This window comes from Polyodon spathula, chromosome 3, assembly GCF_017654505.1.
Source record: "Polyodon spathula isolate WHYD16114869_AA chromosome 3, ASM1765450v1, whole genome shotgun sequence".
NCBI lineage: Eukaryota > Metazoa > Chordata > Actinopteri > Acipenseriformes > Polyodontidae > Polyodon > Polyodon spathula.
This window is the reverse complement of record NC_054536.1, coordinates 6705214-6777302: the sequence shown is the minus strand read 5'-3', so window position 1 is coordinate 6777302 and position 72089 is coordinate 6705214. Positions and strand designations below refer to the sequence as shown.

Below are 72089 nucleotides of genomic sequence, written 5' to 3'. Positions count from 1 at the left end.
TTTTGAGATGCCCACCGACGAAAAAGAAAAAAAAAAGATTGAGGCAGGCAGCTCATTGAGCCCTGCGCTGGGGCTACAAACTGCCCAAAGAGATTCTCTCTGTTCTGCCTAAATGCAGGATGGCACTGCCACGGTTAAGGAATGTCTGAGGTGTTTATACCTGCCAGACTTGATCTGAAGCCAGGCATTGTAAACCGCTGGAGGAAACACGATGGCAGCCAAGCCAGGTGAACCAGAAAGACTTCTGCGACCCGCGGCTGAGTGACATCCCTCAGGGTCAACAACATAAGCTGGCGTCTTGCACTGCCAAGAAAGTGCATGACAGCAGTACAGCTGCAGCTGTACTATTGTACTTTACAGTATAGAACGATGCTTCTAGCCCATATTCAGCCAAAACCACTATTCCACTTATAATGTGGTTTCCCACACTCTTGTAAAAAAAAAAAAAAAAAAGTCAATCCATGTCATACAGTAAGAGAAATAAGTCGCCAAAGTACGGTAAAAAATGTCCTTCTTCTCTTCCTTTTTCTTGTTCTGACCCCAGGCAATTTTATCCACCCATATGTATGATCGAGAACATCTGAGTTTAATGACAATTAACTTGTTCTGTCAACATGGAAATATAGTAGGGAACACACTTATTGTGACTTCTATATAAGATATATTAAAAGACTTATTTCTGTTTTAAAATTGAACATTTGCCTGCAAAAAACAAACAAAAAACAAACACTATAGAAAAGGTCTGGTATACAGGGAATTTGAACTTACAACCTTCAGTTTGCAAGCACCTTGTGTTAACTGTCAGTTTTTTTTTTTTATATATTTGTTCGGGTCATCATTCGTCTTCATAATCCTCATTTGAGATTCTGCTCGAGCTTTGAAAATTTCTGGTTTTCTGTCAGTGTAGCGCTCATTGTATTTCAATAACGCTGATGACAACAGACATGTCCACGTGATATAAAAGAGGGCTTGCAGTCAAGTGACCCCAGCAGGCTCTATACAGGCGGTATTTGCAACCACAGAGCACACTTCTTATACCTCCAGTCACAAGAATTAGAAAGATATCATTTATAATGTGCCAGATACTTGGAATTTGTGACCCCTACTGTGCACTGCCGGTGAGCGAGCACACTTTGACGTGATTTTTTTTTTTTTTTCCTTTTAAGAAAACGTACTTACTGGTACATGTTACCAGTTAAGAAAAAATACATTTTCAATAGTTTGTTACAAAATACAGTACTAATATGAATTATATACAGTATTTCTATGTTGTCCTTATATAAATGTTTAACATCTTTCGTCAAATAGACTCACAATTAAAACAATGTATATGACATATTTGGAATAAGAGTATCATGTGACTTTGCTTTGCTGAAATTTAGGCAGCTCAATATCTCAGTGTGATTATCTCATTTACAAATACAAATATTAATGTTACCGGTACATCCTTATTTACGATCAAACAAATGCTGGTTTTGAAGATATGCTTTCCCAAAGTAAACAGAGGTAAAATGTGACTGTCAAATCTTAAGTGCTGATCCCAACCTGGGAAGGAAACAGATAAAGCCATTGTTAATGTCCTATTAATCAAATGTGGAGTAGATACATGGTGGTTCAAAGTGGTAATGCAGAAATTATCTATATATGGAGAACTTGTTGCTATAAAACCATGTGACAAAAAATTTAAAAAAAAAACATGACGAGAGTGGATGTCAGCGAGCTACCGGCCCCTGGAGGGCAAAGGCCAGCCCTGCAGGGGTGCTGAGCTCACCGGCCACCTGGCAGTAGTGTCTGCTGTAGCATGAAGATCCTTGCTGCCCAGTCAGGACTCACACCTCCTCACTCCCCTGACTGTCTGCCTCATCCTGCACACCACATGGCTGTGCTTTTACCAGGCGAGCCACTTGGGAACCTCTGGAACACACATTTCATAAATAACAGTGTTGATGCAAATACAAGGTTCCTATCTGCTGGCTGGACATCACTGAAGCCTGGGCTTATAAACATGTCAACATTACAAATCACACACGTGTTTGTTGCATAAAACGTTCTGTCTTGCCTAAAGGTTTTTGTCTTGATATGTTTTTGTTTTGTGCTGTAAATGACCTTTTTGGGTTGGCTAGAACTTCCCATTTAAAGAGAGCAACGCTAGTCACGCTATAGCATTTTGTGTACAAGGCCATTGTTGCAAAATGTCCTCGGGTACATATTATGCACATTAGTCCAGAAAACATCAAAGTCTAGAGTGTGCACATAATTTAGTTGGATTTCACTGTAGTTCTCTTTTGGAAAACATCATTTGGAAGAAGTGATTTTCCTCCTGCTGTTCCAAAATGTGAAATCTACTCCCTGCTGCTGGATTAAAGGATGAAGGCTGGAGCGTTTTTGTTTTTTTTGTTTTTTTTTCACTGTAAATAATATCTTATTTCACAGCATTTCAGTTTTTCTATATAGATCATGATTAAACATAATATTTATTAAAGCAGAGAACATAGTATTGTCACATTGAAAATTGATTATTTTCTCTAGTGTTATTATACAACAAATGCTCCTAAATTTTAGAATATTACATGTTTTATGTCCACCTTTTAAAGACATTCTATTTTCACCTTTAGAGAAATATACAAAAAAAAAAACTGCACATAAATATAAAAATAATAACAACAGACACGTGAAATGTCCCAAACAATCTTTAGCAGAAGTATTTTAAATCTTTAATGCAGCTTGTACCTTTTTTTGTTGAAGACAATGGAAGAAATGGTGCAACTCTATGCAGTGTGTTCAATTGTTTACAGGAAAGCAAACTAAACCGCCTGCCAGGTTCCTAAATGCAGTGTGAACTGTGTAACAGGTAGTGCATCAATAAGCAAACTTGTGCTGTATTTGTTTTGAAGTAATAAAAAAATGTATATTTACACAGTTCTTTAAGAAATGGGAAATTTGACAGGGAGCTACATATTACACGACAATGGGGAAATTTCTCAAGGAAACCGTGAAACCTGTGATAACCTAATGGTAGAGTGTTTTTCTAGAACAGTGTATTTTGGTGGTGGTTGGCAGGGATGGGGTTAATTCCTGTCCCTGCCAAAAACATCTGAGAATATGGCTGTTCCCAAATGGAATAATTGGTGCTAACTGGGAACTGCCACATCCTATAAAAACAGAACCCAAAGCTCCATTAGAGAGAGAGACAACCAGGGAGCTGGAACAAAGGGCAGGAACAGCGTTTCTGAGCCCACTTGTAAAAATGTGTGGGTTTTTGTGACCGGTAAACAGCTTAACTATCCGCTATGGTTTAGACCTGAAATGTTCAGCTGGCACTCTTGAAAGGAGTTAGGTTTTGTTTTTGTTTATGCTTTGTGTTTAAAAACACACAGGTCTGCCCTGTTTAAAAAAACCTACCTGTGCTTTTGGAGTGCTGTTCCTTTTTACACAAAAAGACAAGTGGAGACCGTCCTGCATGTGGCAAGAGCTCCCTGGATTGTCACAATGCGTCTTGTGGTTTATTTCCAGTTGGCGGAGAGGACACTTGTTTTATTAAACTAAATAGATCTGTTATAGAGATACTGTTGAAGCCTGGTGTTTTTCAATTTAAATTGAATTGAAATGAGGGGTTGCGTACACCAGATCAGTTGTAGATTTCTAAAAGTGTAATTAAGGCATACATAATAATTATTCCTACATTAGACACTCATCCAAAGAATTAAATGACAGAGTACGGAGCCTGCAGCAGGTAGGTGACTGTGTCATTTAACCTTGCAAACATAACATCTATAATGAATGGCTCAGGCAGCACTGAGACCCCAGAATCAGCTCATCAGTATTCTCGTCAGCAAAGTGATATTTGAAAATGACTTGCCCACTTTTAATGTAAAAAGTTCTGGTTCGATTAAATCTGAGGTGGTCAAATTTAAGTCCTTAAACTGGGACAGTATGGAAAAATGGTTTAATATGACATGGTATTTGTTCTGGTTTTTTTTCTATTGCAGTTTCTGCTTGGATCATTACTGTGTCGTGATTAATAGATACTAGGCATTTTTAATCATTCTAAATATAAGCATTTGCCTATGTAAAATGCACAGATAAGTTTTCAGATTGTCAGAAGATGATTTCTCATTATCATTGATTGGTCCTTAAAAACTGCATAGACAAGGCAGGAAATGTCATCATACAATTAAAATGTTTTTAACAGGTTCCCTTCTGTGTTAAGTGATACCTCTCGGCTTAGAATTTAGAAATAAAACTGTTTTGAGAAACTTAAAGGGATCGACCCCACCCCCAGCCCCCCAGTAATTAGAACCCGGACATTTGCCTCTCTTGCTGACGGAAAAACATGTTCCCTTTCAATTTGAAGATGATCACCTAAACAATACTTTTGGGATGTGCTTGCTTGTCAGGTATTTGCTGAGCATTTTCTATCAAAGCTGCCAACAGGCCCCTCCATGGAGTGACGTCCTTGGTCCCGCCTCCAGAGGTAACAAATAGTCACTGCATGGAGTCTTAAGTCTCTTTTGCCTTTTGCAAACAGGTAGGTAGGGTGAGTATAAACTAACCTCTTTCCAGGTTCTCTTTCTGCAGCTCCCTTGTAGTTTCATTGCTGGAAGTCGGCTTGCCACTTCCCCGGAATCAGAAAAAACTTGGCAGCTGAAGATTGAGCTTAACACTACACAAATGTGTTCTGTGTAAAAAAAAAACCCCAAAAAACCACACAGTATATAAAATATATATATATATATATATATATATATATATATATATATATATATATATATATATAAAATTTCAACAGCCTACATCGTATGACAATTGTAGTCTGCTTTTACTAACCTTGCAGCTTGCTGCCTGTGTTAGCTATCTTTTCCTCTGTTTTTTGCAGCTGTTTAAAAGTGAAAATTAAGAGAAGGGAGAACGTGATCCTCCAGCGAGACCCAGCACGGCTGAGGGCCTCTGATGACTCGAGGACTCTGGGTGACCTCAGCACGCCCACTTGCTGTGTGCAGCCTAGTGCCCCTACAGCTTGTTAGTTACTATTGTTTCTTCATTAATGTTTACAGTAAAAAAAAAAGCCCTTATACTCCAGCCTGCTGTTGAGTGTCTGTGTGTGCCACTGCCTTGCTGTTTAAACAGACAAAAAAACAACAACCGTGTGCTTTCTCCATTAGACCTGGCCTACTGTGAGCAGACCCTACGCACATCCAAACCACTCTCCCATAAAGCGGTGTGTAGGTCCAATAATAATAATAATAATAATAATAATAATAATAATAATAATAATAATAATAATAATTTATTGTTAAAAAAAAAGTCTCTGTCTCTCTTTTGTCTTTTTTCTCCACGTCTGTAGGCTGTGCTCCCAGGCTGCAAGCTGGGCGCTGCACCGGTTGTGTATTGCACGCGATCCAGACGGGACCATCTGAGGATTGCTCCACTCCGCTGTAAGCTGCACCGGTTGTGTGACTGCATGCAAACTGCCTGAAGGCTACGCTTCACACTGTTGCAAGCTACTCGCTGCTCCTGGTTTTGTGACTGCAAGCAGCCAAGACAAAGACACACAGCTCAGTGCCTTGGTGCTTCGGCCTTCGTGCTTGGTGCTCAGTGCTCCAGCGCCCCAGTGTTTAGGCCTTGACACCCACGATACCCTTAGGTCCTCGGTGCTTCAGAGCCTCGTGTCTTAGTGCTTTGGCACCCTCTGTGCACTAGAGCCTCAATGGCTCAGCACCCTCAGTGTTCAAGTGCTCCCCAATGTCGATGGCTTTATGCCCCAGTGCAACAATTCCTCAGTGCCTTCTGTGCTTCGGCATGGATTCCCTTGTGATGTGAGCCTACCTGTCAGACAACAGAGTAGCTGCCATTAGCAACTGTCTGGCCTTGTTTCAACAAAAGAACCAGGCTTGCGGAAGTCCTGAAAGTTGGGACTAACAGGGGTAGAATTCTGGTCTTCAACGAGAGGATTACACCGGTAGGCCAGACAGACCAGTCCGTGTGACCAAAGTTGGCGGACCCATGACTTTGCACAAACAGGGGAAACTGAGTTGGTATAGTTGGTGGCACCCCAATGAAAAAGGTACACGGACGCGGTCTCGTACCGGGGGTGCCTTACGGCCTCTCACTTAGCCGATGCAGGGTTCGCGTTGTCTGGGGTTGTGTACGGAAGGAGGTGCACAGTGCTGCCCCTTTCCCCCTCGGTTAATTAAGTCCAATTAATTCAGGTGGGAACCTTCGGTCGACTAAAAGGGAACACTACCTCGGTGACAACGGTTGTTGGTAAATGGCCTTGTTTCAAAAACTGGTTTTGTACCAGAAACTACTGGATCCGGTGGCCTCAGCTTCATCAACCATCCAATTGGGGTTACTTCACATGTGCCTGCTCCAAGCATGGCTCAATGCCTTTCGGCTACGCCCCAAGCGCAACAGACACCATCAGCTGACCGTGTCTCGTCTATGCTGGGAAGGAGGTGGAGGCAAGGCTCTCAACTGAGCAAAGGCATAAGGATGGAAGTGATACACAACCATCAAGTGGTGATGACGGGTGCCTCCAACTGTTGTTGGGGGGCGGTCTGGGAAGGCAGAAGAGTCTGCGAACACTGGTTGGGTCACTGGACACCCCTGAACATAAATGCGCTAGAGCTGAAAGCGGTTCACCTTGCTCTGCAACATTTCCTCCCTCTGCTCCAGGACAAACATGTGAATAATAGTTTTCATTTAAGTTTGGCAGGGATGGGGTTAAAATCCCATCCCTGCAACAATAAGTATGGAATGTGTCCATTCCCAAATTGGTTAATTGACTGCCAATATGGGGGTGGCCACCTGTATAACAGAGGATCAGACCCTTTGTTGTTTGACTAGTTTGGAGAAAGGACTGAGAGCAGCTGGTTGTGCACCCTGGCTCTGCCCTGTGGTATCTCTACTTGGTATCTCTACTTTGTTTTGTATTATCTGTTTTATATGTTTTGTTTTTTATATTTACATCTTTTTATTTGTCATTTAATAAAAGTGCACACGTGCTGAACTGCAGTCTTCCGCCTCTGCATCTGCTATTCCTGCCACTGGCCAGCATTGAACTCAACACTACCCTTCCATATCTGTTAAAAAAGTCCTAAGAAAAAAAATAATGGTGTAATGTACAAGAGGGGTTGTCTTTTATTAATTATTGAAACAATGTGACATCACCATGCGTGGTTTATAAATGATGCATTTCACCCCATGTGTTAAGGAGTTTCAGCATCACAATACATATAAATGATGCATTTCACCCCCTGCGTTAAGGAGTTTCAGCATCACAATATGGCACCATCCATTTTTGGATCAATGCAGCAAGCTGACAAGGGCCATTATCGCTGTTAATGATGAGAGGTTTTCCCTCTGGGTGTAAGAAAACTACAACATTGATCCGTGGGAGTCAGCTCCATGGCCAAAACAAACAGACTGTAAATGTCTATACTGGACTGAGGCACAATGGGGTGCAGATGAACTGGAGCAGGTCAGAGGATGCTGTTCAACCACAGGGCTGCACACTAAAAAAGAAATCACTTTGAACCATACAAAAAACAAAACTTGCCTAACAGGATACAAAGAATACTGTTGTTGATGTAGCTGGTGGAATTATATGCATTTATACTGCAGAATGTGAGTGAAGGGAAAAAAAAGTACCACTACAAAATAAATCACACAAGTAAACACTGTTTATAGTGAGGGTTTTTCACCCCATCACAATTATACAATAAGAAAAGATACTTTTCCCTCATTTGCCCCTACCTACACAATAACTGAGTACCAATCACATGGTATCTTTTATGACAGAGACAGATACCCTCATGGGCTTCATTTGGCAGCTGATCATTTTTCTGAACAAGTAAAGTTACTAATTACCAATGTAACGGGCAGTGTAGTGTGATACACTGCCGTTACAGATTCTGACCTGCCCCTCCCGTGGATGAGATGAGGTTAAAAGCTCTCTAATCACGAATGAAGACGAGCCCGGCTCTTTTGCATAGTCATTTAGGCACTTGTTTGTGGTGCACAGAGTTGCCGGTTCGTGCCCAGTCTCTGCCCTGTTACATTAACAACACCTGCAATTATGAATGTGTTGGAAATGTACATGGCATACCTTAGTTACTTATGCCTGCTGGACACTAAATGTATAACAGCTCACTGAAAATAATAAAAATGTGTGTATAAGGAGAGCAAATGGTTAATCATTTAGTGTTGTGTGACGGCAGTTTGGATAGAACATATAGGTAAGTTCTGGGGTATATGTGTATTATAATACGTATGTGGAAGGAAGACTGTAGGTCGACACACAGTTTGAAAGCTATAGTCTGAGAATCCCATTCGATCTTCTGGGCAACCGAGTGTTTTTCTCCCAGTGGGGGCTGCATTTTGAATGTAACATATTACACAACAACCTACTCGCACGGAAACCCAGCCCAGGGTGAAATAGCTGATGACTCATTTGAGCTTGTCTAATCCTTTGCCTATGTTAGAATCTAGGAGCACTAATAACTAGAAGCCAACACCTAAAGTGCTTTATGAAGAAGCCAAATCCCTTGTGTTGAGCTGTACCCTTTGTTATGGCTTAACAACTTCAAACCTCTTGCTTGTTCAGCAAAGCATTGCTCTTGAAAAGTAAAGCAGAGGCGTGCGTCCTTCCATTGTGTTCATGTGTTCAGGTTATTGATACAAATATTATTCGCTGAAAAACAAGACTTGACACCATGGTGGCTCAGAATGTTTCACAGAAAAGAGTGAATGTAGAAATATAAACCCAGGAGTGCTTCTGTACTTTGTATTTATCTACATTTTTAAATACACCAGAGCCTAGATAATCTCTAGGGGTAGGAACATGTAGTATTGGTTCCCCTTCATAGGCTGAATGTATAGTAGCTACGCCATTCGCTGCCTCTGACTGGCTCCGTCACAGATTTGATCACACAGTTAGTACATACAAGCACTGGTCAGCTCCAAACACCAATCCTACCCTCCCAGTGATGTCACCCACAACCAGCCATTTGAAAACGAGTGCAAACCCGTGGAAGGACAACTGAAGTTAGGTACAGGGCACAGCTACTGTAATATGCCTTTAAAAACAAGCATGCCCCAGCAGCTGGGGAGCTAATGCAGTCTTACCATTATACAAATTATTATACAAGGTCACATTTTAGTTGTATACTGAACTTCTACAAACACATATAATAGGTTGTAGATTTTTATCAAATTTTTCCAGGTATTTCCACAAAGTGTTTTTCTCCATCTTTACTCGTCTCTGTTAGTGGCTTTGTTTGTGTTTATGTCCACAGTCGTAGTTGACTCACTGTTGCTGTCGTCTTTGTCAGCACTGTCAGCTTTCTTAAAGAAGGAGTTTGTAATAGAAGTTCCTAATGCTCTTTCCATTGCATCAAGAGCACTGCTGACTGAATCAGTTGTGCAGGAGATGGGAGTCATGTGACTTAGCTTGCTTATTATGGAAGCTCGACTACATCACTGCTGCCTATAGAAAAGTGTACAAGAATGGCTTTGCAGTGTGTTCCAGCACGTTCTTGCTCAGATATACCACTGGTAACCGTGTGGGTGCAACAAAACTGTTGTGTAGCTCAGCAATTTGGATTTGAATGACAGACAACTATATAGTATAACATGTATGTATTTTCTGGTTTGCAGGTCAGTAAGGTTGTAGGTTAAAGAAATCTTTCTATTTCAAATGCCAGAGAGAGTTTATCTTGTAAACAGAAAGACAAACTAACTGAAGTTAGAGTGAACACGAGCTCAGTAATGTTATGTTGTAAAACGAGCCTGCAAAAGGTAACATGCAACCAGCCCTTTAAAACAGGTTAATGTGAATGTGAAGACAATAACAAGAAAAAGGTTAGATCCTGTTTTCCCTTTTCAGAAAACATTTGACAACCCATAATGACAATTCAGCTCCAGATCAATCTGCTATTAAGAGGAACTGACAAGACAGCATCAAATGCCTGAGAGGTTATTGAAATAGCTCATATTTATTTCTGATGGGGGGGGGGGGGGCTCTATTCCTTGCAGTTCTTGTACAATCACCAACCAAGCATCAACAACAAATTAGATCTCTTGTCAGAAGGTAACTTTGTGTCTGCAGAAAAACAACTGCTTTCAATTATTGATGCAAAATCCATGAGTAAATGCAATGAATCGGAGCACATACTGTAGCTTGGGAAACGTTACGCCCCCACCCTGATCCACTTTAACAATGAAACACTCAGAGAGGAGAAACTGAAACCAGCTATAGAAACTGAAACCAGCTATGTGCCACCAGATAAATCAACTGGTAATAATACCCTTTCCTTCCTATCAGGAAAGCTGCAGTATAATAGCAGCTTAGCTCATTGCTTCACTAAGGGCCTGTATAATTCCAATGTTGTATGCCTCATTTCCCTCGGTGTCCGATTAAATATTTAAGGTATGGAATACTTTCACTGGCATTAGGTGTAACTCACTCCTGTAATCTTATGTAACTCACAGTAGTTATTCTCACGTTTACAGCTCAGTGAAAAGCTGTACAGAGAGCAGTGCGTCTGCTAATGCAGGCTAGAATTATATTGCTGTCACTGCACCACAGTAAATTAATTCTTTATCAACAGCATCATATCATTCAACCATACCTTAAAAACAAATTTTTTAAAAATATGTAGCTTTTTTTACAGCTCTCAATGGCTCTAACTAACTGCCGTCCTGTGGTTTTCCCAATGTGTTCTTGCTTCCTGATTTCACGAATCATGTGATATTGTGGCCTTTCAACTCCACCTGTTTTAACAGGGTTGAAAGGATGCAATCACATGAAAATCAGTATTCATGGGCACACAGTCAATTTAAAATGCAATGTTACAATGCTGGTGTAATTACAAGGTCACCCGTGTTACCACTTTTCAGACGACCTTGTCTGTTTTGTTTACTAATTTGAAGACTACGGAACTTTGTAAATTTTTACAAAATCATAGTACAGTAGTTATTATCTAATATAATACACCACCAGCCACATCACATATGTATGTTTGAATATACGAGACTGTTTCCTGTTCAGCTGAAAGAGAAAACAATGACCACATCCTGCCTTAAGTTTAAAGCTGTTCTGAAATGAGCTCCCCAATTTGTATGCAATATGATTGTCAAGCAATTATTACCACTGACATTATTACAGGCAATCAGGGTACTGGAAGCAATAAAAGGCATTTTAAAAACTGATCTGGCAAAAGTTTTTTTTTCATACATTTATCACAATGTTTATGGATTTTTTATGATAATGTGTAAACATCAGCAACACAACAGCAGCTTTGACATACAGAAAGACCTTTCAGATCATATCCAAATTTGTATATTATATTTACTAGGGAATTTTAAACAATTATTGATAAACACACATGTAGGATTTGATCAATTAAAAAAAATATTGATCGATCAATCTTCTCTTCCTGGGTTCAGTATCAAAAAACGAGTAAATCTTGAAAAATGGCAGAGTGTACTTTTAAAGACCTTGGCAAAAGGGTAACTGGAGTATTTCACAATATAAGGCGTTCCATGGTCTGGCTCCTGATTATCTAAAAGAGATCCTGTCCCCATATACACCTAGCCGTGCTCTAAGGTCAGCCGATTCTGTAAAATCCAACATTCTCGGTTGTAGAGCAGATGGTCATTTACAGTAATCTATACACCCTTTTTATTTTAGACATGGCATTTGGCTGAACAAACGGGCATTACAGCTCAAAAGAAAATGTCAGGTTACGCCTCTAAAAGTGATAACTTGTAATTGTCTTTCAATACAATTTCATATTTCTAGCAAACAGGTGTGATTAATCGATTAATCAGTTGTAGATCGGATGATTAATCGTTCAATAGAAATTGTCAAGATTAAAACCCCTAATAATCACCTATGCATCCATATTTTCATGCTTTCCATTCCTGACAGCTTCTCTTTACCTCAATCAATTGTAAGACTGTGGTGCTCCAACTATGTGAATAAAGCAGCAAGAATGTCGAATACAAAATACATTAACAACAGAAGATATCAATATGGGCTTAACAAGCTTTAAGGGATTTCAGATCCATATAAATGACAAATGCAGTACATTTCCAAGCCTGGGAAGGAGTGAAATAATGTCTCCAGGTGAAACATTATGCACGAGTTTCAGCTGTCGGAAAGCTGCCTCTCCTACATCCACTATAATGTGCCTGATTCCTTCAATAAAACATTCATTATTCAAATTCCTGCCATACAGCCTTAGAATTCAGGACAATTATCCTTTGACAAGCTTTCGCAGATTTTCTTTTCTATATGGAGACGGCATTAATGACCATTACATATTATAAAGCACATGGAAGTATAAGGTATTTCTGCTTTAGCAATTGTGCTCTTGTTACCAAAATGAGGTTTTCACCATCCAGAAGAGCATTCCTCATGTGTGTGTGGCACAGGTAACATTGTGTGATCAGAGAGACAGAAATGGGGATGTGGATAAGATACGGATTCACCTGGAATCACTGGAATGATTGTTGTCGACTGTGACAGAAAGACAATGATTCTTTGTGGTAAATCTCCTTCCCAACTTGTGAGGGCATTAAGTAATGGGAACAGAATACTTGACCTGACACTTTGTTCCGAGGATTAAAATGAAGTCGTTCATGTTAAAAAGAGACAGAGCTTCGGTACACTAACTCATTGATCCAGAAGGTAAATAATGTGGCAGCCGTGGATTACGGGACTGGCTGCAATCATTTACCAAGGGGTCATGAGTGGCGGTATAAATAGGGGTCGAAGCGATGTATCTGTTTCTTCGCTTGGTTTAAAAACAATTGTCACTAAATAAATGTATCACCCACCATAAGCACTACTGCACACACCCAGGACTGGTGACCCTGTCAGTATTATTGAGGTGAGGATATTTGTGTTTCTTATCTGGTACTCCTGTTATTATTTACGCTGCGCAGTACACATTATTGTGTATTGCTCGGGTCTTATTATTTGGGTGCCAGACCTGAATACAATAAAATACCTTTCCAACTGGATTAGAACTCTCCTTGTGTGTTCATCACTCTGCACCTGTACACAATCAACATCTTTGCCATATCTACTGACTGGACTGATCTTGTTTTTTGCTCATTAAATTATGGATAATATCAATGAAACATTTTTTTTTTCAGACCTCTCTCTATGTTCATCGTACTGTGTCCTGTTCCTAAGTTTTGCACAATGCAAAACAAACAAACAGATTAGACAGTGTGTGTGTCTTCATTACTCACCTGCAATGTATTCTACATGGTGTGCCCCGTGTGTGACAGCCCGTGTTCATCATGCATTTAGGTTGAATATTATAATATATTGATGATGGAGTTCTACTGTACTTTTTAATGTAAATTACTTTAGAATTACAAAAACTAGTACTGGCAGTAGTGATCGCCGGTAGAGCACTACTTTGAACTGAGAATTTTGTTAAGAACAAAATAGTGCTTTTTCGATCTATCAGTGTAGCAGGCTGTTGACGCATTTCCCCACAAACACTGATCAGTCCTTATTCTTTTAGCGAATGCAACAGGGATCTCTTTCGGTTAACTGTTTCCACTGCAGAGTCCGAGCCGCGCAGATGACATCACACGCAATGAACATGTCGAGTCGCATGTACGTGATGCGGTATTGAGAGGCGCTGCGTTTGAGTTGAGAACAATGGATGCATGGTTGTGTTTTTCTTTATTATCATTCTTCATGTATTACTGAATATATCTGAAATGCAACGACGGACCGATTAAGCAAAGAGGAGACAAATTTTTCTCAGAGAGAGCAGCAGTTTGGATCTGATGAGCAAGCCTTAGACACTACAACGTAATTACAAAAAATCATTAGCCCTGCCCCTACCTCTGCTCGGATCCAAGCCAGATTCAGACGTGTTGTGAGGCCAGAGTCATGGTTTGGTTCTCACTCAACAAATAACCAGTGTTATTAGATACCACTCTCAACTCACTAGAAACAGCTGATTGTAGGACGACAATGGCTATCAGTGCTTACAGGGAACTGGATGCAAGGGAAGACATGACCAAAAGCTACCAATGTTTGTTTTTTTTTCCTACATTTTAGCAATGGGTGTATCTTTGCCCTCGCGTATGATGCCTATTAAATATAGCAGATTTTTTACTCTTCAGTGCTCCTCTTTATTTCTGGATTTCATTCAGATCTGGTAAATTAGGCCATGTTGACATAGTGCACGATCTATTATATTTTACTGTATAAGGGCCTTTTAAATTTTTATATCATAATTGTTTTTAATGCAGATATTCAAATGAAGTAGAAACATAAACCTCACAGCCACATCTCAGCCTATTCAGCCGTAATTAACCCACTGATTGAATCTTATAACTTTCACAGAAACAGACACTTCAAGCTCCATAATGCAGAAAAACCCATTAATGTCTTCAAGCACACATAGTAAACAACTGTGCTTTACAGTAACAACTATCATCATGGTGAGCTATCTTGCAGGTAATACCCACTCTGTATTGTAGTATTGTTTTTTAATTCAATATTGTAAGGTTTATGAATTAAGGTAAACATGTAATTAAGTACTTTGTTACGCTACACAGACAAGACCAGACCATGTTTAATATGTTTAACCATATTTAGCATTAGTTTAAAACACCCAAACTACATTCTACATTGAACATTATTGTTTAGATTCAAAAGATGCCACTAGTATTAACAGTTAGAATTGATCGGATTACCTGAACCCCTGGAGAGAGCTCTCAGACGCTACATTGATGGTCCACGAGGATTCTGGAGGTACTGGAACCTTCTCTATCTGTGTATGCCTTCTATGCCTCTAGTAGGCTCAGAGACTCAAAGTTTATTTATGTTATCTTAGTAATTAAATATTCAGCTGTTACTCCATTCAGGTGCAACCGACCACTAACTACTCTCTTCTATGAAACTACCATGGTTAATTGTTGACCATACCTTCTCTTTTCCCATACATTCTTGCACATGCTTTATCACTTCAACCATTCTAACCTAAGTTACCCGAGCAACTGTACTTACACCAAAGTCACCTCCAGCTAAGTGGTTTAACATTACCACCACATTTTCTTTCCTAGGGTTACCAGTACATTTCACTTTACAATGTGCAAGGTTTGTCATCTCCCTAACACTATGGGGAAATCTGGAGCTGTGTTTTATATAGCTGGAATATTACCCTAGTTATGGCACCAGCTGGGAAATAACTTTCTTTCACTGACTAAAATAACTAGTGAATAGTTCTTTTTAGTCAATGGTGTTCCATCCTCCATTTGGGTCTGTCAGGGTTAAAACATTCAATCCATTAGTTTTTTTTTAATAAAGAAGGTGATGTATTGATTGTCTGATTTCCCCAAATGTGCTCAGCATGAATGAATACAAGCACTGGAGACTATTGCTGGAGATGAGGATCTGGAAAGCCCACTGCGGAAGAATACAGGCAGGTGGCCGTAAAGGTAGAGGCAATTCTACATCCTGTTGTGGGGAGCACCTAGAATTAAGAAGGCTTTCATTCATATTGAATGGTTTTTATAATTAGCTGGAGCTCTTGCCATGTTGCATACCTGAATCCTGGAACAATAGCGATTGTGCAGCAAGAGAGAATGATATAGAGGCCAGAAAGGTTACTTTAGTGCTTCAGTTTGCTTAATTAGTTTCTGCTTTCCATGCTCACAGTATCTGATATTTTCAGGCTTCCAAGGTTTATTTAATCACCCTGGGTGGGTTCAGAGAGATCAATCCATTGGCTAAATTAGTCATATTCTGCACAGAATCTGTGCAGAATGGTCTCCCTAAACACACCCCCTATAGCCAGCCTGGACAAGCAGAGCTAAGTTTGTGATAGAGCGTTTTACTGCAACGAGGAGTCCGCTCTGCCTGTGGTGGCTCTGTGATCACAAGATCTCAAGGGTTTGATGAGATTCAGATGCATTTCCTGGTACTATAAAATCAAGCAGAGTAATAGTAGTAGTAATTAGAGCCAACAGGCAGGTGAGAGAAGATTCTGGATATTGTAGATAATTAGAACACTTTGGGTTAGCCCCCAGGTAATCATATGTGTCAGAGAGCACAGCAGAGGGGTCAGTCTCCTGAACCCAACTGAAAGAAGAGCCCTGCTCGAGCTGTTCTTCTGTTTTTGTGTTTGTGTTTTGCTACATGTACTATTGAGGTGATGTGTCATTTTCCATTCCTAAAGTCTCTGTTGGGCTGCTTTGTCAATAGCTGCATGAAAAACTGTCAATTAGCGAAATGTTAATTGATAATACAATCAGCGAAATAGAGTAGGTAGGCAAAAGGATTAAAAAACATAACGTTAATTATACAAAAACCTTTAACATCACCCTGGTTTTACTGAGCAAAATGAGCTTAAAGTTGCTGCTCAGTGCTGCAATAACCTGGGCCCACTTTTTCCTTCCTCTTGAAAATGAATCTGCGTTGTTATAACACTGGCTATTCCAGTGGCACTCAACCACACTGGATTTATAACAATACTGCCCCTGGGAGATACAAGCACTTTGATATAATACAGTGGAATGAGTTGTGCTTGGCTTTTACTGTGGGGTGGATACCGCTCTGCGAGCCAGGATTACAAATATAGCTTTAAATTTGTGGTGAGTTCAATTTTGTTAATGCAGGAAAAATAAGACATTTTGCCAACATCTTGGAGTGTAAAGTGTTTAAAAAGTCTAAACCATTGGAAGTCCATTTTTCACCATGGTCTCAACCCAAAACATTGAATTCGTAAAATCTTTTGAGCAGGGTCTGTGGGAGTGGTAATAAAGAGACCAAATGCTATGGAATGGGCCAGGATTGAGCCAGAAATAGGGGTGTTCTAAGTAATCCAGTTTGCAGGAACTAATTCAGGCCAAGGGAGGGCGTACACAATAGTACACTGCCTAGTTTTGCCATATGGAATCTAATAAGGACTTTTCAAATGGCATCTAGAGACAAACTGAATTTTCTTCCATTTTCTTTACAAATCTGCTGCATTCTCTGATTCACTGACACATTTATAATAATGGGTGTGGGAGGGGTGGGGGTGGGGGGGTGCTGTCAAAGCCCTTGGGGACCCTTACTCAATGTGATGCAGGTGTTTTGAATTGCATAAACTAGGTCACTGGGATCTTTTGGGGATAAAAGATAATATGATGTCCCTGCCATTATTATGATTTGCTCTCCCATTCAAGGGTTTTGAGCGGTAATAATAAAATTTAAAAAAGAGTTCAATATTCAGTCAGTGTCTTTGGATAGAACAATTTGAATTAAAAACCATTCGCTAGCTTGTCATCAGCTATCCAGTTTAAATTGTTTGCGTTTTATATTCATATTCATATTTGTATTAGTTTTTATAGCAAAGAGGCAGGTCATAATAATCTAAAGACGTTTGGAGCAAACCTGCAAGATAACAATACTCCTGTAGTACAGTGTCTTTATGCACTGAACAACCTTGTACTGTAATGTCTGCTTAACATAACTATGGTTCAGTAAAGGAAACAAGACAATCTTGGTTAAGCAGCCTTTGCAGGCAATAAAACACTTGATTGTGCTACACGAAGGCAAACACATGGGGGCTATTTTAATAATGTACACAGTGGCAGTTCTAAATGCAACCTCATATATTCTTGTTTCAAAGTTTTGTTTTTGCTATTTTCTTAAGAGGAATGCAAAAAAGTAAAACAATAACAGCAAATCATGGATAGCAAAAAAGCAGGAATAAACGAACACAAGTTACCAGAAACAAGCAAATTAAAAACTGATTCAAAGTAAGTAAAAAGCTTCAGTTTGTTTGCCTGACAGTTTCGATATACATACAAACAACTGCAAATCTGCACTGTATTACACTTCTAAATTCACAAATTCATTTCTTCTCGCCAGGGAGCTGCCTGGGAAAGAATCAATGAGAATCAATATATTTATGAACTTCTTTCCAGATTCCCTCATGGCCCCTGCTGAAATATTGGAGAAATCCTTATTTAAGAAATCGAGGTAATCAGACAGCCCTTTATTTAAGGAGTAACATTCAGGTTTGTGTTTTTTTTTCCAATTAAGGCGGCTTGTTCTCTTGGCTGACATAAAACCAGAGGCAGCATGACAGTATTTGTCAGATACCAGGCTCAGCTCCAACAGGCATATCTCAGACAACACATGAGCTACAGTGCACTAGACCAGACCAGTAGATGGGGGAGTAGTCCCACAAGAGATGCAGCATTGTAGCCCTACTACCACATCTATGCAGGCATAGATCAGACTGAGCTAAACCCATTTTAGATAGCTTTGATGGGATTATACGGTATATACAGCCCAACCAGCTAGAGGTTTTCCAAAACATCTAGTTTGTTTTACAGAAAGTTAGTCACCATGTTATCTTCCACAACCCCTTTCTGTGTGTGTGTGCGCAGAGGCCCTTGTTCAAATTATGCACAGCAGACTCCAGTGTCTCAGATTTCTTGTTAAGGACTCCTTTAAATAGTGGCGGGATTCCGAAAAATATAATGGTACACATCCCCACGTGTTGCTACAACAGTTAAAATAATGTACCTGTCATTTCTTTTTTCATTGTTAACATCCTGACAACTTATTACAGTGATTTAGAGCACATTTCTGAAACTCCAGTGCACTAGAGCAGACATTGTGAAAAGCGCTTTGAAACAGACTTTACAGTTGCAGTATAAGTTTAAAGAATGTTAACAATAAAAATAAAAATGACAGGTACGTTATTTAAATAGGTGTAGGGGGGTATATAACAGGGGTTTTTTTTTGGAACATTTGGTAACGTTTCGAGTCCACTTTGGGGTTTCAGATTGTTTGTTATCAGGCCTCTGAGGTAGAAGCAGGTTCTCGTCGCACCCTCCTCTGCCTCGAAGTCTCCTGCAATGTTCAACATGGTATTAGCAGGTTAAGTCTTTCTGTATTTTTTGTAATTTAGATAAAAGTTTGGATCAGATTAAATGTCTGGGTCCTCCCTCATACAGACATCTTGTTAAAATAGATTAGGTATTTTTTAAATAACAGGAAATGAAATGGCTGCAGTTTAACTGACGTTATAATTCTCAGATCCAGGCTTCAAATGTTCTGTAATGGGGACTGACATTATTTGTCAGCTGTCAAGTTCACTCTGACAGAGCTAGCCCTAAAAGCCAGAATGGGGTAATACACTGACGCATGTGACACTGTGCATAAATGGCTCATATGTTTGAAATACATACCTACAGGCAACAGGCCAGTTACCAGATGAGGTGGGGTACTTTCATACAACAAAAGCATGATTCACATGGGATTACAATCTAGTGTCCTCAGAGTTGATCAAAAGCATGATTCACACGGGATTACAATCTAGTGTCTCAGAGTTGATCAAAAGCATGATTCACACGGGACTACAATCTAGTGTCTCAGAGTTGATCAAAAGCATGATTCACACAGGATTACAAGCTAGTGTCCTCAGAGTTGATCAAAAGCATGATTCACATGGGATTACAATGTAGTGTCTCAGAGTTGATCAAAAGCATGATTCACACGGGATTACAATCTAGTGTCTCAGAGTTGATCAAAAGCATGATTCACACAGGATTACAATCTAGTGTCTCAGAGTTGATCAAAAGCATGATTCACACAGGATTACAATCTAGTTTCTCAGAGTTGATCAAAAGCATGATTCACATGGGATTACAATCTAGTGTCCTCAGAGTTGATCAAAAGCATGATTCACACGGGATTACAATCTAGTGTCTCAGAGTTGATCAAAAGCATGATTCACACGGGATTACAATCTAGTGTCTCAGAGTTGATCAAAAGCATGATTCACACAGGATTACAAGCTAGTGTCCTCAGAGTTGATCAAAAGCATGATTCACACAGGATTACAATCTAGTGTCTCAGAGTTGATCAAAAGCATGATTCACATGGGATTACAATCTAGTGTACTCAGAGTTGATCAAAAGCATGATTCACACAGGATTACAATCTAGTTTCTCAGAGTTGATCAAAAGCATGATTCACATGGGATTACAATCTAGTGTCTCAGAGTTGATCAAAAGCGGAAAAAGTCCTGAACCTCCCAGAATTGTGGATTTATTTTCATCAAGTCAGTAAATTCAAAATGAAATGTGATTTTATGGCCAGAGAAGGCGCTTTTGTGCATGATTTGTAAACAGTGAGCCGGGTGTAAATAACTCTCTTCGTTGTACCTTCTTTTTCAAAGGCTTGAATAAGTCCCTACTACTCGTCCCTTGAGTAATATGTACTTCCATACATATCTTCAAATACACCATTCAAGGCATCCAAGTCTGCGATTATGTTTTCTATTTTCCCCCAATCCCCAATTTGGTTATGCCCAATCGTTGGGTTTTACTGAACTGTGTTGATACTGATTATACCAATTTTAATATTATATTATGGTTTATTGAAAAGTCTGGGGTGAGTTCAATAAGCAGAATGCTCTCTCGTGGCACCCCGTAATATATGTTAGCAGTTACTGAACAGTGAGTTAAGAGTGAGCAGATTTACAGTAACAGGCAATACATCACTGTGTATTAAAACAGTTGCTTAAGCAAGTTTTGCAATTTTTTAATTTTTTGTTTTTTGAAATGCATTTACTGCTACTGTATTTTTGTAATGTAAATTTACTAACACTTTTTTTTTTGGTTCAGCATCTTGGGGCGTGAATTTGTCAAGTTATAAATTGTCCATGTTTTATTTTCTAATACAATCATCAATTAAAAATAAATATCATAATCAGTTTTAAAAAGCCAAAATTAAAAAAATATTACTTATCACGCTCGCTACTGTTAGGAAGCGCTCGCGCCATGTGCATCGTTCTATAGGAAAAGCCTGTAAAACCTGTCTAATCCAGCCACTCTCCAAACCAGCACTCTGATAATTCAGCATTATTTTTGTGTCCAATGGAAATTAATGTTGTTATACCCTCTACCGTCCGTAACCTGTCTATTTCAGGTTAACATTATGGAGAAAGTAAAATGAAAAGGAATTGGGAGTGGAACCCAAGCTGAATTGGTACACTAAATTTGCCAAAATCTGAAACCTTTTATGAAGACTCGGCAGGAGTGAAAATAAAGGTTCATCTTGAAAAGGAGTTCTTTTTGCCTACCATCTGCAGCCTCCACCTGCCTGGTTGCACAGCTCTGCAGTAAACCACACGGCAGTACAAAGTGGCCAATGCCGTTAGGATCGCTCGGTATAGATACACCCACCACTGCTGAGCAGACAAGTTTATTTATACCTTATCATTTAGATTGCTTTTTTATGTGTACAGATTTATCACCTTTTCTTTCTCTTTTCACAAGGTGCAAAAGGGAATGATTTTTCTCTGCTGGCAGTGGGGTTGCTGAACCCAGGAGACATGCAACCCAGGACACTTCGTTGTCTGCTTGAACTGTGCCTGAAGAATGTGACTCATCTAAATGCTGCACAGAAAAATGGATGAGTGAAATTGATTCTGACTACAGAAGTCAGATCCAAGCTTTCCCCGGGGAGAAGCATTGCAGGAATCCTTGTTACAGTATACTGGTGGAGGGAGGAGAGGTGGATCAGCTAAATTAATTGAGCCACAAATCATTCATTAGTCACAAGAAAGGTGGACAGGCTCGAAGTAGTTTAAGAGCATTCATTTTTACATGGCGGCACGGCCAAAGACATAAACACTACTTACAGGAATTGATACAAAATGAATTATGTAACAAAAAAGATAGGAACAACAGACAAAAAGCCCCCTTTTTATTATATACATACGGTACTGCATCACCTTCTGCTTGAGATAATGAACCTGTGAAATGAGAGCTGGAGCTGGTCATGTCAGTATCTGTCTATTGAATTGCAAAGCTCCAGGAACATTGAGCTGCAGGGTTCAATACTGTATGTGGGATGGGTGCTCCCGTTTCGGGAAACAAATGAGCAACAGCCAAGTCTGAGTGACTGAGTCTGCTAGACAGCATGTATGTGCTGAACCCCTCAAACTGCTAAATAGCAAATGTATGTTGCAGACTTGGAAAATAAATACATTTTCCCAATGTGGAACCGTATGCTGAGGCTTGGTCGCACATAATCCTGATAACCTTTTTATTTTTATATCTATGCAGACAGTATACTCTGCTGTCTGGAAGCTTTATTTCATTAACCTTATTTGTAAGAGTGCCTTGCAACTGTAGGTTACCACTCTAGCAAATGAAATTCCTTGAAAGGTCTTGGGTATTGTCTGCTGAAGTCCACAGAAGAGAGGTAACACTGTATAGCAAAAGCTGCCCATGTAGTGCTTCCGTTAGCGCAGGCTCATTATCTAGGCACGTGCGTGTGTGCAGACGGAAAGCAAGAACATCAGTTTTGCCTACATTGAAGAGAACCATGCACAAGTACCAGATGGTAATCAGCTCTCTGGGGGAACCAAGGTTACTGTGAAGTAGCCTATGTTGGTTGTCCATCTGTACCATTCGTATCCTTGGAAATCTAGAACAGGAGCCTAACCAGACCATAAGTACAGCATATAGACAGGACTAAAGGAAAAGAAAAACATGAACACATACACCTTTTAGTGACCAGCTCAACATGTAGACCAACTCACCATTAAGATTACTCTGTGATTCTCATTCCACACGGAGACAGTATGACAATATTCCCCTATTAGGACCAACTCTTTAAAGATTAAAAAATGTAATCAGTCCCAATAGTGGTTGTAATATAGAAATTCCAGCTGAACAAAAATAACAGTATGTGTGCAGACATGTGCAGCTTGCATTGATAGTGGAAGGTGTGCGGATTCCTCCATGGCGCCAAGCTGTAGGTCTCTTGGGTTGACACTGATGTTCAAGATGCCATGACAGCGTCTGACTCAGTTAAAGCTACTCCCCCTGGAGGATATCTTACAAAGCAACAGCGTCAGATAGCAGCACACACATGGCTATCCAAAGCAAGAAGAGATTTGAATCCTGACCACTAGGATCCTTCTCACTTTACTAACTAGACCTAGATCTGGTGAGGTCATGTGCTTACAGTGTCTGCTGAGGTGGAGTCTCAAACAGATCAAGGAGATGAACAGAGCCATGAAATATAAAGGTTATTTAACATAATTTGTTTTCCCATACCAATAGAAAAATAACATAACCAGATCATTATCAAACATTAACAATAAGACAAGTGGTTTTTGAAATCATAATTTATATCTATCCAGTATTTATAATATGACTTAATTCAGAAAAGGATCAAGCTCACTATAAGACAGTATATTTGTGGGAGAGTCGTGGTTAAAATGCTGAACACTGGATATTATGCAGTGCAGTACTTCAAATTTCATTTTGATTGATTTTTTTATATTCCCCTTGTCATTTAATTATGCTTGCAATCATGTTACATGGTTCTGTGCTCTGTTGCACCAAAGTTATTATATTTTTTCTGTTAAAAACAGCCCTTACAGTCATTAAAATCATGTGACATTACCTTTCAATTCTGCCAGCCCCAACTCTGTTTTAGAACAGCACTTTCAACTTTCAAACATTATAGGTTCCTATTGGTTTTTAGTCAATAAAAATGCAAATACATGTGTAACAAGGAGGAGGCTGGGCACAAACTGGTGATCTCGCACACCTCAGGTGAGTGTCTCAACCACAATACAAGAGCTGGGCTCCTCTGCATACGTGGCTTTTGAGCTTGTAACTGCATCTCATCTCACTGACAGGGGATAGGACAGAACCTGTAACGGCAGTGTGTCACACAGCACTGCCCGTTCCACTTTCTTCATATTTTTATATTTAAATATTTCTGACGCATACTCACATGGATTATTTCAGTGGTGTCTTTTATACATTTGACCAATTATATAACTTCAGAGCTGCTATGGGTTCTTAATATTATTAGCGATCTCCGGCTACAAATTGAAAAGTGACTCTCACCTTGGCTGCCTGCAGACAGATTAAAATTAAAATTAAAAAGGAAACACTAAACTTAGAAGAGCTAACTTGCACTCCAAAACATCAACACATAGTGCAATATGTCTTTTTTTGTCATATTCCTTCACACCTCCAGATGACAATGATAAATTCTTTACATGGTGGCACACGGCTAAACGAAACCCATCTCTCACTGTTTTTCCAACTTGATGAACAACAATCAAGCTGACCTTCAAACTACATTCCTTGTTTATTGTTCAAATATCGTCTCATGCATTGTGTTGAGTTCACACATCAATCAGCGTATTATTCTTCTCTTTATCATTTGTAACCATAAAAGTCTCGTTATTGTCATTGACTTGCATCCATTTGTATCTGTCACTAACCACAGTACTGCTGTCAGTGAAATTTGAGAATATGTGACCTGCCAGTTCAGAGCATTAGGTACGTAGCAAGACCCTGATCAATAAGATTACTGGTATTGGATCATTTTGGTAATAACTACTCAACAAACACCTAAACAATGCACGCTCATGTAGTGTTGAAAACGTGACTGTGAATGGCAATTGACTGTCCATTATATAGGAAGTCAACAAGGTAAAAGCAGTTCTAGAACAAGTAGAACCCCTTCCCCCTACTTTGGCTGGGTTTTCTCAGAACAGGTTACATACAATCAGGGACGAAAATAAGACTCATTTTATAGCAGTTTGATCCATTCCTGATTTTACTATGAGTTTAATAAGACAGACCTGAGTTTGTCACTGATAGACTGGAGCTAATGAAGCTAAAACCTGGAATGGGTGAAACTGCTATGCAACAGGAGTCTTATTTCCATATCTGTATAAAGAAAAGCTGCACTGATGTTTTCCTGTGAAAGCCGCACCCCCCCCAAGACTCGTCTTATTTTTTTACATTTCCCTTTAGCATTTACTGCCTCAGTGTTATGTAGAGGTGTGAATGAGACACCACAGGAATGCAAAAAGCCTTGCATGTCATTACATGGGACTTGTTAACTGTAAGGCTTCACTGTATTCTGGAGCCGAGTAGTCTTCTGTGAAATATTGCTGTTTTGTGCGCTCAAGTAGTCCTGACCTTTTCTTAGGCGTGAACTTTCTTCACGCCTATGAAGTGGAAGAAGCCCTCAATTAATCCCATTTCACAGATCAGCTCTGACGGATGCATGCACTGTCTCTTAACATTGTTCTGATTATCTAAAGAAAGGCTTGGGGGTGAATAACTTAAAAGAGAATCAAAAAGAAACTGGGAATGATTAATGCTGGGATTCAGCTGCTACCTTTATTGATGTAATATGCTGCTGCTAATATAATAACATGTAATATTAAATCAGGCTAAAGCATAGTCAATAACCCATGAATGCCTGATGTTGAAATGTTCTCCAGATTGTTTTTTTTAATGTTTTCCTCTGAAAAACATCAGTAATTTATACAGTCATGGCTGCAAGGTCATCAGAACCTGTACTATCAGCCGTCTATCAAAGTCGTTGTGACTAAATCTGACACAAAGATGCTACTTTTATTTATTACACAGAATACATACTAGAGATTCCACTGATGTGACAATTTAATTAGTTACACCATACACACATGCTGTTTCTAATTAAGTGTCCCATCCCTGTGCTATGTATCTACTGTATCCACATTTGCACAGACAACCCCATAGACTAGAACTTGGGATACCTTTTGGTAAAACGTGTAAAATAGAAAGCACAGTATATGACAGGGGGACTTGGGACAACTGTGCATCCCATGATTCTCGAATCCTTGAGGAGTGGGATTAAAATGAACATTAGGTAATATGTGGAAGTGGCAGTTCCATTCGTTATGTATATATATTATTTAGCTACCAAGGGGCACTAGCATTAGATTCAAAGTAAAAAAAAAAAAAAAGATGTAAAAGGAGAGTTTGTTTCTGGAGGATACTTTAGGCTCTTCCTGTCTCACTATGCAGGTGCTTTCTTATCAGATTAAATGAGCCACAGATTATCCAGCATTGCCATTTACACACATATAAAGCTTATTGTCTTACTGGATAACAGAACATATAAAACCGTGAGATAGATCCCTACAACACTCTATCAACTGTCTGTCTGCATGTTATAAACTGTGCCATACTGAACACTCTATCAACTGCAATGTACATGAATGTCTGTCTGCATGTTATAAACTGTGCCATACTGAACACTCTATCGACTGCAATGTACATGAATGTCTGTCTGCATGTTATAAACTGTGCCATACTGAACACTCTATCAACTGCAATGTACATGAATGTCTGTCTGCATGTTATAAACTGTGCCATACTGAACACTCTATCAACTGCAATGTACATGAATGTCTGTCTGCATGTTATAAACTGTGCCATACTGAACACTCTATCAACTGCAATGTACATGAATGTCTGTCTGCATGTTATAAACTGTGCCATACTGAACACTCTATCAACTGCAATGTACATGAATGTCTGTCTGCATGTTATAAACTGTGCCATACTGAACACTTTACTGGAGTGACAGATTAAAACAAAAGTACTACATGTAAATTGCAGGCATTATTTAACCTAATTTGTAGTAAGTTACTAATAAACACAGTAGATTTGCTATGATTTTCAAATAATTATGTTGACCAAACTGGGTTTAATCCTAAATGTATTATATGTTCATTTTGTTTTGTTAATTATAAGAGATTTACTCATCCTTCTTCTTGCCATTTTTTGCCGTCACAAAGGCAAGGTTATGTACAACTGAAGTCTAAAGATCAATTATTACCAAATAATAGAAATGACAACATCAATTTCAAATAGTCTAGTACTTCAATTCCCATTGGTTCTTTGTTTGCTAATTTGCATTCAATTTTTGCACTCTGAATTTCTAAGAAGTTTCCAGTTATTTGTTTCTAATGTTCCTTTAATTTAAGCCACTTTGTTGCATGCATCCAATACAGACCTAATGAATATGTGAAAAGAAACCAGTTTAACAAGCAGACCATCTGCACATGAAGCCAAAGTCTGAGGACTATATTCTCATCTGGGAGGACAACGGGAACAATATTTTTCCACAAAGCCCAAAATGCGCGCGCGCACACACACACACACACACACACACACACACACACACACACACACACACACACACACACACACACACACACACACACACACACACACACATTTGTATTCCTATACTTGTGGGGACTTCTCATTGACTCTCACTATATTTTTATTTACTATTTCTAACTCCAGTCAGACAAAACTCCACACAGGGTGAAAGTCGACAACAAACTAAATATTTTGGCACTTTCAGTTTTTTTTTTTTTAAAGGCATATTTAGCTCTTAAAAATGTGTTTTACAAAGTGGGGATGTCCCCACAACTTTGTTTTATCTGGAGTTTTTTCAGGAGTCACTAACTTTGTGGGGACATTTTCTCAAATTTTGTCCCCTCATTGATAGTAATACCTTGTTCTGTTACTTATATGCATGTTAATGCCATGGCTCATGTGCACCCGTGGTTAACTCAATAAGTCAATGCTAAATTGCACCCTGGTGGGGTGTCTAGTTAACAAGAGAGAGACAGAGAGAGAGAGAGAGAGAGAGAGAGAGAGAGAGAGAGAGAGAGAGAGAGAGAGAGAGAGAGAGAGAGAGAGAGAGAGAGAGAGAGAGAGAGAGAGAGAGAGAGAGAGAGAATGTTCACCTTGAATGCTATCTTTCAGAAAATCATCCTGGCACACCTTTCTCTTTGAACAACATGTACGATTGAGCAACAAACCAACAAAATTAAATTACGTTACCAATTTTACCAGGGATATATATTCATTACCACACATGTTACACATGTAATCGAGTACTCCTTAGATGCTTGTACTTTACCAGAACTGCGAGATGACCAAGGCAAACAACATTTGCACCTTTCTTCAATAAGAAAATATCATTTAACTGTATAATTTAACTACAGTTTGTTGCCTCCTTATCTTAGATAGGCTAGGGTTACATTACATTAAGCATTCCAGAAGGCAGTTTTGGCACTTGGGTCTTGGGAAGATAATTTCAAAGATGTTCAGTAGGATTATATCAAATCTATGGTTTTCTCCAAGAATAAATGCCCTTTAGATTCTCTATAGCCCCTTCTGAAAGAGTTATCCTAGCCCACAGGGGTGTGTGGGGTGATATGCGGACTGCTGTTCAGGGTTTTCACTGGAAGGGTTGACTTCCTCTCGCTCCATAAAAGCGCTCACCACCGTCCACAGAACAGCAGGGTCCTCACAGTTGTGGCGAGACTGCCAGTGATCAAACATCTCCTCCTTACTGGCTAAGACCCCCGTGCACAAGATGCAGTTGAAACCCAGCTCTGCCCTCAGTGTAATGCTCTTGTCAAGCAGCTCAGGGCTGGTGTTCAAAGCGTGGTCCCTGCATGTGTTTTCAGACGCTGCTTGACTGCATGCACTATCCACTTTCATTGCAGACTCGCCCTGGTGATGGGAGTATATGTGCTTCCTCAGTTTTGAGAAGGAGTAGAACTCCTCCTTGCAGCTTCCGCACTTCACAAGGTTCCTCTTCTCGTTCAGCTGTTTCCAATAGTGGGCCGCATGCTTGACCAGCTCGTTTTCAGCCTCTCTGCCTCCCTGGAGGACCTTGTCCTTGAGCCTCACCTGGATCTCCTCCCCATGAACATATAGTAAGTGCAGCTTCATATCTGCAAAGGTGGGAGTGATGGTCTGGCAGCGGCCACACTTTATCTGCAGCTCCACCTGTTCCTCTTCACTCTGAATTGGGTCGTCACTGGAATAAGTGGAGTTACTCCTGGAAGACAGATCATTAAAGATGTGATAACAGAGGTTTTAAAATCCATTCTCTTACTAGCATTAGGAATGTTAGGACTATTCCCCTTTTCTTGAATTCTGTGCATGTTTTTTATATGCTAGGGAATTAAAAGTTTCTGTAACTCAGTTACACTCCAATAGCCTAGCTGAGAACTGATCATAACAAACAGAAATAAAGCTGGATTTATTTTACCTTACAGCTCAGAACCAACAGATTTTCATCAAAATGAAAGGGAGACAAGTGATAAGGTAGCTATTTATAATGTAGTTTTAGTTTCCAATATTTCTTACGATAATTATTATTATTTCAGATTTTTTTCCAAGGTGAGCAGTTGAAATACACCCCACTGTACAATACAAAATGCATACAACAGAACCCTGGTGCACGAAGAAGACAAAGAAAGCCTCTATCAGTGCAGAACAGCTGGGAGGTAGACTTTAAAGTGACATGATGTTAATACTTAAGTAACACACTTTAAAATAAAATCACTCACCCCCCACTGGCGGTGTCAACTTCAACTTGATTTTGCTGAACAGACGGCTCTAAACTAAGAATCACCTTATGGACTTCCTTCAGGTGTCTGAAGTAGACTCCGATGTAGCCAAAAACTTTATTACAGAACTCACAGCGCATGTTTTTTTTGTGACGGCCTTCGCTGTGATGAAGCTTCATGTGTGTGCTCAGGCTGCCAGAATGAGCGTACGTCTTACGACACAGGGGGCAAACGTAAGGACGGCTGTTAGTGTGACTGTTCATATGGCTTTGGAGGTGGTGTTTAAACTGAAAGCAACGGTTGCAGGTAGGGCACCTGTGTAACTGTTTACTCCCAAGGTATACATTACTAGCTTTCGTAGATTTGTACTTGTCAGTAATGTTTTCCAAGTGCTGACAGTCTAAAACTCTACCTGCAAATCTATGGTTTATAAGAAAGTCGTGTTCCAAACACTCAGGGAGCTGATTGAGACCTGTCACATGAGGAAGAGCTTCTGCCAGCACAACAGGTTTAGGCCTGATACTGCGATACTTCTTGCAAATATCTAGTGCTTCCTCCTTGGATCCGCAGATATCTGGCAATGGTTTGTCTGGAAATTGTCTCTTAATGAAAGAGAACGATCTCTTCTTTTTAGCCTCCGAAACGAGTACATCCTCAATGGTTTTTCTTTTCCTTCCCCTTTTTCTAATGGTGCCGGTGGTCGGCTTTTGAAATGTATCTGCAAGCACTTTTCCAAAGTTGCTAGCAAAACACTTTGTATTTGTCTGCTGTGAGGTGCCCTGCGATGGGGAGGAAGCTAGATAACATCCATCGGAAGCTTCCAGATGCAGTGGCGTATGTTCTGCTGTTTTGAGTAGATTAGACTTTGAGATAGACGTCGTCTTCTCTGGCGATTTCAAGTTCAATTTAGTCACTGGGTACAAGGTGTTTTTTACTTTGGAGTAGGGCAAGATGGGGACTTTCACTTTAGGAGCAGATGGAATAATCTGGACGGCCTTGCCAAAAATCGCTGGCGAGAGAACAGTTATGGTATTTGATGAGTTAGAAGGCTTTGATAGGTCTTGTTTTAACTTCTCGGCTTTATCCTCAGACTCTTTCAAATAAGTGCTGCTGTTTGGTTCAGCAGCATTTGCTCCAACGTGGAGGTGTTGTGAAACACTGCAGATGGTTGGGTCTCTAGCTGCCTTATCTGTGTCTGCTGGCTTTTCTACAGAAGAACCCAAGACACTGCGGCCAGTAAGCAATGTGGTGACAGAGATTTCACTGGAGCTGGGGTCGATTAATATAACCTGCTCGGAACCTTCTACTTTACAGGGAGTCTCAGCAGGGGAGGCAGGAGTCTGCATCTGAACAGCTTGTGTCACATGTTTGGCAGGTGTGAACATGTGAGCTCTCTGAGCTGCTGCAGTAGCCTTCTCCGGAGTGGACTTGTGTCTCACGGACTGGTACCTTGGGATTGGCAATTTCATGTTTCTCGGGAAGGTCATGTTTCTCTGGATCTGCTGAGGCGACTGAGGCGTCACAGGTGGAGACAAGGCTACAAGGGAAAAGGTCCCCTCTTGGCTGGCAACCTGCATCAGAGCGTATTTCTGAGCTGGCATGATAATGGACTTCGGGCTGGTTGCTTGAGCATCAGGCAGGGAGGGCTGACATGACAGGATAGCTGGCCCAACTACAGAGGAAGGCGCTTTAGGAGCAATGGTCCTAAACTGGAGGCTCTTCGTCGGACATGCCATGATGGATGATGGTCTAAGCTCACCTGTAAAAACAACATCAATAATGTGATTCAATACGGAAGTATCAAGCTCAGCAGTACAGTTCTTCTCCACTGACAAGGTGGCACTATTTTTGTTACTGGTTACCTTTATTGAGATTAGCAGGTAAATCTTGATCCCTACATAAGCTCTTTGGTTTTCAGCCTTTGATTGGCTCTCACAGATACCTTTGGAAGGCTGTGGAATTGTTGTCTTTCACAGTGACTTTTGAACTACACAGATCTGCAGTAATCTAGACCACCAGACTGCTACCCATCTTCCCAGAAAACAATCCAGTCTTACTTACTAGATGTACTTACAGCTTTTTTCCCCCAGTTTTGAATTGTGAAAATTCTAGCTCAGGTAGCCTTGCGGCAGGCAGGCCTCTCTGATACGGGAAAACTTGTTAATTATGCAAAATGATTGAAGGTTAAATTATGATATGATCACTTTAATTGAATCATATATTACCTTTTTAATACAACTGATGGAATTGTTTCATGTGTGTAAAAAGGAGTTTCCTAATCTAAGTGAGAATGCTGCAGTTAACATCACAGTGTATCTTGTTTTAAAGAGCTGTTTAATGCACTTGTGCAATATTGTGTTCAGGATAAAACTATTGTTCCCCATAATCACTATACAGGTAGAAACTTAACTCAAAAAAACTATGCGAGAATACATCTCTAACTGGGGGAGAACATGTGAAATGTAGCTCTTAGCACTTTCCTTACATCAGCCAAAACAACTAGAACTGCCCTGTATTATCATGTTATTATCCATCTCAGCATGATATCTAAATCATGCTGTTTCTATAGGATTTTTTGTTTTGTTTTTGTTTTTCAAAAATGTAGTTCCTGGAATTCAGTGAAGCATACAATTGCCTCTAGGCAGGAAGTTTACAATATGAAAAAGTTACCTTTAATTGTATTGACATTAAATACAGTCAAGGATGACTTAATGTAGCAGTACTGTATTTTTATATCGCCATTTTCTAAAAACACACAAAATGATGCCCTGTATAAATCAGTTCTCCAATTCCTGCCATGACATATTTTACAAACGTGCAGTGTTTGTTACAATCAATTTTGTATTTAAAAAAATAATAAAATCCAGTCTTCAATTATAACTGGATTTCACTTTATTCGCCTGGCTTTAAAAACCAGACCAGACTATTAGAGAACGGTTCAATAATTATCCATTTTTAAAAAGCTAAAGGCAAAAATGTTAAGACATGTGGAAGCAGGTTTCCATGGTTTTCCAGCACCTAATGCCTGCGTGAGTACATAATCAGGATAACTACTGAGCAAATGAGCCACAGAGGCCCTCTCTTTGCAAAGGCAAATAAGGTAATAAAACCCTATAGACAACTGGAAAAAAAGAAAAGGTAAGAATTGACATCTGAGCTGACAGGCTCAACAGGAAATAGCTGTGGAAAGAAAAAGGATGAAAGCTGGAACCCCTTTTTTTTGTTCTTTTTTTCCCATTAGTCTTTCCTAAATACTTGTCATGTGGATTTGTAGCTTTTCTTAAGATCTTTTGTAACCTTGCATAAGATAACCTTCAGTTCGCAAAGTTACAGCAGGCAATATATTAGCTTCTACCCAAAAACTTAGTATTTACCATCCATAACTTGGTGGCTATACAAGTGTCTCTCTAGAACTGCCCCTACAATAAGCATTTGATATAACCCACGGGAATCCCTGGTACTGTATAATGGTCTCAAAAGAAAAATCCAGCTGTGATTTATCCTGGCGAGATCTCTTTTTAAAATGTAACAGAACTACTTTATCTCTACCCATATACTAAAAGACTATAGTAGTCAGTAATAGGGGCCAAAATACGTACATGTTCAATAGTATATTGTAATACACCACAGCTTTTCAAACTGGGGAGGGCAAATCACAAACAAGAAAGCAAAGTACAGTACAGCATGCGTCTCTTTCATTGTTAGGCTTACAGAGAAGGAAGTCATCTGCTTTAACAAAGATGTTAACATCTGCTGTACAGTGACTGGTCTCAGAGACAGGTGTTGTTGTATCCCTGCTCGTTTGTCAGTCAGCTTCTATACATCATTGCAACAGATGTAGATAATCAGAAATGTGTTGTTTCCCATGGTGAAGTGTTGGGACCATTTTCTGTCATAATGCAGACATTTCTTATTCTGCACCTGTACTTCATGATAATGATACAAGTATAGCAGAGAGATTAGCAGAAGCACAAGGTTTGCCAGAAGTCATATTGGCACAGCTAACTGGAGCGAAAACCATTACCTCCAGCGAGGGTCTTCTCTGAAATAATCTGACCCAAGAGTTTTGCTATTGCACTTTAATTTCAGGTATTTACCATGAATCTGGGTTTAGAAATGCATTATGCATAACATAAAAACCATAACTAGGTATAATGATATCCATTTTGTATTTAATGTTAACTTCAGTGGGGTTTGGGGGGACAGAAGCCAGGGCTTTGTTTCTTCCTATTTTCACCTGTCTATCATCCTAGACTTCCTATTTAAATCCAGTCACAGCTCTGCTCTTTCTCTTGCGTTAGGTTTCTCCTCTTCCTCAGTTCTTCATGTGCCACCTGTCTCTGTGTCAGTCCCCTATGGGGGGATAATGAGTCTCACTTCCCCGACCTAGAGTTCAGTAACTCCACAGGTTTTTTTTGTGTCGTCAGTGGGGACCACGGCCCACACTCTTCTTTCGCAGCTCATGTTATATCTTGCCTCAGGAAAAAGGCACTGTCTTACTTCCTCCTTTATGCTCTTGCGAGGTGTACTCTTAGTGCTCTCGTCTCATAACTAACAATTATTGGTGTTTTTCAGATTCTCTTTTCTCTAAGGGTTGAACCTGGTCGGTAACTGGGACCCAGTCACAAGGCAACGCCTATAAATACTCTCCGAAAAGTCAGAACTCTGTTTTCAGGGGCCTGGAGGTCGATAGGGCCTTACTCGACTCCAAAGGGAAGGCTCTCTTGGTTGGAGTGCAGGCTCGTCTTTTTTTCTCTCCCGCGCCGAGCCTCCAATACTAAATTGCCAAAACACTCCCTTCCTCTCGCAGCCCTGGCTCCCACCCAGTGAAGTGGTGCATATTGCAAAAGGGATAGCAGTAAATGGATGCAATCTGTTTAAATATGTGTTGCTTTTTCACTGCATCACAATACTGACCTTAGGAATACAGTATAAACAATCACAATCTGAGAATAATCCTGCTCCACACTGGGAGGTTTGCTTTTAGTTTAGCACGTACCATGTTGCTTGTTATAACAGAACTTTCTGTGCACCTTTATTTGTATTAACATCACACCAAAAATGTTACTGTAAGAACAGGATATCTACAGATCTGTGCTACAGTTTACAATACCTTGTTAGGAGTTATGTGGTGCACATGTACATATTTGGGTAACCAGTTATGACAGAAAAAAATGCATTATTTATTTTTTATAAAAACTTTATAAGCCGAAGTAGATGGCACAGAAAAAGCCACAGGAAACAAAAAACAATACCCAATTGGCAATTTATTGCATCAGTGTGCGCCACTACCAATATCCAACACGAGACAGCATGCGTGAATATATCCCAAAACAAATGACTTTGTGTCAGCCCTGAACATTCAACATCAGTTACACTAGCTTTCCTGCAATGACACAATAGTGATAAGAAGGTATCAGCATACTAAACTAACGCACAGAATGGAATAAGGTGTCTACTTCATAACTCAGACTGCACATTAAATTCGCTCAGGCAAAAAATATGTATATTTTTTCAACCGCATAGGCTTTTTTTTTTTTTTGTGGAGCATTACCATCCGCTGAGAGAGGGCAGAACAACTTGAAAGGGATTTAGAATACAATTCTGTTTTTTCTTGGACCAGTGAATCAGGCAGGAAGAAAATTATCAGCACATCTAGAAAGCAGGTTTTTTATTCCACTGTGGTTAAGGAGAGGTATTCTACCATAACGTTTTAAAAAGGAACACAGAAACAGAAGAGTGCAGGAAAAAAATAAAGAAGTGCTGTGTGGAAAAAACACACTCTGTAACCTGAACCCTATTGTCAGCGCTCCCATAATAAAATCGTTAATGGAGAAACATCCATCCATACATGTAACTCAACGATCTTGACACTCCTGTGTGTGCCAGGCAGCCTTCTGACCAGGTGCTTCACCCCCTCACAATCTACCATATTCCAGTAGGGAATGCCCTGAATCTATCTATCGATATTTTATTTAACATCATGCAAACCAAAGAAAACTACAAAATAATATTGTCTACTGGAAGCCATAATAGTGGTACAGTATTTCATGTTAGATTTTGAAATGTTAATTTTTTTCTAATTTGTCAGTTTTTTGTTTTTTTTTTATAAGTACTGTACATAGAAAAGTACAAAGCGGTATGCAATTCAATATGTTAACGAAACATTATTCAGCAGGTTTTATTCGACTTTATGAAGCAAAATGTGTTAATTCTATAGGGTGAAGCAAAACATTTGGCCTTAGCTGTAAATAATAGTCTGCCTCACAGTACACATCTAATAAGATTTATAACCTTCATATTTCTGGACACCATCTGTGTTTTCAATTTTACGGCAGCTTTAAATAGATTCAATGGAAAACCAACGAGTAGGACCCTAAAGAGGGCTTGCCTTTTGTCTCAAAAGCATTGTTTTCTAATTTTAGTTTGTGTGTATTCCAGCTACTCCTGCTTTGTGTAAAAGGTAAAAAGAATTATGATCAAAGCAGCAGCTCATTTTTTTTTCCCACTAAAGTAATTTAATGGTCGCTAGTTTGTGTAAATAGGAAGTACTGTAAACAGGTCTATTTTTTAATTGATAATCAATAAGCTCAGAATGACTGCATTTGTTACTGATGAAGGTCTAACATACCATTGTATTGCACAATATATACTACTGCACAATTAGCAACCACTGAAATTTGTAGATAATCTTTCATGCATTCAGACTGTATTTATATTAAAAACAAGACACTGAAGAGTTCTGTAAAGTTAAAGCTTTGTGAATGCTGGGTCGCAAACAGTATTATTTTCATTAGGTTTGACTCCAATATTAACCACTTCAGAGCAACCTAAACGCAGTTGTATCGAGAGGACCTTCCAGTGCATTCCATCAATTCCATTATTTTAATGTTGGCCTTTTACGGTTTGTTTTAAATAAAATAAAAAAAGCATAATATGTCAAGTCAGTATAAGTGTGCACCTAAGAAATAAAAAGGTACAAACTGGCATTTTACCAGATCGACCTACAGTAATAAATACAAAAGCTTTCAAACAGCTGCTTCAGCATGTGCTGCTAAAGATTAATAACATACACAGAACAGGAAAGTAAAGCATTCGTTGGCAATACAGCTTGCCTTGATCAGTTTTAATTTGAGTAAATCTCAGTTGATAACAGCCATAACATGTGCCGAGATCTACTGGGTTTATTTATGACCAGTTCTACTTCAAAGTGTCACAGCAGCCAATGTTGTGGAATATAATAACTACAACAGCAACAACAACAACAACAACAACAACAATCTGCCTTCCTAGGAGTAATGTGCTTTGCAGAAAGCCCCTGTTTGAATAACAAAGAGTGAGGCCCTATTTATTTTTGGGACACTTCAGCTGCTGATCCTAGTCAAGAGTCTCCTGTATCCGCCACCAAGGTGATGTCATGCTGAGGTCACAGCAATCACTCAGGTCATTTCCAGGTAGTTGTGTCACTGAAAGTGAACTCATTGTTCTGGCACCGAAGGAGGGCTTATCACCGGGAAAAAGCATTGTGAAGGCTGTCATGCAATGTTTCTGTTTGTCTTGATAGTGTATCACAGTCTTACAGGGGATGGGGGCCGTGCTTGCATATAGATACATGACTACACCCTTAAAATGTTGTTTCCCTTAGATTATGAAAAATTGTACTGATGGAAAACAAGATAGTGCACCTCTATCAAATGATTACATTAATCCATTAAGCTACATAAAGATTAAAGGGTAGAACAAGTTCATAATGGTTTACGTTAAATAAAACGATCATTTAAACAATTAACACCGTTATCCAAGTCATCTGAATAACCTTTGCGTCTGTACTTCAATCAAAAATCTTCATCTGCCACCACCTGGAATAAATCTGAAGCCATGCTTCCCAATCCAGCAACAACAATGCAGCCACTTCAATGAGGCTGCCTGCTTTTAAGAGGAGGCCATCAGTTCAAAATGTCACAAAGCATTAAAAGAACACTACAAATGTCTACCCGGTGAAAGTCCAAATAACTTTCTTGAATGCATGTCCGCAGTGTTATTTATCTTTTCCATATTTAACAGCTGCTCCTTTATTACTTTAAGAGACCAGTTCTCTAGCATTTACTATATACACACTGTAAAAATAATTATGAAAATGATTTTATTTTAGGCTCATTGAGGAAATGGACATTCAGTCATTGATGCTACTGAGTTTAAAGTCTTTTCCACTCATTTTTCTAAGGCACAAACTAACGTAAAACCATAAACTGAAGAGATCATAACACTAATTGAGCGGCTGCTTTCAGATCTTTGATAGATTAAAACCAGGGAAGTACTGTCTCTTGGGATCAAGGGATTGTGAGAGTAATTATACAGTACTTCCTACAGTTAAGCTGTTACTTTAACCAGACATGACCTTCAACAAATTTAACAAGACTGATTCTCAGCACTCTCAGTGTGGGACGTTAATTCCACGCAAATCAGAGGTCTGAATTAAGCAGCGAACTCTCAGAGGAACTGGCCATTTCTCCAGGTTGTGTTGGAGGAAAATTCCATTGAAATTAAAAGCCTTGGAAGGGATGAGATGACATGATAAAATATCACACTATAGTTCACAGGACTGCTTTCATGATTGAGCTTGACTACATTTCTCTGCTTTGGAATGCTTCAAATATATTACCAGCTCAGTCTCTATTTCATCACAATCACTTTAGTTTCTTCTTGAGGCAAAATCGATAAACTATTCTGAAACATCATCTTCTACAACCAGAGATGAACTGTAATGAAACAGAGAAAAACAGCTGTTTTGGGGCTGTACTGTACATGGAAACAAAACCAAAGTTAATAAATGATTATATCTTTGATGTAATAATCATACCCTTAGGACCCAAGACCTCGTCACAAATATTTTAACAACCTACAAAAATAAAGATAAAAGCATCCGGCATCGAATGAAAAAGTATATCACACAGACTACATCCACAGTATGAACTGTACGTCACACATGCAGTGTTCAACTATTCAGTACATACTGTGGATGAAGGTCATGCTTCCTATGATACCGATGGCTCTTATTTTATATTTACACGCATGGTGGGGACTATGGCTGTCATGGATGGGTGCCTCGATACACAGTATAAACACAGATTGTGACCCTCTGTGTGGCATACACACAGAACACACAGGCCCCTTTGTGTATTTAGAGGGGATGCTCTATTGCATCTACTATATGTATTTGTGTACTAATGAAACATTGTTATTTTGAAGGCCTGTGTGAGGCTGTCAGCAGACTCCAGACCATCAGGGTCCATCCTTCTCATTTTCTTCACTTGAGAGAACACCATGTCACTCTCTGAGTTGAGTTTAGACAGAGCAGCTAATGATTTGCATAACTAGAGTGATAATCCTGAAAGGATCCACAGAAGCTGTCAGCTTAATGCTAAATAAACAAAAAACACATTCTGTAATTGTTCATGTAACATTTCTTATCCTTTTAAGAACAACCTTGTTAGAGCACATCGGGAGTGAAAAGGAAAAAAAAAAAAAAAAGCTCTCTTCCTAAACCATCCCTCAGCTGTTCACTAAACTATCTGGAAATCTCTGAACTCTTTGAACTGTCAAGCAGCACCGGTGGGTAATGCGCTCTGACACTTCTTGTTGCATTGGAAGGCTTTAAACTGTGCTTTAAAAGTAAAAGTGCATTCTGATAATGGAATCACTAAGGATCTGGAGCTTCTCTGAATTATTAAAAAAAAAAAAAAAAAAAAAAAAAAAAGAAATGAAACTGTTGAAAAGCTGGCTTCAATTCAACCCCCCACTAGACTTGTCTACTCAATACTGCCATCGACTGTCCATTAAGTGCATCTTTTAAAGCAAGCTGCCACATCACAGCCACCCCCCACTACTGTCTACTGTTCATGTGCATGGCATTAACGTGCCAGGGTAATACACTGCGCTGATACAGTAACAATTACTGTTTTGTGGATAATGAGATCAGTCTTGACTGTGATCACTACAGGTTTGAAAGGGATGACTTTACTGGCTGTGTAGTCACTTGAAATTAAATCTTTATTAATTTATTAAAACTTTAACCAATTTGCCAGAGCACGCATTGGTGATATGATGGACCTCTGCAGGTAAAATACAAAACACTACTGGGCAAGGTATGGGAAACTGATTCTGAAGGGCCTGTTCTTTAGCTTTAGTGCCTGAAAATGTGTGTTTTTCCTAGCAATTGAGTACTATTTACCATTCATGGCCACATGCAAGTACTGTACACTCGATCAGCTGGAGGAAAAGGTAATGAAATGTGCCACACACAGTATCTGAACTGCTGTTTTTCTATTAATAAATGTTCGAGGAATATTCCAAACCATCCTCACAAATATAAATGACTTCCTCGACAAATCGAGACATGTTAATCCCGCTGCCGATGCACACAGTAGTTATTTAGCTCATTCTAGTTACTGTATATTCTCCCAGACCAGTCTACAGTATACTGTGCAGCACTGGGTGCTCAGGTTTTTAACAACATGCATTTCCCTTGCACAGACCAGCCAGGCATTGGAAGCAGTTGAGCTAAAGTGTATCTATGGCTGTTTTCATCAAATTGGTGCTGCCACAAAAAGACAACCCATATATTAAAAAAAAACATCTGTTTTGAGTTAAACAATAGCAACCAGCTGTCAAAAGACATTATTAATGTCAGCTTTGTAGAGTTGGCAGTACACATGATGCTGATCGATTCCTCGGCTGTTAAATATTTTCATAATGGAATGAGTACAGCCAGGTAGTGCCACAAACCCTCACTGAGGAGGGAGGGATCACGAAGGACCTTGACTTCAGAAAACAACACATTCCAGACTGATGTGATGTTTTACCTTTTTTATTTTTAAAAATAACTCCTGGATTGTGCTAGTTATAAAAACATAACTGTGAACACACAGCACTGCAACTACATTGGTGTGGACCAATCGCTCATTGGAAATTTCCATTTGCCTTGCATTTACAACCAAAGGCCCTCCGCTGTTTAGATTTGCAAGGCTCTGTTTATCATACCTAAAAGGAGACAACTTCCATTTTGCTGTCACCAAATAAATACCTTGCTATTCCAGCACGATTACATTTTCCAGCAACGCCTTTTGCTACAGCAGCATAATTTATGCAAGTCTTATATGTTGAAATCAAACATGCATAGCAGTTTACCACTCTATATTTTTGCGTTACAAATGTTATTCTATTTGTGGCTAAATGTATGCATCCTTATACTTTAGGTATACTTTGTTTATAATTAGGATCGAATGCCAGTATTTATATTAAAGTAAACCATGTCATCCTACACAGGTTGGTCAATCTATCTCTTACTTTAATAAACTAAAAACGCCTGTGTTATAGGTACAGAAGCAAACGTCAGAGCAGAGCATAGAAGCAAACAGTAATAATGTGGTATTCTGTACTGTACAGCACATGCTACTGTTAAAATAACCTAATCAGCATATGGAAACCAGGCCATTCTCACTGGATACAATAACATCTACTGTAATTTCATAACAAAATAACCTGTGTGATACAGTAGGTAATAGTAGTAGGCGATTTATTATTAATTTATTAGTAAACAATAGCCTATATCCTCCAGGGTAAATTACAGCCAAGCTTCCATTTGGCTGAACATGGTTGACCTACTTTTATAGATATTAAATCTACTGTACTGTAATCAGAATAATGTTTCCTTTAAATGTAGTTTCCCAAGCAATTACCGAGATCTGAACTTTTCAGAAATACATTAGCAGCTGGGTGCAAAACATTTTTTTCTTTTTTTTTTTTTCCTTTTTACCCTATTATAAAGAACAGTTTACCTTCACCTATTCTGCATCGCGGCTTGATTGCCTTATAACATACTCAAACCTTGGAAAAGCTGAAAAGATATTCCAGCAGGAGGGGTCGACTGCGGCCTGCCAGCTGCTTGGGAGCCAGAATTAACTTTTACCACATGGAAAGCTGTCAGTTCTGTTTTAGGTGCTGAGAATGACTTTTTTTCCACTGCTTTCTTATGTTATTATAACAGTTCCAATTACTGCAGTGCTTTAATGCCACAGGCCTGGGGTTGTCAGTGTTACAGGCCCTTAAATCAGGTGAACATGAAAAAGCAGCATCATACTTTACATGTACAGGGAACTAGGACCATTACAAAAGCAAACAGCATGGCCCACCCAGGGCCTGACAACATGTGGATACATACAGTACAGCTAGTGCTCCAGATAAGCTGCGTACTGGGTGTTTTACGCATTGAAAAAATATGAATTAGGCAAGATATTGAAATTCAAATCGCAAAGAACACGCAGAGCAATTTAGCTGCACAGCTTTAGTTTGCACGTTTTCAAGTTTCATGTACTTCGTTCGTTCTCAACGTCAGCTAATTGTTGCCTGCCTGGGAATTGCCAGAAACTTGTAATGTGTGTTTGTGGCTGTTCAACAAGTGACTGGATTCTTGATCCTTAGGGTTCCTCAGCACTGTCTTAGTCCCCTTCAACCTAATCTACCGATTTACCTATCTGTCAACTGAATTTTTGGAAGGTAAATCTATATAATAAATACAATATTCTGTGTTTGAAGAGAATCGGATGCTAATGCTATAGCAAGACGATCAATAGGAATGCAATGTTATTATTTCTTTATTCTCTTAGATAGCTACATTGAGAGTAGCAGCTTCCCGGACTATGATATTATTAACACTATTAAGGCAGGACTAAATGGCTGCAAAAAAAACAAAACATGATTAGATTTTTTTTCAGGTGGAAAATATGGGAAGGGAAGTTTTTTATTGTAAGAATTAAGAAGTATTTGTACAGTAGTTCAAAGTAACATTACAGTTAAAATGTAAGGCTGTTTTTCAAAGTGGGGGTCGCGGGAGTTTAAAAAATGCGTCCTCAAAATTGATTTAGCAAAGATTCTCTGGCCTTTTTTCTCTGGGTAAATGAAATATTCTCTCTGCAGTACATAGCATGACCACATGAGGTCAGTAAACAGATTAGCGTGCCCTGTTAGTGTGCAATTAACAATTAAAAGTCAGCTGAAACACTGAAATGCATCCCGCTGAGTGATAACAGTGTTGCATCGAATTTGTGATATTGCTGAGAATTTATAAGTACAGCTGATTTCTCGGTTAAAGTTACCCAGGGATTTTTCCATACAACTGGATGAATGCACTGACATTGCAAATTGTGCAACCTTGTTATTTTACGTTAGGTATGTTTGGAGCAGTGAATTTGTTGAGGATTTGTCGTGCTGCTTGACACTACCAACCAGCACTACTGGCACACAGATCTTTGACGAGTTAAACAGCTACGTGGTCATAAAGTGTGGACTCAACTAGGGAAATTGCAAAGGAATCACAAGCGATGGAGCAGCCAACATGACTTGGAAAAACAGCTGAGTTATTAGAAGGATTCAGGAGGCAGCTGGTCAGGACATTGCTTGGAATCATTGTTTTATTCACAACAAGGCATAACCATCGAAAGGAATTCCATCCGATCCTGAAGTTATGTTGAAAGGAGTTGTGAAAATCGTGAACTTCGTTAAAAGGTAGCTCACGCAATAGCAGGCTTTTCGAGACTCTGTGTTCTGAAATGGGGGTGGAGCACACACATTTATTGTTCCACACTGAGGTATGGTGGCTGTCAAAGGGTCGAACTGAGGAATGAAGTACACGCTTTCCTCACTGAGAAATGGTCCCCTCTGGCTAATTTGTTTAATGACAAAAAATGGCTTTTAACACTGTCTTACCTTGTAGATATCTTTTCGATTCTAAAAGAACTGAACCTAAAATTGCAAGGCAATGATGGTGATATTTTTCGGCACTGGGAACAAATAGTTGATTTCCAAAAGTCAGTGAAACTGTGTCAAGTGCGACTGAAAAGCCCCAACTACTACATGTTCCCCACAATGCTGCGGCACATCGAAGAAAATGTTAGTAAGGAAACTGTCAATGAACTGACAAGCCTTATTAAGACACATCTGACTGCAATGACTGACAATTTTTGTCGCTGCTTTCGAGAGGAGAAGTTTGACGTTTTGAAAGACAATAGGTGGGTGAAAAATCCCTTTGAGTTCGAAAGCCCAGAGTCAGTGATTGACTTAAAGCTGACTCCTACCGAGGAGGCTAAGCTGGTGCACCTGAGCTGTGACAGCACGTCAAAAACACGCCACGTCTGTAAAGGTGTCATCATTCTGGATTACCATCTCCCAGGAGTATCCAGTGCTGAGTAAAAAAAGCATTTTGTTGCTATTGCCCTTCTCAACGACCTATATCTGCGATATGGGATTTTCCATTTTGACAAAAGTGAAGACAACGCAAAGGAACCGTCGGAACTCTGTATGCCTGATATGCGTGTTGCACTCTCATCCTATGAGATTGTGAGGACCAAGCTGGCTCACCAGTCACATTAAGTAAATGAATGGCACGCAGCCGTCTATGGGGAGGGAAACTCGGGCTCGACCCCACACAGAAGAGACAGAGCACGAGAGAACTGAGAAGCAAGCTGAGAAATAGGTAGAAGCCAGTCATTTAGTCGTTTTCCCGACGAGGGTGTTTTCGTTTAGTTTGTGTTAATGGTAGGGAACCTGTGAGAGGGAACTAATATGTTATTTAGTATTAGCAACCATTTTCTTTGCGATTTAAAGTTAGCTATTATTATTGGGTTGCCTCGGTGGACCATTTGGTTAAAGTGGGTCGCCTGAAAAAAAGTTTGAAAAACACTGCTGTAGTTAATGCATACCCCATAAGTTAGCATTAAAATATGTACATTATTTATTGAAAGTACTCATGACTTCAAGGTAATGTTGCATTTTACTCACCCAAAATACATTTTACTCAGTGTCAAAACTGCAGAGTAAATTACTAAATCACCCACAAGCTTATCTGGAGCGCTGAGTACAGTACACCTTAAAAAGATGACTTATCCAGAGGTACTTTTCATGGTTTTAGCACAATGTCCAATGGTAAATATAACTTTTAAGAGCTGTTAAAATAATCACTGTTTTGTGACTTGTCCTTCTGTATAGGCAAAATAAGTGTAACTTGCCTAGGAAGAAAAACAGGATGCAATACAGTAACAGGTCGATTTGTCAAGTGCTGACACCAGACTTTGTCAAAACAGTTCAGCAGTTAAGAACGGCAGATTACAAAATGTCCTGCTTTTCAAATACCTGTGGGCAATACAGTACAGTACTACAACCAGGCCTGTCCAGTCTGTGACAAGACAGGCCAATGATACTGTAGGATATTAAATACTGTGGTTAAGGGTTAATGCTGTGGCGTCCACAACACGCATGTAGGATCCTCCCACACTTTAGATAAGACACCATCCTGTGTCAGAGGTCCTATTTTACAGTTCCAGTCACATTGTGAAGGAGATGGCCAAGCTCCCATACTGCTGTTAGCCACCAGCCAGCTCACTGTGCTTGTAAATCTGTCACTCTTTTCATTCCATCATTCAGACCTTGTACAAATCATCCTCACAGACCCTTCAATTCAGAGAATCCAGAGGGCATGTTGTCATTCATAGCAAAACAAAAGTGCTCCATTTACTAGAAAATGTAAGACTGGTAATAGCAGACAGCTTTTATTCCCATCACAACCAACAAAAAGCTTGAACAAAAAGAAAAATGCTATACTTTTTGAAAATGTACTTTTGCAACAAATATTGACTGTGTGATTGTAGTGGATAATGTGAAAACTCGAGTCAATATCTGCTTTATTAATCCATAAATAAAATGATTTATACTGCGTTCATGTCACACTTCCAGATTAGCACATGCAGTATATGGTGAACAGCTTGTCCCGTTGTCACGAAACTTGGTATTAACATTATTTAGTTTCAGTTACTGAGAATATGAGATTCTGAAGAAATAGGGGGTGTCTACAGCACAGAAGAGCCATCCATCTGTATGTCTCATCACTGTATACATATACCAGTATCTGGAGAATCACTTATAAAAATGTCTATAGTTCCCATTCAGCCATCTATAGCTGCAGTAAGTGTTTTTATAGTACCAGTTGCAGACCATGCAATGTGTTTGCATCAATAAGATACAAGCTGGGGAACCAATAAGAAGTTGAGACAGGCCTGTCATTTTAACATGTAGGCCACAGGACCAACTTTTAAAAAAAAAAAAAGAAAAAAAAAAGAAAAAAGAAATAAATCAGATAAAGGTTCTCATTTAATGTATACTGGAAAAAAAACACACCCAGCAATACATGTAATACATGTAACAAAGCAAAACACTGACTTACAATGAAGAGGTTTGTGATAACAATGGTGCTAGACTGCTTTGAGGCCTGCTGTATTGGAGATAGACGTGATAGTATAAGATAGAAACTTCATTATGAATGCAATATAATGCAGCTACTGTTCTGGCTCACACTACAGCTTTACTGATAAAACAAGGGGCCGGATTAAACATTGCTATTTATCTGCCTGATTGCCTATCGAGGTCTGCTCGCTTCCCAAAGAAACGGGCTAGTGTTTATTCTCTGTGGGCTGAGGCAGTGAATTCATTGGGGCAATTTCCATGGAAAAAGAAAAATAAGTCTCACATTTTTCTCACTCTATTTTGGTAGTACTTTCAGGTTGTGTGTGCTTCCATGCAGTTTTCTTTTAGCCAGAGAAATTCTCGTTCCGAATGCAAACAACCTAATTAATATTAACATAGGGAGGGTCTATTTAAAGGTTTGTGTCTGAGTTCCAATTCGGCCTTGCGTAAATTACTGATATCGTACAGTTTTCTTAAGTGGGTTTCCACAAAGTTTGGATATATTTATTATAAACCTATTATACACGTAAATATTATAATATGTACAAGTTTCCTACAGAACTATAGCTTCTGATCAGTCGGGGAGCTAAAATACCAGCATTTAGTTTAATGATATATTATTATTTGCAATTGATCTGAGATATGCTGGTATTTGAAAGTTCTGAAATTGAAGATGCCATAGTAGTAATTAAGTTGCCATTAGCTTTTATTTTTAAGTATGTGTGGCAAAGTGGCAGGTGAATGAGGAACAGGTGTAGCGGTGATGCAGTGCAGGAGTGACAGGCAGACAATTGTAATCCGGTGAAAAAGTGCTTTATTTGTATTCCAGGTCTGGTGACCGTCAAATAATAAATCCTCGGCAATACACAACAATGTGTAAGGCACGGGGATAATACAGGGCACAGTCCCGAACAAAACGAACACACGGTCACCAGTCCTGGGTGAGTACAGTCGTGCTGGGGGAGAGTGCAAACACAGGTATTTCGTGACGGTAGTGCAGTGGTGATCCGGATAGTGCTGACCCTCGGCTACAGCTCTGGATGTGTGCTTTAACTGTCTGGTGGTGAAAACACAGACAATTACAATGACAGACACAACAATAATCAACACGTATTCTTTTTCACAACGAGAGCTCCTCTCTCGGTACTTCTCTCTCCAATTGTTTACCCAAACGAAGGAAAAGATCAGCGTTACCCTGGCCCCTATATGTAATCCCGCATGACATCTTGGTAAATGGTTGCAGCTGCCTTATTGCTTGCAGCTGCCCCTCGTTTACCTTTCAGGTCAATACGGTCTTACAACAGAGTCTTGCTTCTTTCCAGACTGACTGACCTCCTGGTCCCGGAAACCAACTGTCAGGCCAGCCCTTCCAGATACTTCTCCTCCCGTTCTTTAGCGCCCTCACAGGTCGGGAGGGAGATTTATCACCAGAACTCATTATCTTTCTGTCACAGTATGCCAGAACATTATTAGTTCATGTCTGTTTAAAAAAACTTTATACTGTACAATGTCTGCATATGGCACTGCTTTTAATTTGCCAAAGTAAGAAAACAATTACAATATGGAATGCATTGCCTTTTACTACTATACAATAAAACTGGATTTTCCTTCACCCTCCTGATTGGCAGGTTTAAGAGGCATGACAGTACAGTACCAGCTATGTCTACAAGAGGGGGAAGGGGGGGGGGGGTGTGTTTCTTCAAAAAGTTAATTATAATCAAATACTGATATTCATTGCATAATGCATGGTTTTATTTGTTATTATTCAATTAAATAACATATCTATGCTTAGAAACATAATGGGCTACTGGGTTGAACTGCATGTTGATTTTAGATATACTCTAGTGGACCAGGTGCATACTGTACGTCTACTCTCCAGCTACACAGATGGGGGACCAAGCAGAAGCAGCTAATTCTAAGCAAATCTGGGTACAGCTGCAGTGCCACAAATTTAATTTCAGCTGCCTTATATTGTACTGACATGTCTCTTATGTACTGAACAGTGGGAGTGCTCCAGTGCAGTCACCAGGGGCTCTTTTCTACTGTATCCAATCAGGATTTTTCTGCTACCCACTTTGGAAAGACCGCAAGCCAGTCTCAAAGTGCTCGTCTTGTACTTTCATCTTGGGCTGATTCATTCTCAATCTGCTAGGAGATCAAACTTGCAGCTCTGCCAGTCACAGCCAACAGCTTTGTGATCTACTACGCAGTCCTGCTGGGCATTGTATATGAAGCATGTAAACACAAGTGCATTAAAATCAGCTAATATAGCAGATCTGATAGCCAGCCAGATGTTTTAAGGTAACAGTTTACCCCTTTAACTTCAGAAATACCATCTCCAGTCAGCCGCACACTTTCAGATGCAACCGATAGCATGCACAGGACATGAATAAGTTACAGCTTCATAAATAATTTAATCAGTACTAATCTCATTAGGAATGCTAACCCCACTGAACATACCAAAGTATTTCTAATGAGGTACTTGGCAATCTTAAAGTTACAGTACCTAATTTCCTGGTATTTTCCCCTTTTGTTACAGGTCTAAAACCTGAGCACCAGTGTAGCAGATAAATCCTATTGTTGGATCGTTTCCTTTTACAGATTGGATTCAAGCAGAACCAGCTAGCTCAAAGGCTGGATTTATATCAAGCACAAAGGCGCAAGCAGCAGAAGGAAATCTAGATATATATTTTTTGTTCGATTCATAAATAGCAGTGACCTTTTTAAGAGACTTGTTATGACAAATTAATTGGTGCAGGGCTCTTCCTTCACCATGATCTCCTTGAGAACGCCAAACAGGCCTCTATTTATAACAGAGGAGTGATCAAGTGGGTATACAGCTTCCATCACTAAAATTAGCAGAGGGAACAGGATCAATCTATGTTTTAATTTTAAGAACTGACAATGTTGTTTGCCTCATGCACTTGCCAACATTCTGTGACAACAGGCAGAATGACAGCACAAAGGGAACAGGGATTCAGCAAAAACAGCGCTCCATTTAGAGAAATCAGGTATTAGGTCATGTGTTCTCATTGCTAAACACAAAACCATATTACCTTTTAACTGGAATCTTGGACATCTGATTACAGAAAATCTAAATAAATGTTTCTTTCTCTGCATTAATGATTAATTTCCTTAATTAAATTCACTGTAGCTCCCCAACTTACCATAGCTTTATAAGCAAAATATTACAATACAAGCAGATACTGCATCTTCCGTAATGCAAAAATAAATACCCCTAGGTATTGTATTGCTTTGTGCACTACTGGTAGCACACAATTGTATAGGTGCTACTGTAAACCAGAGAAAATATACTATACACAGTCCTACTGTGTTAACTTAGACAGTGTGCATACTGTATCAACCCAGCTCGATGTGGACTATCAGGGAGGTGAGATATCATATTCCACCTCCAACAATGACAATTGGGGTGTCAGGCCAGATCACTAAGATCCTACATTCCAAGAACTGAATTATAAAATAACCAGTGGCTGTGGAGTGGACATAGGCTACGGACATTTATATTATTTTAAATCATTTGTATATTCTTTTGTGTTCAACCAAAGTGCAGCCTTCCTAGTACCTCAGCATGGCAGCTGTCTGGAATGGGCTGGGTGAAGCACTTCACAGGGGTCATCAGTGACAGAAACTGTTCTTTTTGTTCCTTTAGACAGTGTCTGTATGTGAACTGCTACAGGGGAAATAATCGATTTATGATAATACAAGTATGGATTTTGACCACACAAACACAAGAGCAGGGGTTGTATGTGAGAATCCAGGAACCCTGTAGCCCAGCCACCATGAACCATGTCTCTCTTAAAATCATGCCTGTGACAGTTAATTACTCTATTATCAAAGGCATTTGAAATGGAAGCCTTCAAACAATTGGAAGAAGAAAATTATGTAATTTGAAAGGATTCAAATTCGTTTCACTCACTTCTCCGCTGTATTGTGCAGCATTAACAAAGCAAGTAGCATCAATGCTTCGGCTTTGACTCAATACATTTTTTTTTTAGATTTCCACGGACGATGGCTGGTCTTTATTCACAGGTATTTATTTCAGTGTTTAACAGAGTGATGCAGTTAAGTCCCCAGCAGGACTTTGCTTGATAAATTTCAAAGGGCTTATGCAGCTGATAGGCCAAATCTCCTCACTCAACCAAAGCTATGAAAAAGAGATCTACAATAGCCAAGCTTTTTAATGAATTTCCTTACAGTTCCTACAGTGGGCAGTCTGCCTCACAGTTCTCATAAGACAGTTCGCCCAAGTGATCTAGACACCTCAAGACTCACTTGTTCAGACAGCATCTGTAAACCTCACAACTCTTTACTATACTGGACTACACAGCACTGAATTGTACAGTACTTGCATCATCTTGCACTTGCACTGAACTGCTCCATACTTTGCTGTATTCTACTACTGCTCTTAATTATAACAATCTCCTGTATCTTGTACTTGATTTTACTGTTGGGTATCCGTAGTCATGTTTTTTGTAAATGCCCTTATTTGAAAATGTAATTATTTACTGTATTCTTTATTTTGTTCTTATTTGAAGTTGATTTTATTTTCTACTGATTTTACTGTAGTTTATAACTGTTCTTATCTGTAATGTAATACTCTGTATTGTGATATTTTGTAACAACTGTAAGTTGTCCTGGATAAGGGCATCTGTTAATAAATAAATAATAATAAAATAATAATCTAGCATATTAAGACTTAATAAATCATTACACCTTCTGGTTGGCAATGGCTGCTTACCAACTAGTCAAAATCACATTAAATGGCAGACATGATGACGCACCTACTGGAACCCACTAATTGGCAAGTGGCCTTAACAGAAAAGCACCCTTCTTATTGTGTTTGCAATTTACAGTTAGGTTTGCACACCAAGCCTTTTAATGTACTACAACAAGCTCCTATTTAGTCATCTCCTGTCTACTTCAACAAGTGTTTGTATTAGAACTGAACAGTTTATGCATATGCAGCATGTCTATTTCTGGCACTCATTTACAGAGTCCAGCTTTCTACTGCAACACTACCTCACAGTCCTTCATGGTGATACCACAGTGATCAGCTGTATGGTTACTCCTACAGCCATTCTGCCTCGAATGACTCTGGCGTACTGTATGTCAGAGCAGTCCTTAACGTCTCAATTTAATTATTACCCCCACTGAAGTAATAAAAGGCTACTGTGACATGCATGAGACCTGGAACTTTTTAGTACATTTAATTACAATTGTAGTTCACACATAACAGTTAACAGTAATTCAGAATGGAACGATGTAGAAACATGTAATAACTAGAGGGTGCTACTGGAACCGCTATGACGAGTGGAAATGCAGGTTTACAGTGAGGCAGAGACTAAACCGGACACAGCAGTATTCCAGTACTTTATTTTGATTACCTACAGATTAAGCACTTACTACGGTCACTATGGACATTATCCTTCTTTAAGTTCCATCTGCGTTTAATACTCGGAAGTTTCCTCACAACCTTGTTGTAGTTAATAATCGTAAATAAGTAAAGCTTGCATGCAATATATCTAAACTTGATTAAATGCCCAATTCCTTCAAGTTATTAAATCAATGCAGAGCTAAAGAAAGTCTAACAGCAAACACACTTACATTACATTATATGTAGGAGAAAGGGTGACTTTTTTAATCTTCACTTTTCTAGTATTTAAATACAATGGTGCTTACCTAAGGAGTGATGGCCCACCCTACAGTGGGTGGATGTAACCCTTTCTTGCTGTCGGCATAAAAATAGCAAATGTTCAGCCTCCTACGTGTGTTGCCTGCCGTGGTTTAAAACCTTATTTTAAAGAAATGGGTGTGCAGGGGAACACTGCCATACCACAAGCCTGCATCTGCAAGCTCCATCCTCCCAGATAAGGGTTTGCCAGTGACTAGACAGACGTGGCTGTATCTTTTCATCTGTGACACAGTACTGAAATATACTGAACAAAAATATAAATGCAACATGCAGCAATTTCAAAGATTTTACTGAGTTTCAGGATTTCACATGACTGGGAATACAGATATGCATCTGTTGGTCACAGATACCTTAAAAAAAAAAGAGGTAGGGTCGTGGATCAGAAAACCAGTCAGTATCTGGTGTGACCACCATTTGCCTCATGCAGCGCGACACATCTCCTTCACATAGAGTTTATCAGGCTGTTGATTGTGGCCTGTGGAATGTTGCCCCACTCCTCTTCAATGGCTGTGCAAAGTTGCTGGATATTGGCGAGAACTGGAACACGATGTCGTACACGTCGATCCAGAGCATTCCAAACATGCTCAATGGGTGACATGTCTGGTGAGTATGCAGGTCATGGAAGAACTGGGACAGTTGTTTTTTCAGCTTCCAGGAATTGTGTACAGATCCTTGTGACATGGGGCCGTGCATTATCATGCTGAAACATGAGGTGATGGCGGCGGATGAATGGCACAACAATGGGTCTCAGGATCTCGTCACGGTATCTCTGTGCATTCAAACTGCCGTCGATAAAATGCAATTGTGTTTGTTGTCCGTAGCTTATGCCTGCCCATACCATAACCCCACCGCCACCAAGGGGTACTCTGTTCACAACATTGACATCAACAAACCGCTCGCCAACACGACGCCATACACACTGTCTGCCATCTGCCCGGTACAGTTGAAAGCGGGATTCATCCGTGAAGAGCACACTTCTCCAGCGTGCCAGTGGCCACTGAAGGTGAGCATTTGCCCACTGAAGTCGGTTGCGACGCCAAACTGCAGTCAGGTCAAGACCCTGGTGAGGATGACGAGCACACAGATGAGCTTCCCTAAGACAGTTTCTGACAGTTTGTGCAGAAATTCAGAAACCCACAGTTTCATCAGCTGTCCGAGTGGTTGATCTCAGACGATCCTGCAGGTGAAGAAGCCAGATGTGGAGGTCCTGGGCTGGCGTGGTTACACGTGGTCTGAGATTGTGAGGCTGGTTGGACGTACTGCCAAATTCTCTAAAACGACGTTGGAGGTGGTTTATAGTAAAGAAATGAACATTCAATTCTCTGGCAACAGCTCTGGTGGACATTCCTGCAGTCAGCATGCCAATTGCACGCCCCCTCAAAACTTGAGACATCTGTGACATTGTGTTGTGTGACAAAACTGCACATTTTAGAGTGGCCTTTTATTGTCCCCAGCACAAGGTGCACCTATGTAATGAACATGCTGTTTAATCAGCTTCTAGATATGCCACACCTGTCAGGTGGATGGATTATCTTGGCAAAGGAGAAATGCTCACTAACAGGGATGTATACAAATTGGTGCACAAAATTTGAGAGAAATAAGCTTTTTGTGCATATAGAAAATTTCTGGGATCTTTTATTTCAGCTCATGAAACATGGGACCAACACTTTACATGTTGCATTTATATTTGTGTTCAGTGTAGAAAGCCATTTATATAATCTGTACCCAAATCATAGACCACTTTGACAAATTATGATCTTGTGTACTTACCTTACTTAAATTTGAATGCAGTTACTAAAATCAGACCTTCTGCATAATTACTCAAATCTCTTCTAAATACGACAATTCAAAAGGTTTGTTGATGTTTTTGTCGCAATCTTCTAACAACAACAATTTGACAGTGCAAATACCGCAGTGTGACATACTCAGTGTAACACACATTTTTCTGTTCCTTGGCCTTGTTAAATGCAAACAATACAGGAACATCTTGAACATCTAGAGCAGCATTTGTTTCTCCTTATTCTGCAGTTAACTGGCACTCTGTTTGAGTTACTCAGTTCTTGAAGAACGAGAATGCAGAACTGTACTTCCCAGGTTGGGATGGTTGTTGCCAAAAACGCCTTATCACATTAATAATGAATTATGAACTCTGCCTGTCTACACTGAAACACTGAAACAAAAGCAATCACATGTCTCACGTGCAAAACCAGGCCATTTGTATGCATAAATGTTCAAACTTTAACCAACAAAATTAAGCCAAACCAAAGACCAGGTTTGCAGAAAATTCACCATTACACAATGTACTGTACTAGGTTTGCATTATTCAGTAGAGGAATGCCATTTACAGTACTAAGGATTTTGACATGACAATCCAAATATATATAATATATACGTTAAAGGTTATAGGTTAAAGGTTACAGATAGTTGAATTAAATGGCAAAGGATCAGGCAATGACGGTTCCCCAGTTCGGGTATTGCAAGGACAACTTCGCCAAATAAAGCATGCCTGTTATATCAACTAAACATGCCCTACACAGGCAGGAACATGCTACAGACAGATTACACAAGACAGGACAAACTCCCCAAATCACACTGTAGACCCAGCTACACTTTAAAAAAACATTCACTGGTGGAACTAAAGTTTGCTACCAAGTTTACTGGGGTAAGCTAAAAACTGTCTCTAAATTTTTTTAACCAGTGTTTATAAAAAGGTTGGACTCATAGGCACTTAAGTCAAACAACTAAAGGAAGAGGAATTCAGAGAGGTTCCTCGGCACAAAACTGAAACCCAGCGAGGGCCATCCCAAAACATCCTTTGAAAATGTGATTCTGGACCTGTTCCAGACCAACGAAAGTGCGGGGCAGACTGGATCAGTAATATTGATGTAATACTGATGCTAATAACCGAGTGCTACTATTGATACACTTGTGCTTGGTTTATTGCCAATGGCATGTGAAAGCAGCAAACAATCCCTGTCACACTAAACAGATATATTGATTGTCTTTATGTAAATATGCCAGTGCCTGTGCTGCCATCCCCAAGGATTTTGACACAGGGCTACTGTACTTTATTTCCCAGACAGTTTTGTGGTTGTGGTCACACTACAGTAGATTTACAAGATTTATGATAGAACAGAGGCCTCTATTTTGTCGTTCTTGGCATCTGCAGTCACCCCCAGTATACAGGCGTGCCACCACCCCTGTTATATACTCTGTACCTTATTCAGGAACAAAAATATAAAGAAAAATGAAATTTCTAAAATAAATATTGACTATAGTTTTCATAATCGGTTTTGGGGTATATAACCAGATTACTTGTCAGTATTACAGATACTGAATGGTAAATGAATGCATTTTATTAATGCAAAAATGCTGTAACAATCCATTCTGCATTCCCCACAGCTTCAATATACTGCCCTGGGCTTCAGGGACTCCAGCGTCATATCAGGTTTAGACAAAGAGCCAGGCTTTATCTGTTTTGCAAATCAAAGATATTCACTGGCTTTGTGTTGGAGTCAAAGTATTTTTTGTTTTTTTTACTGCCTGCTTTCCACTGTAAATTCATGCCAAAACCATGTCCACGTGGCGCATCTTTCTGCAGCTACTGTATTTAATCATTTCAATTAGACATGAGGTGTTTTTTGTGAATGAAAATACCCCCTGGGACACAGAGTATGTTTTACAAAAACTGTACATATGTGAAGAGAGGGTTAAGGCTGTGCCTTCAAAGTATTTCACAGACAGTGTTAAAAGTGCAGCTACAGCAGCATTTTAAAATAAATGCAAATATACAGCTAGTATCTGAAATGGCTTGAAATATGAGGTGTTGCTAAGGTACTGTATATTGTAAATCCAATACAGCTGCCTCTTGATTATCCAAAACCATAAAAAACGAATGAAGCCGTGTGCAATAAAAGCATATTTCATGTAGCCTTGATTATCTAAAACATGTGATTATGAGGACAAAACAAGTGTCGTGAGAGGAATTTGGATAATTGAGTGTCTATTAGGAAAAAAATTAATTACTGTAAAAAAGCTGTGAACTCATGCTGCTCTAGGTATACCTTGAAATAATGTGTGTGAAAACTACATTGCACTGGTTGTTGTGGGTACATGTTTAATACCACTCAGGAAATGCTTCTGTTTTGCTAAATTAAATAAATAAATAAATAAATAAAATAAAACATACAATCACCTGTCCTTTGGTTTCATCAGTTTTGTTACCTTTGATTGATGTACTGGCCTTATTAGAACTCCTTTGCTTCAAGGCACATCCCTAAATGGTTATTCTTTTATATACTCGTCTCCTAATAATGGCACGTTAAAAAGGGAAACCATGTCTACCTTAGAAACACACAAGGAAATGAAGAAGAAAAAAGAACAGAATAGAATAGAGCTGTACACAGGAAAAAGGAGAAATTGTATTCTTAAAAACAGGAGGCTCGCCCACACGTTCACCTGGGACTTTACTTGGCCAGTGCAGGCAAGTCAGAAGGTTATAGGAGCCTGGGAATGTTTAACATCAAGAAAGTAATCGCAACCCACCAAGAGCTGGGGGAATTACACAGGAAATGTGAAAAGTAACCCTTTAGTGCCAAAAAAAAAAAAAGGATGAAAAATTATACTGCCATTTTCGCCAAAGTATGGAAGCAGCTGGATGAAATTATCACTTCTGGACTGCAGGCACAGAAAAGAAAGGAGACTATTATTTTTAATAGACAGCACAGCTTCCCCTTCCTGTGTCTTACATAACGGCAGAATTCCTATTCAAAATGATCTCAGGGCTAGGTGGTCAGCTAGGAAGTGCCTAAAGGGGCACTTGCTCCCTGTCAAGCCCAGACAGAAAGGGCTACTATGACACAGTTGTACCTTTTGAGGCTATTCAAAGTGCAAATGTATTACAAATGAAAAGCTGAACTGTAGAATGAAAAGGAAGCAATAAAAATGCTACGGGGGCTAATAACGTAATCTGTAAAACATTTGATTGTAAACCTTTAAATGTCACTATAGTACATCTTTTACAGCTTATTATACTATGCATGCCGTGTTTCAGGATTGTTTAGTCATTTCACTAAATAATTCTCCAGGTTGCCAGAACTGTTTGGAAAGGTAAGTATTAGCCTAAACAGCAGCAACTCACTTTTACCAGATTCAGTCACATTTTGTTCCCTTATACCGGTAGTGCTAGAAATCAGGGGGAAACCACAGCAGCAGCCTGCCCTTGTTGCATATTTCTAATATTTCTAATTCTAATATGCAGATGAAGGGTTTGAAAGCATCATTAGAAAAAGATTCTATATACCAAATCTGCTTCCTGGTTCCAACTCCCGGCAGGTACCAGCCTATGCATCTTCACTGTCCTGCTTCAGAAGATAACAGGATTTTGTAATAAAAGTCAAATTTGTAGCTATTAGTGACCACACAGGGCTCATGACAGTAAAATAGTTCATAATTGGGGACCTTAAACTGGCCTGCTAAACACAAGTGAGGCCTTACTTGAGGTAAACATTTTTAATCTTTAACTGTGATCTGGACAACCACAATGTTCAACAACACTGTATATGGGCACACAGCTCAGCACAGTTACATGTACATGGGGCAGTGGAAATGTTGATTAAAGTGATCAGCATTCACATGTAAAAATATAAGTGTGACAAACCTATATGAAACAGGGATGTTTAAAGAGGGAAGTTAAACCACAAAATCTCAATTGATAAACTATAGAAACATTAATACACAGCTTTCAACCAAGATACACTATAAAGACAACACTGCTCTAATATAAGCTAAACCTTAATGTGTTCCAATTACCAGTAATTACATAAAACACATTAATGCTCAGAATTGCTATTTTAGTTTTTCAGTTAAGGTGGAGTGCTCATGACAGTGTTCAGAAGTGGTGTTCAGCTTTCATGCTTTCTTTGTTAATCCTGCAGGGTACTTCATCATATATCATACAGTGGCTTGCGAAAGTATTGACCCCCCTTGGCATTTTTTCTATTTTGCTGCCTTACAACCTGGAATTAAAATTGATTTTTATTTGGATTTCATGTAATGGACATACACAAAATAGTCCAAATTGGTGAAGTGAAATGAAAAAAATAACTTGTTTAAAAAAATTCTAAAAAATAAATAATGGAAAAGTGGTACGTGCATATGTATTCACGCCCTTTGCTATAAAGCCTCTAAATAAGATCTGGTGCAACCAATTACCTTCAGAAGTCACATAATTAGTTAAATAAAGTCCACCTGTGTGCAGTCTAAGTGTCACATGATCTCAGTATATATACACCTGTTCTGAAAGGCCCCCCGAGTCTGCAACACCACTAAGCAAGGGGCACCACCAAGCAAGCGGCACCATAAAGACCAAGGAGATCTCCAAACAGGTCAGGGACAAAGTTGTGGAGAAGTACAGATCAGGGTTGGGTTATAAAAAAAATATCCGAAACTTTGAACATCCCACGTAGCACCATTAAAGCCATTATTAAAAAATGGAAAGAATATGGCACCACAACAAACCTGGCAAGAGAGGGCCACCCACCAAAACTCACAGACCAGGCAAGGAGGGCATTAATCAGAGAGGCAACAAAGAGACCAAAGATAACCCTGAAGGAGCTGCAAAGCTCCACATCGGAGATTGGAGTATCTGTCCATAGGACCACTTTAAGCTGTACACTCCACAGAGCTGGGCTTTACGGAAGAGTGGCCAGAAAAAAGCCATTGCTTAAAGAAAAAAATAAGCAAACACATTTGGTGTTCGCCAAAAGGCATGTGGGAGGCTCCCCAAACATATGGAAGAAGGTACTCTGGTCAGATAAAACTAAAATTGAGCTTTTTGGCCATCAAGGAAAATGCTACGTCTGGCGCAAACCCAACACCTCTCATCCCCCCGAGAACACCATCCCCACAGTGAAGCATGGTGGTGGCAGCATCATGCTGTGGGGATGTTTTTCATCGGCAGGGACTGGGAAACTGGTCAGAATTGAAGGAATGATGGATGGCACTAAATACAGGGAAATTCTTGAGGGAAACCTGTTTCAGTCTTCCAGAGATTTGAGACTGGGACGGAGGTTCACCTTCCAGCAGGACAATGACCCTAAACATACTGCTAAAGCAGCACTCGAGTGGTTTAAGGGGAAACATTTAAATGTCTTGGAATGGCCTAGTCAAAGCCCAGACCTCAATCCAATTGAGAATCTGTGGTATGACTTAAAGATTGCTGTACACCAGCGGAACCCATCCAACTTTAAGGAGCTGGAGCAGTTTTGCCTTGAAGAATGGGCAAAAATCCCAGTGGCTAGATGTGCCAAGCTTATAGATACATACCCCAAGAGACTTGCAGCTGTAATTGCTGCAAAAGGTGGCTCTACAAAGTATTGACTTTGGGGGGGTGAATACTTATGCACGCTCAAGTTTTCAGTTTTTTTGTCTTATTTCTTGTTTGTTTCACAATAAAAAATATTTTGCATCTTCAAAGTGGTAGGCATGTTGTGTAAATCAAATGATACAAACCCCCAAAAAATCCATTTTAATTCCAGGTTGTAAGGCAACAAAATAGGAAAAATGCCAAGGGGGGTCAATACTTTTGCAAGCCACTGTATATATATATAGAGTATATATATATATATATATATATATATATATATATATATATATATATATATATATATATATATATATATATATATATTTTTTTTAATAGCAATAGTTACATAATATGAATTATATTATTATATAATAATGTACTGTACATTGTAACATGCTAACCCTGACAAACTGCATTTGTATTCACACACTACAAAAACGTATATATAATAGTATAATAGTAGTGGTGTGTGACATGGATTTTTTTGCTAATTTGTATTTCAGTCCAAGTTCTCAGAGTAATGTTTTGTGAAAACTAGTACCATACAACTTTAAAGCATACCCTCAGTTTGATTTCCAGTAGTGTCAGGTCACTGTACCTCAGTTTCTTTGGTGCCAAAGCATGTCAGTCATGACAGGGACTGGACAATTCTGCCCCACAAGTGAAAAAAGCAAGATTTCCTGAAAGGAAGCGTGGACTGTGCACAGAGATGTCTTTACTTAGCTTGGTACCAAACAATTTTCAGCTAAAATTTATGAAACTGTTTCATTAGCTACAGGATAACTACTTTGAGCCACTTTACTTGTGCTGCCTAAAGGTGTACTATAATAACCAATGCTTTTAAAAACATTGAAATCTTACCCATTAGCATAGCAACATTCTCACAAGCCCTTTATTGATTTGCCATTGATCTTTTGTTTTCCAGAGTTACATTTTCTCTGTGACTCAATGAGGATCCTTCTCAGCCCACATACTATAGATTCCTATGGGCAGCATACTGTCTTATTACCTGTAAAACAGTGAACCTATACAGCTTGTTTCAAAGACTCTGGTTACCAAAGGTAAACTAAGATTACTGCTAATCGGGCTGTGTGAAAAAACAGTTGGAGGAAAGCTGTTATTCTGATATGTGAGGTATTTTAAACTACTGTGTTTCCATATTGGAGTTGTGATGGACAGTGTTGTGTGAATCTTGCTGAATAACAGCACTTCTACCATCTTAGGCCAAATTGGTCTGTAGGATGGGACCTATGTTGGATCCCCAGTGGTGTTTGTCTGGTAAATGTTCGCTGAAAAAAACAGTGCTGGAAAGGGATGAAAAGCAAGACCCCCCCCGGGCAACAGTAAATCTCAATATAAGATGCATTCAATGTGCTATAATTACCCTAGAAGTTATAATAGAACAATGAATCTGCCCTCCTCCAAGGATTGGTTCTCACAAGGTTTCTTATTGGCTCAAGTCTCATCTTGGTGCTGGGTAGAAACACATAGATAGACATAAAACAAGCAAAAAATCCACATTGTTGTGATCAAGGTCCTCATTACCACTGCAGAACTTCATAACGCATCCGTTACATGCTGTTTCTTTGAATGATCTCTACAGTAAGAAGCCTAGCATGTGAAGAACACACATACTCTCCACCTTTTTCACAGTCTATAACATTCAGTAATTTCTCAAACATTAAAACTATAAAAAAAATAGATATTAAAAGTATATTTTAAAAGAACAGTGAAAATATAAGACTGTCAGGGGATCCTTGCCAAAATTTAAGGCATGTTAGAAGGGATTTCAGTTAATAATAAAAAATCATATAAAGTGTACACGCTGAAACCTGAGCCAAATTTGAGAACAGAATATCTGCCAGAGCTATTAAAGACTGGACTGTAGCTGATAAACAAACACGAAAGGGTACGGTCCAGCAAAACAGCTGTACGTTATCCCAGTTCACAGGAAATGAACAATCATTTTGTACTGACAGGTACATGTTGAAACTCACTCTCTTTCCTTTAAAACATTTGGAATATTGTAGTACAGCAGTTTAGCATTAACCTTAGTCTCACTCCACATTTTTATGTCAAGGTCAAACTAGTACCTTTAGGGGGGGGGGGGGGGGGGGGGGCTGCGAGACCAAAGAATATAACTGCAGAAAAAAGCATCTAAACCACTTTTCTGCTCATGAAAACTAATAATTTAAAGGTCTCTTGCGAGTTGCAGAAGGTTTAGCGTGTCCAACTTTAACTGGGGTGTAACTGAAGGGCTGCCTTAATGGACTGCCAGTTCTTCAGACTGCAGAGAAAGGAACAGGCTGTAAATGCCTTGCTGTGTTAAAATAATAGCATCTGAAAACGATCTGTGCACTGAAATGAGCTGTAACTCCCACTCAGAAAAAGCAAGCCAGTCAAGACTGTGTGGGTCAGAGTTCTACAGTACAGGCCACAGTGCAACCTGCATCATGGTTTGTGCAAGGAAAATAAAACATTACAAAACTGTCAGCAACAAACAACTTAGGTACTCTTGTCCTTCTGCGTTACTATTTACAAGTGTTCTACATTAACCGTTTAATTTCCTTATATCTTTTGCCTACATGTAAAGTATACAAGAAATGTCAGACTAATCAGACTTAAATTTGACAAATGTTCTGTGAAAATTAGTCAAACTAACACAAATTATAATGAATTGACTTTAAACCACAAAAACAGTTGACTGTAAAAATGAATTATAAGGTATTCGACTTGGACAGAGCTGCATTTTAAATGCCCAAGCTCTTCTCCCAGCTCTCTGTGGCTCTCTTGCACTATGGCCTCTCTCAGCTGGTACTGCAGCGAAAATGTACTAAAATGGTTTTGTAAGACAAGATGGAAACAGCAGCCTGGCATGAAAGTTTACACATTATTTTTTATGGTCATGTTATTTTAGGAAAACACTCTGCATGAAATTTAGACAAGCTTGGAGTACTAATCCTCCATTTGGAAGAGTTCAACCTGCATGCAGTATAGCCAATTACTTAATGAAAGGAACCTTTATTATTAGCATTAACTTCTACCTCACTGTTAACTTTTAATTTAGGATTTGACAGATACAGCATTATTATCCACATTACATATTATACCACTAATGCAGCAGTTATCTACTCAGTGCTGGGCCACCATGTTTAAAACAGCCAACCAATGACTCTAGAGCAGTTCACTGAAAATGCCTTTTCATGTAATATAACATTACAGCCCATACAGATTACTCTGAGATCTCCAAATACACCAGCTGTCTAAATAATAGTCCTAACTGTAATGTAGCCTTTGGATTGTAACCACTGTATCACCCTGCACACCGACTCTAGCCTTAAATAGTACTACATTGGATGTCTTTTTAAATGTAAATGATTAATTATGTTATGTGTGAATGTTTTCTTTTTTTTTTAGTTTCGTCCCAATTTCTGTTAGCACTATCAAAGGAAGCATCTGACAACAAGATGATTAATTATAATGTGTTTCTTCTAATTAAACATCTCATTAAATAAATAAATAGAAATGAGTACAACGGTAGGGCACAACCCTAATCACAGCACAACTCTGACGATCTGTATAGAATGAGACGCCTTTCAGAGGAATTCAGTGGCATAAGAACTGCTGTAGCTGCATTTCGAACTACACACATTTTTTTTTCTACATTAACTAACCCCAGTCCAGAGAAGAAAGAAGATGATTTAATGGAGCAAAGCACAGTCAAAAGATTCCTCCTCCCAAGGGTTTTCAAAATGTAAAATATCACAAGAGTTTAACAGCACTGTGGCTTGCTTCCTGATTATTAGAAAGTAGTTCTGTTCTTTCCAAACCTTCATGACAAACTCTCAGCGTCGCACATAATACATGACCTACTGTAGTGAAAGATGTACTACACATCTGTGCAGAAATGAATGATTAGAAAGTCATGGGGGTGCACTCCAATGATCTAAACACTGCAACTCTACCTCACAATCTGTGTTCCAACTTTCATATGCAGGAGCAGAGGTTCTTTCAGTTTAACTCTGAGGTCACCGCACATGTGACCACGCCCTGGTTGAAAAGCACCCTTCATGTCCGGCAGGCTGAGAGCTCCTCTTTAATGCTCCCTCAGCAGAGCCGTCAGTAGCACAGCAGTCCTAACACTCTGGTGACCTGGGGCAGCCCTTCCATCCAGGAAGCAGTGAAAAGAAACTGCTTAACAAGCCAATCATTCAGGAGACTGGAATTTCAAGATTCAGGGCTTTCTTAAACAGTATCCATGTGAAATTTAATAGCCCCACTAATGAACCAAACCACTAAGTTTTGCACCACAGACACTTCAATATTTAAGTCTCTTTATACAGTATGTCATCATCATTTTTAGGGCTTTTACAAACCCTGCAAATCCTTCATGTTAACAAATGTACTGTAAAACAAGTGCTTGTACAATCTTATTTTTAAAAGTAGACCGAACATCGGTACAATGTAGGAGGAGAGCTGGAAATATGGTAACCTGTGTGAAAATAAAACAACTTGGATTATATAGAATGCATTCTAACAGCAACATCCATTCACCCAAAAAACACAGAGTGAGAAGCAACTCTTCTGCAGTTCATGAGATGCATTTACTGTAATTTAATATGGAACAATACATAGGAGACTTATCAAAAACAAACAGTCAAAATTAGACAGAAGAAACAATAAATCTTCTTGTTAAATGTTTTACAACTGTACAACATTTTTTTTAGTACTCATATCTTATGATTGAGTGATAAAAGTTATGGATGAACTACCTCTGTTAATCACAAAATAGATGAGGTGCCAGAAGAAACAGATCCTTGCATGGTCCTTCACTTGAAGACTTCAATAAAGACTGTCTAATACACAGTACAGTATTATTACGTTTCTTTATGGATGAAGTTAGTGGAACCAATAACCTAAACTGATATACTGTACCACTGTATTTGAACTCTTCCAGACGGAGGTAGACACAAGTCGATGGAATAGTCATTCATGCTTTGCATGCCCTTGCCACAGGGAACACCAGTGGGCACTCAAAGCTTTTATCACAGATTAGGGACCTTTTAGTAGGGGGCATTATAAATCAGTGTGTCCCACACAGCCAATGAAAATGTCAGATTCCCAAAGATTCCAATATAAATATGTCATCTTGAGAACAGAAAACAAGCATCAACTCTGTAGTCCCCTTGCCCACCCAAAGTCCTGACGAGAAGACCAAACCCTTAAACAGCACAGACAGGAGATCAAGCCTAAACTGATTTGAAACAGAACATTAAGTGAATAATCTATTCACTAGGATTAACAGTAACTTGTTTAACAAAGACATTTTCAGCATGCTAATAGGATTTAAGATGCCCGGAGTCAGTGTAAAAATTTAACTATTTGTTTGGCTTAATGTTATTTAGGACAGATAAGCATTATGAAGTGATTATTCACCCAGGTATTTAGGCTGGCTTTCCCATTTCCTCTCTTCTGTGACCCACAGTCACAAATAAAGAATTCCTAGCAACTCCCAACTAAAACAGTTTCCTGTTTATACACCGTTCAGACCAGGTGACCAAGATGCATTCCACTCAAGAACAAATTAATACAAACAAGAGGATCATGTTTCTCTTGTTATGGCAAAAATTAAATTTCATGCGTTTGTTTCTGTCAAATTCCTTGCCTACAAGACTATCAGTTTATTTATACAACACAGCATAACAACAAACTAAAGTGGTCCAGTTTAGGTACAGCATGCTTTTTGTACATTATGCCTGTTCCCCATAAAATGATTCAGGAGTATTTAATTTATTATTAAAATGACTTTTAATGATGCCCTCTAAATATTGAATCCTCATAACATTATTATTACTTTATTATTATTATTATTATTATTATTATTATTATTATTATTAGTATTATTATTATTATTATTATATTATTATTATTTTAAACTATTAATTGCATTTTAAACATATTTAGCAGGGATTACTCAAGCAAATAGTATTCAACCCCGCCACCCCACCCTGTATACAGTGTGCAGTGATAATATGAACAGTGAAAATCTGGTATAGAATTATCTAAACGCTTCTTAGAGACAGCTCTGCAAGCTCCCTGCAAGTAAAGGTGATGACCTACTGTAAATATACGCAAACAACTACATTTCTTTGCCTATACTGTGTGAAAGGATAGTGTCAGGAATGAGGTTCAGAGTTTGCAGGAATGAGGCTCAGGAAAGATGCAGTTTAAAGCACTGTTTAACTAAACCAACAAACAAACACTGGAAAAAATAAACAGGCAGAAGGGCCAAAATAAAGGATTAAACAAAACAATGTTGACCACAAACACCAATTCACAATTCACCCTTCACCCTTCACCCTTCACCCTTCACCCTTCACCCTTCACCCTTCACCCTTCACCCATCAACAAACAAGGGGTTTCTGGCTCCTTTTATACATATGGCCACTACCCAATTAGCACCAATTACCTAACTGGGGAATGACCACACCTGTGATTGCTGGCAGGGACAATCCATTTTGCATTTATGTCAGGTAGAGTTTTCTATGGGCATTTGGGCATTCAATATTTTTTTGGAAAGATTGTTTTTGCTTGTCTGTGCTTTTAATATGCCTTGTTTGTGTCAATTAAAAACCCTGTAAATTAAAGCCACCAAGACCACCATCCACTAGGCCAGTAGAACCCAGTCCAGGTTTTTACCCCAAGCAGGTTCTAATGTAGTTCATTGAAGCTGCTAAGAGGCAATTAACTAATTTAGGTTAGTTAACCTGGTTGGAATAAAAAATTGGACTGGAATAGATCTCGAGGGCCAGAGTGGAGTACCACTGCGCTAGACTGTTTAACGGATCTATTCCCCTGAACAAGTTTGATATTTACCACTGTGATATATAATGGCATGAATAGGTCCCAGTGGAATTAGGTTGGTTAATTCTGCATACCTACAGCTGGGAGTGCTTATTTTCCTAACAAAATCACAGCGAACTATGAAGACCAAATTTGGGTATGCTGCAGTTTAGGTATTTATATCACAGACAAGTTTGCTTGTATGCAAGATTCCCATGAAAAGTACATTTCTATTTCTGGTGACATGCTGTTACTGGGTAGGAATTTAAGTGTTTTAATGTATTCAGAGTTTTCAAATGAACACCTTTGAATGCAATTTCAAGAGAATGCCCTAAAAGCAGAGCAAGCAGAATACTGAACTGACAGAAGAAGAATTAGGAATCATAAATTAATGCTCCACTGTCACAGACGTCATAGTGAATATTATAGATGTTAGTACATAGACAGCCTTTTGCTGCTGCAAATGCAAAGCTAGAGCTATTATTATTATCACAAAACAGTATATCATAATGAATCTCATCCAGTAAAGATGTGACATAGTTCCTCTTACATTATATATATACACACACACACACACACACACACACACAGACTCGTTCAAGAACTCTGACGCAAAGAATGGTGTAACCATGTTTTATCACAACTGGATAAGCATTTCTCTAGATACAAGTAAAATTACATACAAACAGGCCTTCTTATTTAACGAAATACTCTCAAACGCTTATGCTAAAAAAATGTCTAAACTAAATTTCTTCAGAATTGCAAAGTGGTTCTGTAGGTGTAACACTCTGTACTGTATATGCAACACAGTGCCGGGGACATGCACCACAAACGGGAAAAATAGTTCCTTGGTGTTTGTCTACTACATTTTTCCATCGTTTAGTCTTCTATGCAGTCAGCCATAAGGCTTTGGTGACTGTTGAGCTCGCTTACATCCCCTCAAGATAGTTTTGGCTGTAGGGATGGAAACTACCTCCCCCTTGAAACTTGCCTGTCACATTATACAAACAGGAAGGCACACCATACATTTTAAAATGGTATTACCTTTTTTCTACACGGTGGTCTGATAAGAATTATTCTTCAGAAAATGCCTACAGACTAAATAAATACTAAAACAAGACACATACTTTTGAGGTTGAAGCAGAGTGAGTAAAATGATTACTTACCTACTAATCAGGTACTGTTTGGTCTGGATGACAAGTGTGAAGATAAACAAGTGGGAGCCATGCCAGTAATAAACTAGAACTGACGCATGGAACAAGCACTTCTCAAGAGACTGCTACCAGGACAAGCCAGATGGACCTTTCTAATTGAAACACAAAGCAGGAATTCAGAAAACATACAATTAGACAACACAATAAAAAAATAATCTGTAAAATATTGTGCAAATGCAGCAGAGTAACACTGCACTGGTTTTACTGGGAACTTTCTGTAAATGTACCGGTTTATAATAATCCTTCAATTTACCGCAAAAAAAAAAAAAAAAAAAAAAAAGTTGTTACATTTATACTGCTGTCTTTTTCTATGTCAAAGTGTCACTTCTCTGTATTGATACATCGAAGCTTAATAAAGAAGCACTTAGTAATAAAGTTGAGCCAAATGTGCCCAGAAGGCAATGTCTGTTCCTGAAGAAGGTGCCTTTTGCAAACGACTTGGAAATGAAGATTATAAAATTGTAGCCTCCAGCTGTACTGTAGCTGTAGCCTCCAGCAAATAAAGCAGCAATCATACAAGCAGGCAGCAGACAACATGGCTGAAAATTTAGAAATCTAAAATGGCAACTTTTACAATCCCATTTTCAGTTATTTATTTTCTATTTATGCAATAAACTGTACAGTATGCAAACCAAAAATGTTTTTATTATTGCTGCTTGTGAACGGGAGAGAAGGAATCTGAGCTGCACATCTACCTCCCGACCAGGAAGGGCGCTGGTGGTACACTTCACACGGATGGGCCGACTTGATGGTAGGATGGAACCGGAAGTCGACCACCTTGGGAAAAGGCTATAGCCGTAAAACTGCTGAACGACTCTGTTGTGATCAGCTGAGTTGCGTGCGGCGATTGGATAGAGCGTGGTGCCAAACTGATAAAAGGGAGGAGTTTGGCAGTACAAAGAGGACGCAGCTACATGAGTATGGCCCATTACGTTGAAACATTTACGCGTCGGAGTGCTGTGCTTTTGTTGCATACGAGTAGCGAACCAGGAGCTGCAGCCAGGAAGCCAGCAAACAAATCCTGGAGCACCACTGCCTCTGTACAGCACCACAACCCGCCCCTGCACTGGAGCACCTGCTAGATATAGCAGTCAGTGTATACATATATTATTTTTTGGCAAATACAGCAAACTGGGAAATGCAGCCACGGAGCCAGCACTGTTTGTTTGAAAGTTCAAATATTTGTCCTAGCACCAATTTGTTAACATACTTGTACTAAAATAATCTCTGTACAGTATACCTTACAAGATACAAGGATTTACAGATAAAATGGCTCAGGTCTGGGTTCCAGCCACTGACTGCTTGTGCCAGATGCTGAGAAACTATAACCTGAACGGTTGCGCCAAGGGAAGAGTAGTCTGAGATTTCAGAACTTTCCCGGTTAGTGATGTCATTAGAACGACTGAAAAGAGAGCAGCAAGCGATGATGTCATCGCCTGACAAATTATTAGAAGGTGTATAATCATTGGTGGAATTCCCCACCTTACTGTAGTTCACTATAACATGTGAAACAGTTCTCCGTAAACATAAGCTTTAAGATTTCAGCCAATACCATGGTTACGCTTAACAATAGTATTTAAAATTGATAAATATTGAAAAATATTTCCATATTTATAAAGCATTGTCCTTTTTAAAACTGCCAACTGCTTTCCTTATAATGCAGTATACTTCTACTGTAACACTGCAATGGAAATATAATGAAGGAAACATATAATAAAACGATAAGACCCTATGTCAGAGCATGTGGTCTGTATGATCGATATGGCCAATAGTTGAAACAATTTGGTAGTGAAATGGTTATTTTTTTATTGGACAGCATGTGTAATGGAAGTAAGAAAATTAAAGAATACAGCTTTATAAAGGATTAAGACACAAACTCAGAGTACTGTTGATATACAGACAAAACTTAAAATGCCAAGCTCATGGTCACCCACAGATTTACAGTAATATGCAGGGTTTATTTAGTTAGTCTGCAAATATGAAGTCCTTAATTGTTACAACTGTGCACTAGCCATGCAATGTAACTGTATGTGTCATTATATTGGGTAAAATCCATGTAATATAAAATTCCCTCTTGTATTTCACTGCAACCCATATACTCCTGTATACAGTATGTGCTGCCTGTATATACAGTATACCTTTATAAAGTAGTGAATACATCCTTTAATGTTACAGTTCTAAGGGTGTTTGGTAATTAACACTAAGCATAATCTTGTTTCCATCAGCCATATGTGTGTGGAGGGTCTGTGAACTGCAACACTGTACCATGACTCTGACAAACTGCTGTTAGTGTCAAAACACTGCTTGTTAAATACTAGACAGACACAGTGCAGAAAGTTTCCCTAGCAACAATGTTAACATTGTTTACAGATCAAAGTGAAGAGAAAACGTACACCATCTTCTTAGCTCTCACAGTGCTTCTCAATGACCCTTATTGCATCCTTCTTAAATACCACATATTGTAAGACACCCACAACACTCACATCACACCTGGGTGCAGGAACCCACATGTGTTCTTTTACTGTCACATTGAAATACTGTTAAAAAACACAACATCTGAAATTACTAATATGGCCAGAATGTGAATGTAAAGCAAATGCAAGAGTTTATGGGGGCAGCAGGTACCAGTAACTGGTCCAACCAGGAGCCTTTTGCCATTCCTGCACATTCTGTCCGTCAAGTCTGAACTTCAGTCGTTCTACATAAAATTAAAAATGCTCATTCAGAATAATAATAATAATAATAATAATAATAATAATAATAATAATAATAATAATATATTAATAATTTCACATCAAACAGTGATTCAACGTGCACCAATTCACTGTAATTATTTTCAGATTTACAAACACTGTTTAAATGCACCTCTTGGGTTCCAAAAGGCTGATCGGACAGTTTTTTGTAATATGTTTTTTTGTTTGTTTGTTTGTTTTGTTTTGTTTTTAATAGGAAGAAAACCACTATGGCTAGGCAGTAATGCTTTGATGTATCACTAAAAGTGAACGGTTCCTTTTTTTCTGTTCTTTAATATTTGACCATGAAGTAGTTTTCACTTGAGTAAATCCGATGAGAAACATGAAGCTGCCACGAATTTCAGTCCCGTCCATTTCCTTGTCATGGTGATGTACTAAATTAAAAGTGCCAAAGAACAGAGGGCAGCACCGCAACACCATCCATATTAGAAGGTACCTCCTACTGTACTGTACTGTACCAGTCGTGTCCCGTGTAAACCCAGCCAAGGACATTTAAATGATGAATTACAGCCTACGAAAAAACAGCTTTCCGTGACATACATACACAGCATATGGAACAGAACACACTGGACGTGCATCACGAGAGTACTAAATTACTGAATGGTGCAGCATATTAGAAACAACCATGTGTCCCTGTAGACAAAATGGGGGTGTTTATGTCATGTCATAAAATCCAAGAGTAATTTAATTGATCTAAATCATGAGGCAATGCCCTTAACATAACTCAGTTATGGTTAATTTCGTTGTTATAAACGTTAAGCATATTACTACCACTGCTACAGTGCCACCCAGACTACTTGCACTGTTGAGTGAAAGAAACAACCAGATACTGGTTAACGAAATTAATATGCCATCCCTCAGAACCCGTGATACCATACTGTATTAATTAAACACAACTCGTCTTGTGTTTTCCCCTGACACCTGTGTTTCGCATGCAAGGCCCTAAACCTGACTAAACTGAACAATGCTATTGGTTGAAATGATTGTCGTAATCCGGTCACCTAGGAACCCGATTGGATTTGCGTTTTCATAACAGCAGCCAGATGCAGCCATTTCGGAATTATCCCGTGTCGTTCATGTTCCTCACCTTTCCGCGTTGGGAGTGTTGTTTCTTCTGGCTGATAGTACAGTGGATTAGTCACTTTTAAAAATTAAAATATTCTTTATGTTGGCCAACGCTATCACACAGCTGTTTCACAACAGCCATTTTGAGCTGTACTTTGTTCTCGTGGTAAAAGGGGAGATTGTGGTATGAAGCCAGAAAAAGCTCTGCGTGCGTTTTCGTAGATAACTTGGTGTAAAGCAGCTTTTATAAATAATTTACTGAAATGTACACATTTACTGGTTTTACTTTTAATTCTATGTATAAACAATCAAAATAATAGTGGTTCCCCTTTTCTACGTAATGGTATGGTTCGGACAGCCACTGAGTCATCTTGTAAAATGTGGCCAATCAACTACTGCTGAAATGTAACATCCAATCATGGACTGCTGGGAGAGGGTTCTTTTCATTGTTCCCGCCCCCTGCGTTCGTCTCAACCCAGTTTCTACTCGATGAGCAGTGAAAGCTTGTGTTAACGATTGCAATAGGGCAAATATCAAAACGCTAGTCTTAGGGTTTATAGGAAAAGTCAACAGTGTAAACTGCCCTGAACACTGAACGTTAGCAATACTGGGTAGGAGAAGAATCCAAGCATCTTGTCATCCTCGAGTTTACTGACTGACAGCAGTTTTGTTAAAATATGTGCAGTAATGTCAAGAGAACTGGCTAACCATGTGGTATACATGTACATTTATAAGGGAGCAGTAATTATTATTTTAGCTCATTGCTGGACAGTATATTATGAAGCCTGTTTTTAGCTAAACATTATCCTCTTACATATAGATCAAGCAAATATACAAATATGAAATGAACTGAATGTTGGATCATATCAGATACATTTCCTGCTAAGATTAATACTGATGTGTATACATAATGTTGGCTATATTTGCATTCTGCACTGGACTGTAAATAGTTAACAGGCTAAATAATTAAACAGATAATGGTACACGGCTTAACATGAGGTGATTGCAGAGGGGATGAATGCAGCTGTACTGTAATATATGCAGCAGTGAGTCATGTTAAAATGATACAGATATACAAGGCCCAGGATTTCCTTAGATGGGAGATTTTACTCACCCCCCCCCCCTGTAGAGGCTGGCTCTTTCAGATCATTCTGTTTAAGTGGGGGATTTCCATCTTGTGAAACACACTTCTTGTCATACCTGTGTATGCAGTTGTTAATTATGCTCTGCTAGGTAGTTGGTCACAGGGGAATCTTGCCCCACGAGATAATAAGGGAAGGTTGCATTGCTTTACCAGAATGCTGTATGTACAAGTAGAAGTAGAAGTTCCCCTTTTAGAATTCAGTATTACAAAGCGTGATACTTAAGGTTCCCCAAAATCTCCTGTGCAAGATAATGACATTGTAAATCACATGCTTCCTTGTACTGAAGTAGCTGCAGCAAGCTTCCCCTTGCCAGTTTTTTGTGAATGTTTTGACTCAAAAGTGAATGGGCAAGACCGCCTAATAAAGGATTGTATTTTTTAATTTATCTCCAAAATCAGAAGTAAAGGGTTTAACCACAGTTGGTCCCCCTTGTATTGTTCTGAGAATCTGTCAGATC

At 39.2% G+C, this 72089-nt stretch overlaps 1 protein-coding gene and 1 long non-coding RNA gene across 4 annotated transcripts; one reads left to right on the top strand and one right to left on the bottom strand.

The window, feature by feature from the left end:
* Positions 1-4811: 4811 nt before the first annotated feature.
* On the top strand, positions 4812-5866 carry LOC121308121. Its single transcript, XR_005948464.1, has 3 exons — positions 4812-5019; positions 5163-5218; positions 5345-5866. It is a non-coding gene; the product is annotated as an uncharacterized LOC121308121 (long non-coding RNA).
* A 21361-nt stretch (positions 5867-27227) lies between these two features.
* Positions 27228-70619, bottom strand: LOC121311431 (zinc finger protein 438-like). Of its 3 annotated transcripts, none has more exons than XM_041243950.1 (4): positions 70510-70619; positions 66622-66761; positions 29241-30999; positions 27228-28726 (listed from the first exon to the last, which is right to left on the bottom strand). In XM_041243950.1, the coding sequence occupies exons 3-4, from the start codon at positions 30974-30976 to the stop codon at positions 28063-28065; spliced, it is 2400 nt and encodes a 799-aa protein (XP_041099884.1). In that variant the 5' UTR covers positions 30977-30999; positions 66622-66761; positions 70510-70619; the 3' UTR covers positions 27228-28062. The 3 variants fall into 3 exon arrangements, with proteins under 3 accessions (XP_041099884.1, XP_041099885.1, XP_041099886.1); XM_041243951.1 differs by lacking the exon at positions 70510-70619 and adding an exon at positions 70424-70503; XM_041243952.1 differs by lacking the exon at positions 66622-66761.
* Positions 70620-72089: the final 1470 nt, after the last annotated feature.

Excerpts from the sequence above, each read along its gene's own strand:
- LOC121311431 (XM_041243950.1), bottom strand. The coding sequence starts at position 30,976 with ATGGCATGTCCGACGAAGAGCCTCCAGTTTAGGACCATTGCTCCTAAA. Across the intron at positions 28,727-29,240 it reads GTTGACACCGCCAGTGGGGG|GAGTAACTCCACTTATTCCA; the intron begins GTGAGTGATTTT and ends TCTGTCTTCCAG.